The 71,614-nt window shown below is 51.4% G+C and overlaps 1 long non-coding RNA gene across 2 annotated transcripts; it reads right to left on the reverse strand.

Moving 5' to 3' along the window:
* Window positions 1–45,489: 45,489 nt before the first annotated feature.
* LOC123569549 (uncharacterized) lies at window positions 45,490–52,661 on the reverse strand. 2 transcript variants are annotated; one of them, XR_010582041.2, is made up of 5 exons: window positions 52,484–52,661; window positions 50,481–50,604; window positions 48,241–48,309; window positions 47,867–48,145; window positions 45,490–47,379 (listed from the first exon to the last, which is right to left on the reverse strand). It is a non-coding gene; the product is annotated as an uncharacterized lncRNA (long non-coding RNA). The 2 variants fall into 2 exon arrangements; XR_010582042.2 differs by lacking the exon at window positions 47,867–48,145.
* Window positions 52,662–71,614: the final 18,953 nt, after the last annotated feature.

A 71,614-nucleotide genomic window follows, 5' to 3' on the forward strand; every position in this document is an offset into this window, starting at 1 on the left:
AGACCAACGGCTCCTCCTTCCCCTCCTCCTCCTCAATATGAAGACAAGGAGGATGAAGACCTTTATGATGATCCACTTCCATTTAATGAGTAGTAAATATACTTTCTCTTCCTTATGATTTTCTTTTCTTTTTTTTTTGAGATGAAGTCTCACTCCAGTCATCCAGGCTGGAGTACAGTGGCGCTATCTCATAACCTCCACCTCCCAGTTCAAGCGATTCTCCTGCCTCAGTCTCCCAGGTAGCTGGGATTACAGGCACAAGCCACCACGCCCAGCTAATTTTTGTATTTTTAGTAGAGGTGGGCTTTTACCATGTTGGCCAGGCTGGTCTCGAACTCCTGACCTCAGGTGATCTCCCCCGCCTCGGCCTCCCAAAGTGCTGGAATTACAGGCATGAGCCACCGCGCCTGGCCTCCTTATGATTTTCTTAATACCATTTTCTTTTCTCTAGCTTATTTCATTGTAAGATTACGGCATATCATACATATAACATCCAAAATATGTGTATTAATTCTTGGTGCTATCAGTAAGGCTTCTGGTCAACAGGAGGCTCTTGGCACTTGAGTTTTGAGGAGTCAAAAGTTATACATGTAGGGTCGGCGCTCCAATCCCCACATCGTCCAAGAGTCAACTGCACAACCTCACAGAGCTGTTGTGGGACTGAACAGGACAGCATACGTCCAGGGCCTTGCACACAGTGAGTTTAATCCACTGAGGTTGGACATGATAACCCCCAGGGTGGCAGACACAGCCCCCAAAATCCCGATACACAAATCTGTGTTTGGAGCCCTGCCACCTTTCTCCCGAGACACCAGCTGTTGGGCATCCTCTGCTTCTGATGGGCCCCGTCACACTCTGGTTTGTCGAATGCCAGCTTTTGCTGACTCTCCCGCTCGGGGACGGCGGACATCACACTTGGGTAGTCGGAGCAGATAAGGGGTTTGAAAGGGCACATGGTATTTGGGCCGTGGAGGAGGAAATGGGGGCATTGGTGGGTGGGATGGCAGGGCTGCCAGCATCCGATCCAGAAGGTTGGGAGGAGGTTGCTGTGTGAATACACGCTCGGCCTCTCACACTGGCTGCCGCCGCGTTAGCCCCTTGTGCTTCAGGGAACAGCGCATCTGTGATGGATGAGACTTTAATTAAAGTAATGAGACATTTATAATAGTGGTTATCTCCAAAATTAGGCCTTTTAGCAATTATTCCTGGGGAATATTCCTCCGGTAGATAGCTTCCTTTTGAGAACAACTGTCAGGGGTGGTCTGTACCTGAGAGATTTTCCCAGCAGGCCCTGGGCTGTGACAGGTCAACGACGAGGTTTCCCTGGAAAACAGGGCATGGCTTCTGCTTCAGGTTTCTCTCCAGAGGAGCAAAGATTCGATGACCCTGGGCTGGGCACCTAGTCAGGTCATAGGACACTTCTAGTGCCCTCAGAGAGGGTTTCTTTGGGCTCAGAACCTGAAGATCTGAGTTCAAGTCCTGACTTTACAACCCCTCCTGTGTCTGAGACTATTCGCCAAGTGGGATGTGATGGTTGATATTGTCAGCGTGATTGGACCGAAGGATGCAAAGAATTAGTCCTGGGTGTGTCTGGGAGGGTGTTGCCAAAAGAGATTAACATTTGAGTCAGTGGGCTGGGAAAGGCAGACCCACCCTCAATCAGCTTTCAGCAAATATAAAGCAGCAGAAAAACGTGAGGAGGCGAGACCAGCCCAGCCTCCCAGCCTACACCTCTCTCCTGTGCTGGATGCTTCCTGTCCTTGAACATCAGACTCCAAGTTCTTCAGTTTTGAGACTCAGACTGGCTCCCCTTGCTCCTCAAACTTGCAGACAGCCCATTGTGGGACCTGTGATTGTGAATATTTAATAAACTCCCTTTTATATCTATCTATCTATCTATCCTATTAGCTCTGTCCCTCTAGAGAACCCTGACTAATACATGGGATGAAAAGCACATGGGCTGGGAGGCACCAAAGCCGTAAGGTCTGTGAAAGTACTTTATAAGGTCTCAGGCATCAGGCCCCAATATGTGACCATCATGTGTTCGTAAGAGCGGATTCCAGAATATTCGTCTTTAAAGTCCAAGACAGTCCCTTCCCTGGGGTAGGGCTTTGCCCCCAGAAGTACTGATTGTCTGGGTTTCCAAAACTGTTCATGGCCATTTATTTAAAAAAAAAAAAAAAGAATTGACAAACAAGCTCATAAGCCCAGCAGACTGTGAAGGTCCCAGGAACTCAGTGCAGAAGTTAGCAATGTGGGTTCTGCCCTCGTTGGCCAGAAAGGTGCGGTGTGGCCATTTCACTTCACTCACTGGGCCTTGGATTTCCTTACCAGAAACATCATGGTCATAGTCCCTGGCCAGTTGACTGCCCAGAGGTGGCACAAGGACGAAATGCAATTGGCCTAAGAGAACTGTGCCATGAGCCTAAACCAGCTCATCATTCAACCCCACAAATCTCAGGACAAAGTCAGGGCTCCACAGCGTCCGTCCCCGGCTCCTCCCTCCCTAACTGCAGAAACCGAAGGGACATGCGCATGCCTCAGGTTCACACAGCAACGTGGAACACCCACGCTTCTTGTATTCTGAGGCTTTTCCACCCATCCAAACCTTTGCTATAATTATCACCACTGCAACTTTTAACTAAAACTGATTAAAAGTTTACCACGTGCCAGACACTATTTTAAGCCTTTCTCTTGCATCATCACATCAAATCCTCGTAGTAACCCTGTGAGAGTTGTTACTGCTGTTGTTCCTATTTAACAGACACACAGGAGTTGAGAGATTTCCCTGAGGTCACACAGCGACGTGGACCCAGGTGTACGTCCCTTGCAAAGCTGGTGCTCTAACCATGATGCCACACTGCCTCTGGCCTTGATGACTTGCAGATACTCTGACGGTTTGGTCCCAGCTCCTGGTTGCAGGGAGATGCCTAATAAACAGGGGTCGCTGCTGATCTGGCCTTTCTGGAATTCTGCAGGGTCTGCCCTCACTTCCCTACCACTCACCCTCACCCCACCACCAGCCTCTCTGCTGTTTGCCTCTGTACTGCACAGCCAGTTCACCCTAGAATCTGCCCCTTCCTCTTCCAGGGCTTCCCAGAAGTCAGGCTTGTGCTCCTGCAGGAAGGGTGCAAACAGGCCAGTTCCTGCTGTGGGGGGAAGTGGGTGCCACAGCCCCTCAGATCACTCATCTATTAGATCCTACTGTGTGCCAGGTGCTGCTCTAGGTGCAGACGAACAAACCAGGTGGGGCCTGCCCTTGGGGAGCCTGAGGCTGATGTGCCCAAAGAGTGCCCAGTGCCCTGCAGCCCGAGACAGACGCTGGCTGCATGAGGCTGCCCAGCACTGCACCCCAGGAGACATGACAGCAGGAGAGCCAGGAGTTGGGTGCCCGCCTGCCCATCCAGCAGCAACAGGCACTGGGAAAGGGTGAGGCCCGGGGAGAGAGAAGACGAGGGAGCCGGGCAAGCAGCAGGCAGGAGAATCGCAGAGCAGCTGTGCCCAGGAGCCGTGGCGTGGGGGCCATGACCAGGCAGCTGTCACTGCTCCCCCTGTGTCTGTCCCTGTGGCACTGGCTGGAATGGCGCTGGACCCCAAGAAGCCACCTAAGCCAGTGGGCATGGCCTCCTTAGGCAGCCTGGGTGACGAAATGGACCAGCCCTGGGTGTGGGCATCACTCTTGCTCTGCCAGGAAGAGGCAGAAGGACCAATGGCAGCGGCGGGGGTGGATTCTTGCCCGGCAACAGCTGCCAAGACTCTGGGTGCCGGAAGCAGCCCCTCCCTGCCTCCTTTCAGTGCCCTGGCTTTGCAATGCAGGGATTCGCCAGCCTGAGCTCTGGCAGCCTGGGTTCAGCAAATCCCGCAAGAAGAGCCAGCTCCCCGCGGGATTGCCAGCGGACCAGTGAGATCCCTCTTTACCAGTGCCCACAGCGGGAGGGGTGTGAAATCGGGCCCGGCTCCCTGAGAGCTGTTAGGGGCTACCCTAACTGCCCGTGGGTATTCGGCTGAAATTCAGCTCCTCTGGGAGAAAAATCTGGAACAGAGAAGGAGCCTTTAATCTGTCCGCAGGCCCTTCGAGGGAGAGAGGAAGGATTCCTTTGGAAGGGGGCAGGGTTGCTGGAAAACAAGGCTGTGGTTTAAGAGGAGGGCAGTTAGGGTGGCCCCTTCCTGGGGCTCCGGGCTCGGGGTCCCGCCTGCAGACGAGGGGGATCCTCCTCAGGCAAGGTCTTGAGAGGAGCCCCGTAGATAGTCCCTGCCATGTAGAGTCAGCGGCTGTGGCTCGGGGGAAACAGGGAGGCCACCGCCTGCTTTCCCAGGCACCGTGTGGCTGACCCACCGCAGTTGGAGGTCTTGGCTCTCAGGGAGCTTGTCCCGATTTCCCACCCCTCCCCCTTAAGGGAGCCATGGGCCGCCTGGCCCTGTGCTGCCCACCTGCACTGGTGGATCTTCAGCTGATGAGAGGATGTGAGGTCTGGAGTGAGGCCCGCGTGGCTTTGCCAGGAGCCTTCCTCTGCTCGCTCCTCTCCCCCAGCCCCGGGACAGATCCCCAAGTCCCAGGCACAGTGATGCTCACTCTCCGGTGTGGAGCCAAGGCAGAACTTGCAGCAGCCTGGGAAGGTGGAGCCTGGGTCCACAGACCTGGATGAAGAACTTTCCTCCCAGAAGGCGAAGGCGGGCACCACTGCTTGCCCCGGGCGGTGGGGGTGCTGAGGCCTTGGCGCCGCGCCTCTGTGGGGTGACGGCCATCTTGATCCAGAGCCCAGCGTGTGCATTCCAGAACCTGATCTTATCACTCCACCAGGGATGCTCATACTCTGGGGAATTGATTTGCTCCAACAAGTGATGGATTTAAAACACATGAGGAAGCCAATTCATTCCTTCACCCTGGGCCTGCAGAACTGTCGGGGCTGCACTGGGGCAGTTCTGTACATCCCTAATGAAGCCAGCCCTGCACCCCTCTGTTAATGTGCTTTTCAAACCAAACAGTGGAATGCATTGGTCATCACAGGGTTTGATCTGATGTGAAAAGTGTTATAAAGCCATTCCAGTTAAACTGCCTCTGGCCGTGCATTTCCTGAAAGCTGGATTGAGAGGAATACAATTGCATGAGGACAGCATACCCTGGACTTGCTGCTTCTTGGGGACCCTAGAGGCCCCAGAGGGGATCCCACCACATGGCTTGGGTCAAACAGCACACTGGCAGGATACCCTGGGCCACAGGAGGCAGCCCCCCACCCACGCTTCTCTTCCTAATCTCCACATAGCCACTCCCCTGTGTCTGCCTTTGTCCCCAGACTGCCCAATCCCCAGTGTCCCCGTTGGTGGGTCAGCATTTACAGGGCACCATCCTTGTCCCCATGATACAACTCTCACCCCACGGGAGGAGGGTGCCGGTGGCCCGGATTTCACAGAGGGCTTGGTGGGTTTCCAATCTTCGTCCGTGAGTCTCGAGTCCCTGAGGACAAGCCCCCGAATTCTGTGTCTCTCTCTGGAGTACCCGGCAGGCCCTTGGGTGATCCACTGAAGGTGCAGTGCCCAGTAAGAGCTAGACACCTTGAAAATAGAAAAGGGTTTCACTCCACATGAATTATAATCCTGGGAGAAAGGTGCTTGGCCTGGCAGTAGCGGGGGCAAAGAAAACGCAGTGGAGGGAAAAGTAAGAGAACGGCCACTGCCGCCTCCCCAACTCCAGCAGGCCCTCCCCACTCCAGCAGCCCCACCCAACTCCAGCAGGCCCCCCCACTCCAGCAGGCCCTCCCCACTCCAGCAGGCCCCCCCCCTCCAGCAGGCCCCCCGACTCCAGCAGGCTCCCCGACTCCAGCAGGCCCTCCCCACTCCAGCAGGTCCCCCCACTCCAGCAGGCTCCCTGACTCCAGCAGGCCCCCCGACTCCAGCAGGCCCTCCCCACTCCAGCAGGCCCCCCCACTCCAGCAGGCCCTCCCCACTCCAGCAGGCCCCCCGACTCCAGCAGGCCCCCCACTCCAGCAGGCCCCCCCACTCCAGCAGGCCCTCCCCACTCCAGCAGGCCCCCCCACTCCAGCAGGCCCTCCCCACTCCAGCAGGTCTCCCCACTCCAGCAGGCCCTCCCCACTCCAGCAGGTCCCCCCGACTCCAGCAGGCCCCCCGACTCCAGCAGGCCCCCCGACTCCAGCAGGCCTTCCCCACTCTAGCAGGCCTTCCCCACTCCAGCAGGCCCTCCCCACTCCAGCAGGCCCTCCCCACTCCAGCAGGTTCCCCCGACTCCAGCTGGCCCTCCCCACTCCAGCAGGCCTTCCCCACTCCAGCAGGCCCCGCCACTCCAGCAGGTCCCCCCGACTCCAGGAGGCCCTCCCCACTCCAGCAGGTCTCCCTGACTCCAGCAGGTCCCCCTGACTTCAGTAGGTCCCCCCCACTCCAGCAGGCCCTCCCCACTCCAGCAGCACCCCCCAACTCCAGCAGGTGCCCCTCACTCCAGCAGGCCCTCCCCACTTCTTCTCTCCCTCCCTTCCTTTCCCATCCTGGGCCCTCACCTTCATTCCCCTTTTCTCTTCGCCTTTTCTTTCCCCTCGTCTCTCCTCCTCAGAGTTAGAAAGACTCTGGTGGTGGGTACCAGTAGGAGAAGAGGACCCTTGCTCCCCACTTCTTGGAGAGTGAGCCTTTGCTTGGCAGGGGTCTCAGAGAGCACCCTGAGCTTCTCACACTCCCCATTGCTCACCGCCAACCCCTTCCATGTCCAGGGTCCTGCAGAACTCTCAAATCCAGCCTGGTGGGTGTGGCTCAGGCCTCCGGCGACCTGTGCCGGGGTGGGGAACAGGGAAGGGGGCACAACCTCTCTTTCATTGTTGTTTGGTTCTGGCCCTGCCACAGAAAGCATTTTGCAACTGGACCCTCCATCCACCTCCCCCCTACCCCCTAGTGCCTGGCAGATCCTTCTGAGTGCAGGGGTAGGGAGGGAAGGAGAGGCACAGACGGCCCTCCCAGGGGTCTCACCTGTCATCAGCCTTCCAGTCTCCCTCACCCCCTCTTGCTGACCTCCCTCCTGGCCCCCAGAGGACCCACGAGGCACATCCTGCACGGACTGATGTCCCCCAAGCCCTGGCTCCTGGCCCCCAGCCGACGCTCCACAGAGCTCTCTGCCTCGCTAACTTGGAACAGTAATAGCATGAGTGGGTTTTTTTCTCTTTTAGTCAAAATCAATGACAATGACAGAGTTATAAGGTGAGCTGTGGGGAAGGAGAAGAAAGCGCCTGGTGTCAAGATTGATGCAGGAGGCAGTTAGAGGGACGTATTAGGATTTCAGTTGCCTTAGGGCGTGCTGCTCCACGGAGCGGGTGTGACGTCAGGGAACCCACTGGCAGGCGGGCAGCCTTGTCCCCGCACACCTGTCATTAATGCAGAAGGCGCAACCTCACAGCTATCAGCCGGGGTGCCGGGGCTGCGTGTGGTGGAGACATCTCAGTTATACAAGCGGGACCAAGAGTTCCACTGGGAGAGAAGAGGGAGGAACCCGAGGGGTCTGTCCCAACTCCAGGGCCCCGAGTCTGGAGAGAAGGGACCTCCGGAGGGGGCGTTCACCGCAGCGCCATGGACAGGGTCTGACCGTCACAGGTAGGGGGTGCCTGGAGCCTGCCAGCCGGAGGAGTGGGGGCCCCTTTGTTTTCCTCCCGAAGTACACTGAACCTGCTGGCTCTGGAGCAGCCCCCAGGCATTGCCACGCTCCCTCCCTGGGCCACACTGGCTCCCTCTACCTCAAAAGAGAGAAAGACCCACGGGGCTGGGGGAGACGGCAGAGCCCCCACCATCCACTCACATAGCTGGGGTCCTTGTCACTTTGCCAGGTCTCCTTCAATTTCCACTCTGAAAGAAGGGCCAGTGTTAACCTGTGGCCTCCATTCTCTGCCCCCCAGAGAATGAAACGAAGGGAGTGTGGGGATCTCCCCAGGGGTAAGGCAGGCTCAGGTCCGAGGCCCTCCTTGCCCAGCCATCTTGGGCAGCTCCCTGGCTCTGCCCCTGGGTTTCCTGTCTGTAAAACGGGGCGCTAATACCTGCTTGTTTGGGGTCACTGGAAGCTGGATGCAGGACTGGCTACCTAATCTGTGAAGCCCAGCGCACATGACAAGGGGAGGCCTTGTTAATAAAGTATTTGGAATTTCGGGTCCAGGTGCAGTGGCTCATGGCTATAATCCCAGCACTTTGGGAGACCAAGGCGGGAGGATCACCTGAGGACAGGAGTTCAAGATCAGCGTGGCCAACATGTTGAAACCCCATCTCCACAAAAATACAAAAATTAGCCAGGCATGATAACGGGCGCCTGTAATCCCAACTACTCGGGCGGCTGAGGCAGGAGAATCGCTTGAACCAGGGAGGCGGAGGTTACAGTGAGCCAAGATCGTGCCATTGCACTCCAGCCTGGGCAACGGAAGGAGATTCCGTCTCAGAAAAAAAAAAAAAAAAGAGTCCTTCCGGATAGCAGTCATTCTTGCTAAGAATTTCGAGAGTAGGAAACAGGGGTCTTGCTCCCTGCCCACAGAGCAAATGAAAGAATCAAGTACAAGGAGTTGGAAAGAGAACCTAATGCTTCCTGGACGTGGTGGCTGGGGATTGGCTGGAAGTTGGGGAGGGGACTCCCCAGCCTAGGCAGGCCCAGGTTCCTGCAGCCACAGCCTTGCTGGTGATGGTCCAGAGAGAATGGCTGAGGGTGCCCACCTGGCAGGACCACCACTGTGATGACTGAAATCAGGACGGGAAGCACCCTGGCACTCAATTTGGGGGTGGGCGGGCAGGATGAGGCAGTGACGGACACTCCCAGCCCCCACCACACCTGCCTTCATCAGGGGTCTCTGAGTGCCTGGACGGATGCTGGTGACCATGACAAGGGAGGTCTTGACGGTACTGCCACGGCGGTGGTGCCTCTCGAGAGGCAGCTGGTTAGAAGCGAGAATGCACTGTCTTCCGCCTCTCCACACCTTCTCAACGAGGTGATTTCCCAGCCACCCGCGAGGAGCCAAGCATCCTCATTCAGTTCCTCAGGTGTCAGGGCACTGCTCTTGTTTACACTGCCATCGCCCTTGCACTGAACAGCAGAGGTGTGGGATCTTTTTGGCTGCTCTTTGCTCTGAGCACCCGGCGCTATGCCAAGGACGGGGGCCCATCCAGAGCCCACGCATCCTCTCCAAGCAGACGGAGGCGCTAGGAACAGTTAGGTAGGCCTGTTACCAGAACAAACCTGGCTCCACTCGCCCAGGTTGGTAAAGCTGAATACCCACACCGAGGGTTGCCGCAGGAGAAAGGAGGGCATTTATTTGCTGGGAGCCAAGCAAGGAGAATCAGGCAGCTCACACTTCAGACCCAACATCCTCAATGGCTCATGAGCAACGGTTTTGTTTTTTCTCTTTGCTGGTTTCTTTTCTTGTTGTCGGTCTCACTCTGTCACCCAGGCTGGAGTTCAGTGGTGATATCACGGCTCACTGCAACTTCTGCCTCCTGGGTTCAAATGATTCTCCTGCCTCAGCCTCCCAAGGAGCTCAGACTACAGGCATGCATCACCATGCCCGGCTCATTTTTGTATTTTTTATAGAGCTGGGGTTTGGCCTTGTTGGCCAGGCTGATATCAAACTCCTGACCTCAGGTGATCTGCCCACCTCAGCTTCCCAGAGTGCTGGGATTACAGGCATGGGCCACCACACCTGGCCACAAGCAAGGGTTTTTAAAGGCGGGAGTGTATTTCAGGAAAGCAAAAGTTACAGGCAAAATCATTAATCAGGAGATGAGCATTATACACTGGTTTGGCCTCAAAAGGTGGGATATCTTGAAGGGCTTATCTTGAAGGGTTTATAGATCATAAGTTTGATTCAAAAATCCTTTGATTTGTGATTGGTTAAGGAAGCAAAGCTTTGTCTAAAAACTTGGGGTCAGCAGGAAGGAATGTGAAGGCGTGGCCGTGGGTGTGTCTCTCCAGGCCCCCTAGGAAGAAATTCTGATCCAGAACAGCCATCGGAGCGCAGTCCTTGGTTCCCCCATATCTGAGGTCCACTTGCCAGAAGTAGCCTTTTCTCCCTGGTGGGGTCCAGGTTTCTGAAAAGCAACTTCTTGCTTATCCCATCGCTCATTGACTCCTTAAGCCTAGTGGAGTGCCTGGAGTTTCCTGGAAAGAAATTCAAGATTTTCTTTTATTTCCATGCCTGGGGTGGCGTGGGGGTGGCACCAGGTCCTAAGGAAGTCCCTGTCCCGTCTCAGGGCAGGCTGGGGTGGGCCCCTCCTGCAGGGCACACACTCTCCATCTGAGGATGCGGAAAAGGAAGGGGAGGGTGTGACATCACCCGGAAGGCTCCCAGGAGGAGGTAAGACCAGAGCAGGCACTGGTCCTCGGAGCCAGTGGGACCAGACGGGCAGAGAAAAGTCACATCCGCCCCCCATCCTTGGAACTGGCCTGGCTTGCAAGGAGGGGGTTCTGTCTCCATTTCACACATAATAAGGAAACTGGGTGCAGAAACTTTCAAGAGCCTGCCCAGGATTCACAGAGCGAGAAGCCAGGACAAAGTCAGAATTCACACCTGGTGCTGTGTGGACTCACCCTTCCCATGGGAACATTCTGCCTCAAACCGAACACCCGCAACTCAGCGAGGCTCACCTGATCCCAGCTCAAGGGGGTGGCCCGGCCGCCCACACCACTGCCTCCCCACCCCCACGCCGTGGGTCCTGGGCCGTCTCACCCTGCCTCATCGTCTCCTGCATGCACAGAAGATCCTTTCCATGGGGGGCATGCGTCAAAAGTGGAGAAGGCTGGTCAGGGACATGGTGTGGGATCTCATGCGGCTGATATTCCTGTTAAATAAATACATTTTGCTAATTGGATTACTCAGACAGTATAATATACTACTGGATTTCCAACATGATGCTAATAAATTGTGTGAATAACTTAATCATGTTAGCGTCCTGAAAGCTTGTAAGAGATGAAATGAGAAAATCAGGCAGCGCTGACACCCAGGGCCTCCTAAGGCTCTCAGGCTCCTGGAGCTTCCGTGAGATCCCTTCGCCGGGCTCTCTGCAACAGAAGCTGCCGCTGGGCGTGTGGGGTGCAGGTGGAGGTGTCAAGGGGAGGGAGGAAGGGGGGTATTCAGCCAGAGTGAGAGTCACTGTGCCGGGGACTCGAGGACCTGTCCCTGGGCAGGGGGAGAGGAGCTGGCCGAGCAAGGCTGCCGGCAGGTGAAGCTACCCTGACCCTCACACTCCTCTCATCAGCTGAAGGCCCAGCTGGTGAAGGAGGGCAGCACAGGGCCAGGCAGCCTATGGGTGGCCTGTGGTTCTGTGAACCCAAAATATCTGAGACTGGTCTCCGTTCATTTAGGAAGTTTATTTTGCCGAGGTTGACGATGCACACCCATGACACAGCCTCAGGAGGTCCTGACGACATGTGGTCAAGATGGTCAGGGCACAGCTTGGTTTTAAACGTTTTAGGGAGACATGAGACATCAATCAATGTATGTCAGATGAACACTGCTTCTGTCCCGGAAAGGCGGGGCAACTCGAAGCAGGGAGAGGGCTTCCGGTCATAGGTAGACAGAAGACAAATGGTAGCATTCTTTTGAGTTTGTGATGAGCCTCTCCAGAGGAGGCAATCAGATACGTATGTATCTCAGAGAGCAGAGGGGGGACTTTGAACAGAATGGGAAGCAGGTTTGCCCCAAGCAGTTCCCAGCCTGACTTTCCACTTAGCTTAGTGATTTGGGGGCCCCAAGGTTTATTTTCCTTTCACAGTTCCCTCAAGGGTCTGTGCAAAAAGCACCAGGACCCTACCCACTCCCCTTGCTGTCGATGTCTTTCAAGAAGTGTTTCCACCCACATCTCCCTTCACACAGGGAACCACTGTGGGCTGAAGGTGGCCAGGAAGTTGTGGGAAGCACCTGCAGTTTTGAGGAGGGAAGGGCAGGGACTGAGTCAGGTGGCCGGAAGACTAGGCCAGGGGAGCCTCCATTAGTCCCTGAGAACTCCAGAGAGAGGCGGCTTCCTTCCTTGCCTTCCAAACTGGAAATCTGGGTGGTTGGTGTTTAATTAACATTGGTATTGACGTGAAAAGTGAAGACCAGAATTTAAAAGCTCATTACCCCTCTTGCCTTCGTATCTTAGCTCCTGGCTGCCCAGGAGGGGATGAGAGATGAATGAGGGTCTCTGCTGCAGAGGCGATGAGACCTGCCGTCTCACCAAACATGTAAGTGTCATAGCACAGGACAGGCCATTAGAACACCACACACACGCACGTATGCATGCTCACACCCAGGCACACTCACATGCATGCTCACTCACACACACACACATGCACACACCTGAACTCAGCCCCTAAACAGGAGCACTCTTCAATGACCATCATTAAAATAATAACTGGCTTCTGCGGCAGCTTCCCAGGTATTAATGCAAATGTTTTTCTAACTCTCCAGGTTCAAGAGCAACAGTTTACACAAGTCTAATTAGCATAACAAAATCCAGCCAGGAAGAGAAAAAAAAAAAACTCCTCTTATTTGATGCTTCCTGGTAATTAGCAAGAACAATTACTGCAGCATCCGGAATTTTCAACCCCCAAAGATGCCAGGGCCACACTTGAGCACATCAGGAATCAATTTAGAGAAGCCAAAATAAGGCCATTAGGAGGGATGCTCGCCCCGAGCGTGACGTGTGTGTTTGCAAGCAAGCAAGCACTCCCCTGCCTACGCCACTCCTGTGCTGACCGCAGCAGCCTGCCTCCCGCCCTTCCCTGCATACACACACACACACACACACACACACACGCCCGTTCATACACTCCTCGCCCAGGTCTTCCTGCATCCAGCGTCCATTCATTCAGCAGATGTCAGCGACTGGACCTGCTGCTTTGTTCAGAAGGTGCAAAGGTGAGAAAGGCAAGGTCTCTGCACCTGGTTGGGTTTGTTTAACGTGCATTTCATGCTGCCTTCTGTGTGCTGGGCCAGGTGGTGCAGTGCAGAGATCAGAACAAGACAGCACCCATCGCCAAGAATGTCACATCCATGAGGTATTGGATGCCTTCTAGGTGGTGAAGCCTGTGCCTGGCTCAAAGGGCACACGGAAGCGAGAGGGCCTCTCTCGTCCTGGGGTGGATGGGTCATCAGAGACTTCCTGAACCAGGTGACGCAGAGCTGGGTTTGAGGATGTAAAGAAGTTGGTCATAGCGGGTGGACGTAGGTCCGAAGAGCGCTTACATAGGCACCGTAGGACAAAGCCACGAAGGCGAGCAACAGGAGTGGCTGCTCGGGGGCCGGCAGCAGAGTGGCAGAAGAGTGCAGGAAGGAGCCACAGGAGATGGGGCTGAGGAAGCTGGTGGCTAAAGGTCGTAGCAGGTTTCAGGGGCTGGGCCATGGATCAAGCAACAGGGAATCGGGGTCCTTGTGTGATGACTCATGTCTGTAGTCCCAGCACTTTGGGAGGCTGAGGCGGATGGATCCCTTGAGGTCAGTTCAAGACAAGCCTGGCAAACATGGTGAAACCCCGTCTCTACTAAAAATACAAAAATTAGCTGGGTGCGGTGGTGCACGCCTGTAGTCCCAGCTACTCTGGAGGCTGAGGCAGGAGAATCGCTTGAACCCGGGAGGCGGAGGTTGCAGTGAGCTGAGATCGTGCCACTGCACTCCAGGCTCACAGTGAGACTACGTCTCAAAAAAAAAAAAAAAAAAGAGGGAGTTGGGAAAGGAGAGAAGACTGCTTGGAAGAGGTATGGTCGGGGTCGGCAGCTGGAGAGGATGCCACTGTCCCATCCAGGCCAGGTGGACGGTCTCCTACCCCCCAGGCCAAGAGAGTGGGCGTGGATCCAAATGGGAAATGACGGATGCTGGACTCCCTGGGAGAGAAATCCTGACTGCCTGCATGTCAGGCAGAAGACAGAGGGAGAGGGAGGAGATGTCCAGAATGACTATGTGAATGTGGGGAGGAGGCTGGGGGAGCTCTGCGTCGATGGGATGGGATGGTCGAGGCCAGCTGGGCAGAGGTCCCACTCACATGACTCATTTGTGTGGGTCACAGCCTTCTGTGCCCAACCTGTGTCCTCTGTTCAGATTTGCACCCTTGTTGATACCCAGCTATCCAGGTGGAAACAGCCCTGTCGTGACCATTCACAGATGACACAAGGCATGGGACCCCAAATAAGAGACTATGTCATGAGCTGAGCACCCATCTCTGCCTCGGAAACGGGTGCCCCAGGCTGAAAGGGAGGAACTGTTCTCTTCTCCTTTGTAAAGGCAGCCTGAGAGGTCGCGGCTTCTCTCAAGCTCCCACACTGAGGCTTTGCTACAAAACCTTCCTTCCAACCTGGGCAACATAACATGACCACATCTCTATTGAAACATTTAAAAAAAGAATAGCTGGGCACGGTGGTGCATGCACCTGTAGTCCCAAGGGGTTGAAGTGGGAGGATTGCTTGAGCCCAGGCGTTCAAGGCTGCAGTGAGCTATGATCGTGCCACTGCACTCCAGCCTGGGCAACAGAGTAAGACCCTGTCTTAAGAAAACAACAATAACCACAACAAACAAAAATCTTCCTTCCTTCCTGGTCTACTTCCCTGTGCTTCTGCTTGAGCTGATCTTACCTGGTGCCCAGTGGAAGCAAGACCATTGGGCACCTTCTTCCCTCTGCAGAGCCCGTGAACACCGCGGTGAGTCTTTCAGGAGCTCTTTCGCCTCCTTTGCTCGGGTAGCCCCTTCCCTGGACACATCCTCCTGATTCCCAGGCAGGCCTCGTCTCACCTGGGCCTTCAGGGAGGTGAGGCCACACTCAGCATTTCAATCTGGAAAATGGAGTTGACAGAGGCTAATTCACACAATTAACTTCCTTTTCTTTCTTTTTTTTTTTTTGAGAGTGCAGTGGCTCAATCTCGGCTCACTGCAACCTCCACCTGCCAGGTTCAAGCCATTCTCCTGTCTCAGCCTCCCAAGTAGCTGGGACTACAGTAGCATGCCACTGCACCTGGCTAATTTTTGTATTTTTGGTAGAGATGGGGTGACACCATATTGGTCAGGCTGGTCTCGAACTGCTGACCTCAGGTGATCCACCAGCCTCAGCTTTCCAAAGTGCTGAGGTTACAGGTGTGAGCCACCGCGCCTGGTCCACATAATTAACTTCCAAAGCAAAAGTTGGAACTGAAAATGCAGTTTTCCTGCGTCCTTCACATTCCACGCTGATTTCTCCCATCTCCCTTCCCTGGAGACGTGGGAAGAGAGGGCCGATGGTCCTTCAGGTGGGAAGCACAGCCGGTCCACACTGGTGTCCTTCTCAGTGCCCAGCAGAGGAACTCAGGGTGTGCTGAACTAATGAAGGAAGGAGGCCGTCAGTCTCCTACCTCCTTTCTCTCACCGCAGTAATGAAGTGTGCTCTGCACTTTCTCATCAGGAAGCATTTCTGTTTCCATCCCTGCATTTGCTCCTTCCAAACACTGTGATGCTTTTCCAATCTAGAAGGAGGAAGTGGAAACCCTAGTTTCCGGGGGCTTCGTCATAGTGCCTTTTTCCTAATCTGTTGGCCTCTCGGTTACTCTCCTCTAAGCCAAGTTCCTGACATGGAAAAAGCTGCAGGAGCCCCAGGGCCATTCCAATGCCATTTCTTGTCCAACCTGCTCTCCAGTCCTTGCTGTGCAGGGTGGCACCTCAGGGCAAGCCTCATGGGGCCAGAGTGGGGAGGCTCCCAGCCCACTCTGCTGATCCCTTTGTCTCCACCTGGCCAGCACCTTGCCTGCTCCATGAAGGTGGTAGCAATCAGGGGGTAAATGTAGAGAAGCACAAATACCAGGCCATGGTGCTTGCTGCAACTGGAGGCAAAACAATGTGAGTCATTTAAACTGCAGGCTCCAGGCTGGAAGGAAGCCTCCAGCAGTGAAAAGAGAAAGGAAGGGAAGGGGAGGAAAGAGGAGACAGGTGTCTGGGCAAAGGAGATGAGGGGAGGAGAGTTCCGGGCATAGGAAACAGGATGTACAAAGGCTCCAAAGGCAAGGAGAGTTCAAGGAAACTCAGGCCAGCCAGAGCAAGGAGCGGGCAGGCTCAGGCGAAGGTGTGGGTGGGCACAGGCAGCCTACAGGCGCTGAGGCCATGGTGTGCTGGAGCCAGCTCCCACCTGCCCAAGAGATCTCATTATCAATTTCCAGAAATGTGATGAACTGGCTATTAAACTGGGCCATTTAAAACATTAATTTATATCAACTTATGATCAAATAAATTTTACTTGAAACAATGGTAATAAAAACCCCAAACTCCTTTCCTCCTAATGATTTTGCTCTATTTGGTTATTAGCTGTATTCTTGAGGCGAGTGATATTTCTTGTATTCGCATGGTGGAACTATTATAAATTGTGGGCTGTATCTCTTTCCCACCATGGGTTCAGAGATGTCATGTCATTGGTTTGAAATTGGCTGCAATATGACTGGACACAGTGGCTCATGCCTGTTATCCCAGCACTTTGGGAGGCCAAAGTGAGTGGATCACAAGGTCAGGAGATCGAGACCATCCTGGCAAACATGGTGAAACCCCATCTCTACTAAAAATACAAAAAAGTAGCCAGCGTGGTGGTGAGCACCTGTAATCCCAGCTACTCGGGAGGCTGAGGCAGGAGAATCGCTTGAACCTGGGAGGCAGAGGTTGCAGTAAGCCAAGATTGTGCCACTACACTCCAGCCTGGGCAACAGAGGGAGACTCTGTCTAAGAAAGAAAGAAAGAAAGAAAGAAAGAAAGAAAGAAAGAAAGAAAGAAAGAAAGAAAGAAAGAAAGAAAGAAAGAAAGAAAGAAAGAGAGAGAGAGAGAGAGAGAGAGAGAGAGAGAGAGAGAAAGAAAGAAAGAAAGAAAGAAAGAAAGAAAGAAAGAAAGAAAGAAAGAAAGAGAGAAAGAAAGAAAGAAAAGAAAGAAAGAAAGAAAAGAAAGAGAGAGAGGGAGGGAGGGAGGGAGGGAGGGAAGGAAGGAAGGAAGGAAGGAAGGAAGGAAGGAAGGAAGGAAGGAAGGAAGGAAGGAAGGAAGGAATTGGCTGCAATAGGAGTATCTACAACACAGACATTGGTAAACTATACAAATCAGGGCTTCATTTGTATAGTTTTGTTGATTGTCTAGACTTATGAAGGTGATGGAGAAAATGTTAATAATACAGATTCAAGTAAAACAGGCTCACTGCCCTTACATGGTGAATACCACAAAAAAGATAGTCAAATTACACTTGAATTGCAGCCACAGGTTGGCTACAGCCACAAGAGTTCGGCAAAAACCAGTGAAAGCATTCTGTGTAACTGGCTATATGTAATTTACATTAAAGAATATTATATATCTTATTATTACTTGTAAATTGGTGCCACTCACCCTGTATATCAGTAAAATGCATACTCACGTGTACACATTTGTTTCTCAGGAAGCTGGCGGTCTAACACTCACCAGCATGCCATGGCCTGAAAGCTACATTCAGTGTGTGGACTTCATCCTGGGTGAAGGGGATATGGTTTTTCGCTAGGATTGAAAGCACACGCCGGGTGCAGTGGCTCACGCCTGTAATCCTAGCACTTTGGGATGCCAAGGCGGGCGGATCACCTGAGGCCAGGAGTTTGAGACCAGTCTGGCCAACATGGTAAAAACCCATCTCTACTAAAAATACAAACAATTAGCTGGGTGTGGTGGTAGGCACCTGTAATCCCAGCTACTCGGGAGGCTTAGACAGGAGAATTGCTTGAACCCAGGAGGCAGAAGTTGCAGTGAGCCGAGATCACGCCACTGCACTCCAGCCTGGGTGACAGTGCAAGACTCTGTCTCAAAAAAAAAAAAAAAAAAAAGAAAGAAAAGAAAAAGAAAGCACAGAGGGACCTGTCATTGGATTTGGGTTTCAGACACTGGTGATAAGGTGGAGAAGAGACAGGAGGCCACAAGCCAGGAGGCAGGGGACCGGTAAGGAGGCTGTGGAAGAAGTCCTGACACCACGCGTGGGCAGCCACGATGTCGGGGGGATAAGTGGCCCTGGGGTGGGGAGTGGGGAGGATGACACTGAGATCATGAACAAAGCCCCCCGCCCCATTCTCACGGCCCACGGTGCGGGGCCTGCCAGGTAGAAGCCTGGAGCTCCTTACCCAGGTCTCCGTGAGCGTGAGGTCATTCTCCCAGGTCCGTGGCCACTCATTCATGCTGTGAGTTGCCAAGACCTGGGGTGACCTTATTTTGGAGACATTTGCCCCAGCCTCCAAAGCAAGGCATTCCAAAGTACAGGCTTCCACGCGGGACAGGTAGACCAGCTGCAGTCATCTACCCTTGGTTATCCTCACATCCACGGTTTTCATTTGACCTGTCTTTATCAGGCAGGCAAAAGCTGCTTCAGAATTCCCTGGCAACCTACGTGTTTCAGAGGCCAGGCACCAGCCTGGGCCGCCGGGGCTTGAGATGAGCGCTCTTCCTCCCTCCCGACCCCAGCCTGATGGGGGAGCCCCGCCCCAAAGCCCTCCGGAGGAAATCAAAGCTGGCGAGAGCCACCGAGAGCCACGCGGATGTTCAGAAGAAGTCTCTTATCCGGGCAGCCTTTCACAGGCTGTGGGGCCTCATGCCCTCTGCCCCCCGACGCCGTGAGAGGCCGGCAGCCAATTCACAGCATTGTCTGAAACCCCTGCATGGTGCCATTGCCGCCGTCTTTCATCCCTTTTGGCAAAGAACCTGAGCCATCGGACCCTCTGAAGTGCGGAGACGGATCGCTGATCTGCCGGGGAATGTGCTCTACAAGGTTAAGCATGTTTGCCCAAGAAATACGGATAATGCTCTTAGCACGTATGACCTTTACGATATGTGGAACACTGTCCGTGACAAAAATGCCATTTTTTAAATGGTTTTCACGCTGGGGTATCCAGCCATTAATCATGCTGCATGTGAGTGACTGTAGGGGCCGCCTGGAAAATCCTAGAGCCGCACGTTAGATTTCCAGCCGGCCAAGGGTTGTGTGTGAACCTTGACTTCATTAGGATCTGCACCGCCAACGGCTTCCTGGGCTGGGTGCCCCCAGGGGACTCCTGGAAAAGAGCCTGGCTTCTCAGTACCCTCACAGGAGTGGCCACAGGCTCCTTATTTTAAGGTGTCTTTGTGTCCTTGGAGCTGATAAATAACTCATTTTTGATGCCTGTGCTGAGCCTGCATGTTTAGTGCCCACGAACTGCATCTGAGATGCTGGAGGCTATGCCGCCCCTCTCCCTCCCTCTCCTGGCCGCAGAGCTGGGTATTGCTCAGTAGGAGAATGGCTGATGCTGGGCACCAGCCTGATTGGAGGGAAGGGATAGAATTCAGGATTTTCACTTCCAAAAGGGCATTTTCCAGTTAATACCTGCACAGCCCCCGTCAGAGACGGCTGTGGATCCCAAGCACAAGACATGAGTCTGGTCTGTGTCGAGAGGCACTGGGTGTGCAAAACGCACACGGGATTTCAAAAGCTTGATATAAAAAACACAAACTACCTCATTCATAATTTTCACACTGATTAGATGTTGAAGTGATAATGTTTTGGAGATACTGGGTTAGATCATATGTACTATTAAACTCAACTTTACCTTTTCTTTTTGGCTTATTTCGTGTGGCCACTAGAAAGTTTAAAATTGCTGATGTGGCTTGCATCTTACCTCTGTCAGAAGCTCAGGCCACATACTCATGCAGAGACCCACCCTGGGAGTGGGGAAGTGGTTGGGAGGACAGAAGAGAAGGCCCTTCCATGCCCTGGGGACAGGGTGCTCCCAACCCCATTGAGGGGAGGGAGTGCTCACACAAGCACCTGTGCCACTGGCACCTTTCAGGGTCTGTTTGTGTTTTCCAGGCCTGATACTGGGGCAAGCAAAGCCAAGACATTGCACTTTATTAATCAACACTTAGTGATGCTTTTGGAGACAGGCAGAGGGAGCAAGAGGTGTCCCGAGTCCCCCTTTGGATGGGAACGGGCATAGGGAGCAGGCAGTGGTAGTAAGCACAGACAACCAGCGGTGGCCACCCAGACGGTGCGGTAATCTCCCCTCCCCCACAGTTTGATGTTTGGCTCTGTCCTGGGCGACTTCTTCAATCTGCACCCAGGGGCTGCCACTGCTGACCCCAGGGATGTCCTGATACCTTCTGGGTGGCCTCCAAGCCACATGCAAGTATAACCCAATTTCCACCACTGTCTGAGGAAGGATGTGGGAAGCGCTGGTCCCCCCTGCAGCCCTCACCAATCCCCCCAGCGACCACGGGAGCATCTCTCCGTCAGAGCCGTTCTGCACCCATCGCAGACACAGGAAGAGGAAGAGCATCGCCGCCGGGCAGTGTCAGACGGTGTGGCAGAGTCCCTGTGTGCCTGACTCACGTTAGGTGCTGAGGGTTCACAGCAAAGGTGTCACCCCTGGACCAGCAGTTGTGAAGTGACCATCCCAAACCCATCACGAGGGACCAAAGGGGGCCCTGGGATTCCCGAGGGCATTTAGCCCAACCTAAGGATTTGAAAATGTACACGGTGGACATGGAGAAACTGATGCCTTGGGTGTTTTAAAGGACAAATTGTAGGTACACAGGAGAAGAGAAGTGGGAGGGGCACAGAGGCAGGAGATGGTAGAAGTGAGAGCTGATGAATGTGGGAGGGTCAACTGCGAGCAGCCTGTAGTGCAGGTGACGGTGGACTACACAGGTTAAGGCAGGGAGTGGCAGGAGACAAGGCAGGGAGAGTCACTGGGGTCTGGGGAAGGTCAGAAGGAGCCTTGAATGGCATACTCAGGATTCCATCTCCCTCCAACAGGCAACAGGTGCCACCAAAGGGCTCTGAGCTGGGTGAGCGGCTTCGATTTAGATTTTCCAGAAATGGCTCTGGCATCAGGGCATGAAGGAGGATTAACACCAAAGGCACAAAGTTTGGAACCTGAACTAGGACGTTGGTATTAGGAAGAGAAAAGAGACAAAGATCCAAGAAATATTTAAAAGACGTAACTGGCCAGACCGGGCGTCCGAGTCAACGTGGTGGGCAAGGAAGAGCTGCCATTGTGTGTCTCCCAGATATGGACTCTGATCTCCAGGTCAGAGAACACCGAAGACTGGCCTCAGTAGATCCCAGAGGCAGAAGCCACATCCGCCAAGCCTGCCTCGCTGGGCCGGAGCAGCCTGGCATCTGCGCACTGGCCTCCTGCTGACCTCTCACTGGCTGTCAGGACAGCCCAGGGCAGAGAGGTGACATCCAGGCTGCCCGAGGCAGCAGGTCATACCCAGCTAAGTAACTAAATAAAGATATGATTGTAATGATGATTAAATTGAAGCACCTCATTAATTTCATGTGAGAGGTGGAGAAAACACAAGATAGCCCTTCCTCGAAATTCATTGTTTGCCTGGCCCTGAGACATCCCCACACGATGTCTTGTTGGGTCTAATTTAAGTACGTACATTTAATGGTTCAGTAAGTAAAATTGCCTTTATTGTTTGGAATGGTTTTTGCAATAATTTATGGGCTCGGCTGGTTCATTTGATGGGTCGCTATGATGGACTAGGTGTCGGCCCTGAAGCGGGTATTTACATAAAGAACTCAGGGAGAATTCAGCCCTGTGGCCCTGAACATCATATTCCCAGGCAGCAAGGGAGACTGGTGGAAGCCGCCCTGACCCAGGAGAGGCAGCTGCATACACCCAGGACTGCCGCAGCTCTGGACACCCTGGAGGGTCGAGGCAGCTGCATACACCCAGGACCGCTGCAGCTCTGGACACCCTGGAGGGTCGAGGGACAGGAGCCCAGTGAGCCTGAACCCTTCATTCTTTGGTTCTGAAGTGCCCTGGCAGTGCAACTTGGCACACAGAAACTGGAAAGAACCAGAAGCACTCAGGATGGGCAAAACTAGGCATTTTTCCACCCACTTGCCCTGACTGCCAAGGCCTGAGTCATCCATTGCCCGCTTTCTGACCCAGCCTGCATCTTGGTCCTCCTCCTTGGATTCTGGGAGGAGAGGAGAGGTTTCCATTGCTAGCCCCAGCCCTGGCAAACACTCCACACCCATGCTGCTGGGGGCAGCTGGGGACAGCTGGGGATGGGGAAACTCATCCACAGAGAACAAGGGGCCAGCAAGTGATGAGTGGACATGACCAGCAAATGGGCCAGGCCAAGCAATGGGTCCTGACCCAGTCTGAGCAGGGGCCAGGGCCGGGGCAGGGCCCAGCTGGAGGACCAGAGGGAGGGTCCTGATGGGACCCAGGGTGTCCGTCTCACTGGGGATGAGGCAAACGCAGCTACCATGAGAAGATGGAGGTCTGGGAGGCAGGGGGCCGAGGCTCTTCAACACATATGGATTTAGTAGGTGGGGGGACAGAGTAGGTTGTAGCAGAAACTCAATCCTCTTTCATTTTGCCCTGGGATAACTGGTGAACAGTCTTGAGCTCCTGCCAGCTGGTGCCAAAGAGGGGGAGCTCAGGGACGGCAGGTCATTTGATGCCATCGATCAATTCCTTGACCCTGCCCCTCCATTCTTTTTCCACCTCCTCCCCCTGTCCTTTTGAGCCCTCCTCACTCCTGAAAGCCAGTACTGAAAATTAAAATTGGGTAGAGAGAGAACCATTTACCGCTCTGCTTTGATTACCTAACTTCTTTCTTGAGTCAATGGTAAAGTAGCCCAAGTTTAAAATATCCCACCTTTGGGCCTGGAGCAGTGGCTCCCGCCTTGGGAGGCCGAGGCAGGCGGATCACTTGAGGTCAGGAGTTTGAGACCACGTTAACCAACATGGTGAAACCCCATCTCTACTAAAAATACAAAACTTAGCTAGGTGTAGTGGTCCACGCCTATAGTCCCAGCTACTCGGGAGGCTGAGGCAGGAGAACCACTTGAGCCCGGGAAGCAGAGCTTGCAGTGAGCCAAGATCGTGCCACAGCACCCCAGCCCAGGTGACAGAACGAGACTCCATCTCAAAAAATAAAATAAAATAAAATAAAAATATCCCACCTTTAAAGGACACAGGCATTTTAATTCTGGTCTCAAAGATGCTGCTACTGGCACACAGAAAATGGGTGGTGCCTCCAGAGGGAAGGACGGCGAGTGTGGTCCGGGAGCTGATAAGATGCCTCCCTCCCTGCACTCAGCTCCGGCCAGCAGCCTCCTTATTCTGGGAAGGGGCTTCTGTGGACTCCACTGAGCCCCCCACGCTCTGTCCAGGCTCTGGTTCACCGACAGCATCAGGTTCCATTCCTTCCCCTGCCTCGCCTTCCTCCCCTTGTGGTTGACCCTGTGGTGGGAGAGGGCGGTGACTCAACAAACACAACACCTCTGGCTATTCCACTGAGCATGCACTGTGTGAACTATCTACAGCCAATGTGTGCTTCCAGACCAGCACCATCGCACCGTGGCCCTCCCTACCCCGCCTCAACAGGGGTACTCCAAGGGGAAGCCTGCTTATCTGCGATTTGGCCTTGGAAAAGTGCACCTCAGAGAGGAAAGCAAACCACTGTCCAAGCTGCGTCCCACGCTCAACAGATAAATGCCCCAGGCTTCTATCTGATGCCGAGCTGTTGATAGAATAAGGAAACTGTCCTAAAATGAAGCTGCTTCTGCGTTTGCTTCTAGCTCACTTCTCCTTGTGGGGAGATGGGCCCCTCAGACTGATAACCGCAAACTTTGCCACAATCCACTCTGACAGTGACAAGGACCGTGGCTATCCATCAAGGGTTCACTCACTTCCCAGCCATGGAGTCCATTTGGGTGGATTTTCCCATCCGTGCAACCCATAGCTGGGCTCCCCAGAAGGCGACTTGGAGACAAGGAGTGCAAGTCATTGAATTGGGAGAGGAATCCAGGAGTGGGGACAGGCGATGAGGACAGGAAGGCAACCAATACAAATGCCTTATTCATACAATTATCACCACGATCACCAGGCACTCCATCCTGCTGGGGAGCTCTGGCAGACGGCACAAGCTGCGGTGGTGCCCCCATGACCTGCGCCCGCCTGGCTGAGAGTTGCTCCCAGATACTAACTCATCAGTACTGTCTCCTGCACCTCCACCTGCTGGGATCCTGCCTCAGGGAGTGAGTCCCAGGTATTCTAAATAACAGCGGTGAAGATCAGTGGGACGTGAGGCATGGGGGTGGGGGTACTAGAGGGTCAGCTACACCATTTCATAGAGAGGAGAGGAAAGGTCAGCGGCGACTTGGCCAAGGCCATGAAGCTCATAATGGCCAACAGGGGACTACAACGCCAAAGCCCAAACCCTTATGACTGTCAAAAGGCCTCCTGCCTGGCAACTCTCCCAGTTGAGCCAACGTCCGTGGGTTCCGCACAGGACCCCAGGTCCCAGGTTAGAGGGATTAGCAACATTCCTGCTGTGAACATGTTCTCACTTCATCACCTGACCCCGTGGAGAGCCACACAGGGGAAGGCTCCAACCAGCGCCTTGGGCAAAACAGAGGAAGGGGACGGAGGCTGACGTTGCAAATCCTGTGATCTCCCTGCAAAGATCTGAAGTGTTGACTGAGCGAAGAGCTGGCACGTGCTGGCGACGGGAGAGGTTGGATTCTTCACACGCTGCCGGTAGGAATGGGAAGTCGTGTAGCCAACCAGACTGTAAACTGGAAAATCGTTTGGTTCTTCCCCAATAAGTTAAACATAGACTTGCGATAAGACCTGGCAATTTCACTCCTAGAACTATACCCCTCAAAGGCTGGGCGCGGTGGCTCATGCCTGTAATCCCAGCACTTTGGGAGGCCGAGGCAGGTGGATCACGAGGTCAGGAGTTCAAGACCAGCCTGGGCAAGATGGTGAAACCCCCGTCTCTACTAAAAATACAAAAATTAGCCAGGTGTGGTGTCAGGTGTCTGTAATCCCAGCTACTTGGGAGGCTAAGGCAGGAAAATCGCTTGAACCTGGGGAGGCGCAGGTTGCAGTGAGCCAAGATCAAGCCACTGCACTCCAGCCTGGGGGACAGAGTGAGACTCCGTACCAAAAAAATAAATAAAATAACAAACAAGCAAAAAAGAAATATACCTTCCAAAATGAAGACAGGGGTTCAAACAAAAACTTGTCCACAGATGTGTGTAGCAGCACCAAACAACCCAAATGGCCATCAACTGATGGATGGACAAACAAAATGTGGTGTAGTCATCATACGAGCAAACGCGATTGCAGCCATAAAAAGTCATAAAGTGGCCCAGCGCAGTGGCCACGCCTGTAATCCCAGCACTTTGGGAGGCCCAGGCGGGTGGATCACTTGAGGTCAGGAGTTCGAGACCAGCCTGGCCAACATGGTGAAACCCCGTCTCTGTTAAAACTACAAAAGTTAGCTGGGCGTGGTGACGCGTACCTGTGATCCGAGCTACTCCGGAGGTTTAGACTCCAGCCTGGGCGACACAGTGAGACTCCATCTCAAAAAAAAAAAAAAAAAAAAAGGAATGAAATACTGATACATGCTGTAACATGGGAGCATGGGTAAATTCTGAAAACGTAATGCTCAGTGAAAGAAACCAGACACAAAAGGCGTCCTACTGCCGATTCCATTCATATGAAACGTCCAGCATAGGCAAATCCACAGACAGAAAGCAGATTGGTGGCTGCCTAGGGCTGCGGAGGTGGGGCAGGGTGGCAGGGGCGGTGGGAAAAAGAAATGAGGTATAATTGCTTAATGGGCACAGGTTTCCCTTTGGGGTGATGAAAATGTTTTGGAATTAGGAATGGCAGTTGCACAGCACTGTAAATGTACTAAATGCTACTGAAGTATCACTTTCAAATGGCTAAAATGATACATTTTATGTAATGCATATTTTGTAATAAAAAATAGACACCCATCGTCTACCCCAGGAGAAGGGAGGAGCAGTATTGAGATTATAAACATTTACTGCAAATAATTCAAAAGGGGCAGTTAAGAAACATGTGAGCAATCGGGACTCTTTTTCATGTCCCACATAGAGCCTGGGGAAAAACCTGAACTAATAACAATAAAATAATAAGGCCTAACAGCTGTGGGAATACGATTGTCTCTTGGGCTCACATGTGGATAATCGAGAGTTAACTCTTAATAAAATAATAAAACGCAGGAGCGGTGGGAATAAAGATTACCTCCTCAGCCAACTGCCAGAGACCATATTCAGAAAATAATGACTCCCCTTCTATTCCCCTCGCTTTATGGTATGAGATGTAATTGTAGCCGGGCTGTTCGCAAACTTCCAGGGGAAGGTAATTGTCAATCAAAATGAAAAATGTCATAATTTAAGCGTGTCCCAGCCTGACAAGAAGGTCCATATGGTCTTTCAGTGAGGCGCGTGGAGCGGTGATTTACCACTGTCACCAGCCCAGCGCTGTCTCCGAGACATTCAAGGACCGCGTGGGCTGGACACTCACCTTCGGTGGCAGGGCCACCGAGTCACACTCCCTTCTCAGCTGCACAGAGCTCCTGACCAGATGACGCCAACGACTGTGAGGTCCTTGGTGAGTCCCCAGGGCCCAGTTACAAAGATGATTTAAAGAGATGATTCCCGCCCAGAAAACACTGGGAGGAGAGAAAACGACGGAGAGAGAGGACCCGGCCTTAAAATGGGAGGCGAGGGAGGGGTTCTGACCCATGGTTTCCTGAAGCTTTAACCTTCATGGCAAACAATAAATTCTGGATGTCGGGGGGAGGTGGGGGGTCCGTGGTATCTGGTTTGCTGTTGAATTGCTGTGGTTTTTTTGTCTTCTATTTGGAGGTTTTGTTTGTTTCCCTTGGAAGGACGCTTAAGTGGGAGTGGGTATTAAGGTGGCCATATATTTTTGAGGTTGCCCTGGAAACCAAAAGATAAGAGATGCCCTCAAACCTGTACCCAGCCAGGGCCTGAGGAACCTCTACACTCCTTTTCCAGAAGGAAAATGTCATTTCAGGGACCCTCCACCCATCCCCAGCCCCACCCACGTAAACTAAGGCAGCTTTATGGGCCAGACCCCGTCCCTCGACACACACCACCCCCTAACCAGGAAACTGGAGAGTACGTTTTCAGACACCCTAAAGCCAATCATTCGACCAGTCTGGGGTTAGAAACTGAAGCAGAACCACACTCAACTGTCCCGGTACGTCTGGTGTTCAGCAGAAGGTGTCCTGCCGTGTGTCCCTCAAGGAAATCCAGCACTGTATTTGGTGATCATCCTTTACCTCCTTTGCCGCCTTCTCAAATCCCATGCTCAGGGGCTTAAACTCATGCCTCTGAGGATGAACAGAACCCAGATCTGGTTCTGGCTGCTCCTCCTCTGGAGCTTGCCATATGCAAGCTGGTGTGCACACATGAACGCATGCACACACATGCACGCACATGTACACACATGTGCAAATACACGCACACATACACACAAACATGTGCACACACACATATACACACGTGTGCACGTGCACACACACATACACACAAACGTGTGCGCACATGCACACACATATACACACGTGTGCACATGCACGCACACATACACACAAACGTGTGCACATGCACATAAATACACACACACTCGCGTTCACACATGTGTGCATACACACGCACACACTGGTGCTGTTGTTTTTTTATTTTAAGCAAACACCATCTGACACCCTGAATGCACAGCAGGGGCTCAGCTGACTGTGGACAGCAGCCTGTCTTCCCTTCACTCTCTCAGGTCCACTGCGATGGGGGACCGGAGTTTCTCCCAAAAATCAGGAGATTAGGGAAGCTCCTGGAATGTCTGAGGACAACAGCAGGAGATTGTAGAGAGCACGTGTCCAATGCTGCATGCACACACACACACACACACTCACACACACTGTCACACGCCCTCCCTACTCTCAGGAGCACCCACCCCACACCCCACACCCCATTGCATCCAGTCCCGTTAACTGATCACTTCTCCCGCAGTAATATTCGAGGCTGTTCAGCAAACCTCCTTCTTTTGTTTCCTCTTCTCCATGCTGCTCTGCCGTCCTTCTGAGGGGCCTGCTTTGATTAATATCAACCCTCCCTCCCAACCTCTTTCCCGACCATTTGAAAGGGCAATTCCTCTTTTCAGCAGGGGCATTGATCAATTGATGCCAAGCAGGGGTCGGGATCGATACGGTTCCAGGGTCTTTGGATGCTGGGGTTTGATATCTTTTTCTTCCCCAACCCTCCCCCTTCTGCTACCCAGACCCAGAGCTTTAAGTTCGACTGGAGGGGCTTCTAGAACGCATTGCTGGGGCCCCCAAGAAGCCCAATGACCTTTAAAACAATGTGATAATCAGCTGGGCGGGACGGCTGCCAAAGACCATCCCGCTAATCCTAGGTGGCAGTTCCCTCCCCTCCCCCATCTCTGAAGCTCCCTGCTCTGGCAGCAGCTCCTCTCGTTCAAGAAGCCAGCCTCCCTGATCCCCTGGCTCGCTGGGAGGAGGGCACCAGCCCAGGTGGGCAGGAGGGTGAGCCCCTGCCGGCCCTCCCACTTCCTCCCTCGCTCCATCCCACCGCGTCTTTCCTGCGCTCCCAGATCTGCTATAACTGACATTTTCCATCTGACAGGTTCTGTTTTCCCTGCCTCTGGTTGCCAGGGAAACAAGCGAAGAGGACCGCAGCCAGAGAGCTGTTAGCTGCCTTTTTAAGACGCCCTGGACATGCTGTTTGCACTTTCCATAATGGAAGCTGGGCACGGAGGCTTAAAAAACAAAACAGTACAGAAGAGGAGGCTAAAGTGGAAACAAGTTGGGGTGGGGATCCCCGCCAGGTTAATAGGAGAGTAAAAGAAGAAAGAAAAATCTTAGAAAATCTCACTCTTGGACAAAACCAGCCCCCTTCCTAAAAGGTCTGATTCTCTCCTTGATGTGCAAAAAAGGAGAAACTGGACCTCCAGACCCCTACCTCCTAACGTCTTCTATGAAGCCAAAATCTCTGCAGCCAAGCCTCAGCCTGGCTACAGGGAACCTGGGAGCTATTTGGATTGAAACACCCTCGAGGCTAAAAGATGCTCTAATGGAAGTGATGGGGTTTGCCTCCAATTTGGAGACCACACAGGCCTATCCTTCGAAAAAAGTTAGAGGGTTTTTGTTTTTTGTTTTAATCTTGAGGTACACTTGCTCCCCAGGCAACTAGGAGGCCAGATGCCGGAGTTGGAGAGAAAATGGCTGAACTGGAAGGCAGGGGAGGGGAAGGGAGGGGAGGGTGTCCTCTTCTTTCAGAAAACTTACTGGGGTTGGGTAGACAGGGATAGCTGTCACTCATCTCTGGGTCTTCTCAAAGCTGCCCTTGCTGTGCATGTGTGTGTGTACGTGTGCGTGCATGTGTGTGTGTGTACATGTCTGTGTGCGTGTGTGTGCATGTGTGTGCACATGCGTGTCTGTGTGTGCGTGTGTAAGTGTGTGTGCATGTGTGAGTGTGTGTGTGCACAAGTGCCTAAACACATGGGCGTACTTGGGTGGGCCTAAGTGAGCCCGATGGGAAGCAGGCAATGTTTACTGGGGAGCCGCCACAAGCAACGCCCTGTTTCTCTTCCGCTCCTCTTTCCTCCGCCTTTACCTCCACCCCAAGCGACCGAGTAATGGCTTCTCTTCTCCACGGCCACCTCCACCAGACTCTGCCCATCTCACCCCAAAAACCCCAGCCCAGCACCCCACACTCCTGATCTTGTAGACCTTGATCTTCAAGGCAGGCGCCACATCACCAGGAATCACGGGTCACTATTTGTACTGCGTTTATCACCACGTGTTTGCACAGCATTAAACCTTCTTTCATATGCCATTTGAATGATGTAAAGTGCCCCTGCCTCGGCCCTGAGTTTCAGGCCTGCACTTTTATCTTCCTCCGTGCCTTTCAACCTGGACATCCCAGTGAGTCCTTCAAACTCAATCAATTCAGAACAGAACACATTGCCTTCTCCTCAAACTGGCTCCTTCACCCAGAGTTCCTGAGTCAAAGCTGCAGGGCAGTCCCTCCCCCACTCCCCTGCCACCACCACCCACACATACACACCAGGTCTATCTACCCATCGTCGAACTTTGGATCCTACTTCTTGAGTATTTCCACGCTTTCCACCTGCTCCCCTCCTGACGCAGCCCAGGCTCCCACAATTTTCCCTGAGCTGTTGCAATTTTCTCCTGATCCGCCACCACCCCTCAACCACCCCCTATGCCCTCCCCTCCCCTAAGCTGCTGTCAGCAGTGATCTTTCCTGACACAGACCTGCCCTGCTGTGCAGCCCACAGTGATTCTGCTTAAGAGCAGATGCTAAACCCTGAGCCTGGCACCAAATGTCCTTCGCCACCTGACCTTAACTGAGCTTCCCAGCTCCTTCCCTCTACACCCAGCCCTCTGACCAGGCCTGCCACGCAGAGGCTGGAAGCCCTTTGACAACTCCGTGTCCTCAGCCTGGAAGTTTCTGCCTTATCCCTGCTTAGCCCAGCAAATGCTGACCCACGTCCCAGTCGAAGCCTCACCTGGCTGAACCGGGGATCCCCTCCATTCGATACTCACCTCTTCTGTCGAGCACCACACCCTGGGTTTGGTTACAGGCCTGTCGCCCCACAGGTCTGAGCACTCTTCGGGGGTTGACGCCTTGCTCTGCACCCGCAGCACCTCGTGCAGTCCATTGCATGTCACATGTCACAGGTGCTCTTAAATGTTCTCCTTTTGTCTTCGCTGTGGGCCCTGGAAGGGGGAAAGACAGATCTCCTATAGTAAAAAGGAGGACATGACCGTCGTCATCCTGAACACTTGTCCACATGCATGATGACATCCCTGCATGAAGGAGCAAACCCGCTGGCTTAGAGAAAGGACCGATTTTTTTTTTTTTTGAAACACAGTCTTGCTCTGTCGCCCAGGCTGGAGTGCAGTGGCACCATCTCGGCTCACTGCAAGCTCCCGGGTTCACTGCATTCTCCTGCCTCAGCCTCCCAAATAGCTGGGACTACAGGCGCCCGCCACCACGCCTGGCTAATTTTTTGTGTTTTTAGTAGAGACAGGGTTTCACCATGTTAGACAGGATGGTCTCCATCTCCTGGCCTTGTGATCTGCCCACCTCGGCCTCCCAAAGTGCTGGGATTACAGGTGTGAGCCACCGCACCTGGCCAAAGGACTGATTTTAAACGTATTCGTTTCATAATCTTTACAGTGATATATTACAAAAATTTAAAGGATTAAAATGGGGCCGGGCACAGTATCTCGCGCCCGTAATCCCAGCTACTCAGGAGGCTGAGAAAGGAGAATCGCTTGAACCCAGGTGGCAGAGGTTGCAGTGAGCCGAGATCATGCCACTGCACTCCAGCCAGGGCGACAGAGCAAGACCCTGTCTAAAAAAAAAAAAAAAAAAAAAAAGAGACAGTCAGGCTCCAAATTGGAGGAAATGAACTGGAATTGTTTGGGAGGTGCCACAGAGGACGTGGCAAGGGAGCAGGACAAAGCAGCCTGGATTATGGCACAGAGGGGATGCCAGATGGGGGAGGGGACGCCGGAGGGGAGAGGGGACGCCAGGGTGGGGAGGGGACGTTAGGCAGGGGAGGGGATGTCAGATGAGGGGCAGCTGCCATATTAGCCAGGGGAGGCCGGTGGCTCACACCCCGAGCATGTGTGGGGAAGAGAAGAGAATGAACCCAAGGAGGTGATACTTGAGAACACCTAATTTCACATCAGAAGAGACTGAAACAGGCAGCAGAGAGACCACGAGAGCCAGGCGTGGTGACTCACGCCTGTAATCCCAGCACTTTGAGGGGGATTTTGACAAATCCCCATCTCTACTAAAAATGCAAAAATCAGCTAGGCATGGTGGCAGGTGCCTGTATTCCCAGCTACTAGGGAGGCTGAGGCCCGAGAATCACTTGAACCCAGGAGGTGGAGGTTGCGGTGAGGCAGTATTGCACCACTACGCTCCAGCCTGAGAGACTCCTTCTCAAAAGAAAAAAAAGAGAGAGACCATGAGAATATGTGTGTGATACAGCTGAGAACACGAAGAGCAGAGGCCGAGATGGACAGTCAGGCAAAGGGGCTCACGGATTATCTTTTTTCAAACACGTATTTATAGTTGACTCTTGAATAACACGAACTTGAACCACACGGGTGCATTTATTCATGGATTTTTTTCTGCCTCTGCCACCCCTGAGACAGCAAGACCAACCTTCCCCACACACACACACACCTTCCTCTTCTTCCCCAGCCTACTCAGTGTGAAGACCCTTAGGAGGATCCACTTCTGCTTAATGAATAGTAAATATGTTTTCTGTTCCTTACAATTTTCTTTTCTTTGCTTTTTTGAGATGGAGTCTCACTCTGTCACCCAGGCTGGAGTGAAGTGACATGATCTTGTCTCACTGCATCCTCCACCTCCAGGTTCAAGCAATTCTCCTGCCTCGGCCTCCCCAGTAGCTGGGAATACAGGCACCCACCAGCACACCCGGCGAATTTTTGTATTTTTAATGCAGATGGGGTTTCACCATGTTGACCAGATTGGTCTCAAACTCCTGACCTCAAGTGATCCACCCACCTCGGCCTCCCGAACTGCTGAGATGACAGGCATGAGCCACCATGGCCAGACTGCTCCTTACAATTTTCTTAATACCATTTTCTTTTCTGTAGCTTACTTTATTGTAAGAATAGAGCATATAACACATAAGACATACAAAGTAGGTGTTCGTTGACTGCTTGTGATATTGGTAAGGCTTCTGATCAAGTAATTAAGTTGTTGAGGAACTGAAATTTATATTCAGATTCTCCACTACATCAGGGTCCCTAAGGGTCAGTGCCCCTCACCCCCACATTGTTCAAGGGTCACCCGTAAGGTCATTATGCTATTTTCACACTTACAAAAGTAAAAAAGAAAACCCAGGGCAATTCCAATGAACTGTTGTGAGATGCTGAGGGGCCTGAGAGGTTGGGGCTCTCAGGGGTGCCAACGTGGGTGTGCAGGCTGGACAGAGGCAAGGGGCTTTGCAAAGGATAGACCATCAAGATGATGCAACTGGGCGGATGCCAGGGCAGGTGGAGCTAGAACAGCCCAGGTCGCCATGCCTCCCATTCTGTCTCCCCAGTTCCTCCACTTGACTGTGATGTACACTGGGCTGGATGTGGGCTTCAGTGATCAGCCTTCACCTGCTCCTGCCTCACCTCCTCCGGGGATTCAGGTCACATGTGGCCAAGTGATGGAAACTGGCAATGGCTCCTGCAAGCCCAATACTGTTAATAACAGAAGGAATAAATTTCGTATTGCTGGTTTGGGGGTCACTGGGAGGGTCTCTAGGGCCACAGCCATCTTCTCCAGGTAGGCTGGAGCAAAGGCTTGGCTCTGAGGGTCTGTCTTGGATCTCCAGTGCCAGCCTAGTGCAGACACCATGGATGTCTGTGAGGGGATCCTCAACACAACAGTGCCATGCGGCCAGAGAGAGTGACACAGCTTGGAGCTCAGAGAAGCAGACAACTTAGGAGCTACCTCTCTTCATTATTCCAACCCTCAGAAACCTTGTTTTTCTTCCCAGAAGCAAAGGGTGCTGACTTGTTATAAATGCCAAGGTTGCTGCAGGAAGCTCAGGATCATTCCAGTATCCAGGTGGCCAAATCCCAGGAGACGAGAATGATCATGTATGCACCTCATTTGCATCACACTTAAATTCACAGAGCACTTTCCATCTTTCACGTGTTTTGTCCTCTCCATTACCCTGTCAGATAAGCAGGGAAGACATACATTTACCCTTCCTGTATGTGCGTCACACTTGGACAGCTCACTGAATGGGTTGTCAAATGATTACAGAGGGAAACTGAGGCCCTAAGACCTTAGGTCAACTGTCCAAGAGGCCAGAGTCAGAGCAGGCTCAAAAGAAGTTAGAAGACTAACTTCTAAGTCAGGACTCTACTTGGACTTTATCACCTTCTAGAAGACATCCCTAATGATGATGATGGCGATGAGGATGATGATGATGATGATGATGATGGTGGTGGTGGGAGGGGTTTGTATAAGATTCATGTTGTGCAGGTTCACAATAGATAATAAAGTTGGAGAGAGGATCAAGAACCTGACTAAAGAGGATCTTTGGTGTCAAGGTCAGAAGTTTCCACTTTTCTCAGGAGCAGTGGGACCCCATATGTCTTCAGCAGAAAGTATGTAGTGGATTGAATAGTGATCCCCAAAAAGGTGTGTTCATGTCCTAATCCTCAGAACTTGTGACTGCGCTCTTATTTGGAAAAAGGGTCTTTGCAGATGTAATTAAGTGGAAGATCTTAAGATGAGGTGACCACCCTTCTGAGTCTGCTCAAATTCGGGCCCCTTAGACAGTTGGTATAAGATTTCCGGGCCTCAGTATCCCTCTATATTCATTTGACAACCCACTAATGAATTGTCCAAGTACGATGCACATACAAGAAGGATAAACATATGTCTTCCTGCTTATCTGACGGGCTTGTGGAGAGGACAAAATAAATGAAAGATGGGAAAGCGCTCTGTGAATTAAAGTGTGATGCAAATGAGATAATTATCCTGGATTATCTGGGTGGGCCCTACGTCCTATCATAGGTGTCCTTATAAAAGAGAGGCAGAGGGAGATTATGCAGACAGAAGAGGTGGAGGCTATGTGACCACGGAGGCAGAGATTGGAGTGATACGGCCACAAGCCAAGGAACACAGCAGCCAGCAAAAACTGAAAGAAGCAAGGAAGGGTTCTCCCCTAGAGCCTCCAAGAGGGAGCGTGGCCCTGCCAGATTTCAGACTTGAGGCCTCCAGAGCTGTGAGAGAATAAACTTCCATTGTTTGAAGCCACCAAGGCTGCACAAATTTGTTACAGCGGCCACAGGACACTCATACAGGGTGAAATGTGCAATGCTGGAGGTATGGGCTTGGTTTCATTTGCTGTTCCCTCCACATTCAGGGCAGGCCCTGCTCACCTCTTTGGACTGATGGGGAGCCAGCCTCTGGGCCTGGCCCAAGGTCACAAAGTGGGTGAGTGCTAAGGTGGGACCAGGGCTTGAGTGTCCTTACCACATCCCAGGTTCTCCCTCACCAAACTCCAGAAGGCCAGGTGGGCCCCGGCTACTAAGAACTTTGTCCCTCCACACCCCACTCCATTTATTTGCTACCTAGACCCTACTCAGGATCTACAGATACTTCCATATGATTTTCACCAATGTAGTACAGATTCAAAAGAAAAAATGGGGGGGGATTGGGAAGCAGGCCCCAAGCTCTAGGAATAGTCCCCTTTCTCTGCCCATGCTATTGTGGTCATGCATAACTCAGCATAACTCTGAGGAGGCCATGATTGAGACTGGAGAATCCAGAGAACCCTTGGGAATGCCTCCCATTCTTGGGATGATCAATGTTTGAGGTCAGACCCAAATCTCTCTGATCCTCAGTTTATGCCTCTGCAAAATGGGATCATTTTCATATACTCCCCACAGCCGTTACAAAGGATAAATTCAATCAGATAATGTGTGCCACGTGTTCAGGGAGATGGACGTGTCAAACTCTCCATGGATGATAGTGATGATGATGACGATGATGATGGTAAAGATGATAGTGATGATGATGATTGTAATGGTGATGATGGTGGTGGTGATGGTGATGGTAGTTAGTGATGATGGTGATGGTGATGATGATAGTGATGATGATGGTGATGGGGATGATGATGATGGTGGTGATGAAGGTGATGGTAATGGTGATAATGGTGATGGTGATGATGGTGATGGTGATGGTGGTGATGACGGTGATGGTGATGGTGGATGATGGTGATGACCATGATGATGGTGCTGATGGTAATGGTGATGATAATGGTGGTGATGGTGATGGAGGTGATGCTGGTCATGGTGATGGTAGTGGTGGTAGTGGTGGTGATGGTGGTAGTGGTGATTATGGTGATGGTGATTATCATGGTGATGGTGATGATGGTGGTGATGGTGATGATGATGGTGATAGTGATGGTGATGATGATGGTGATAGTGATGGTGGTGATAATGGTGATGGTGATGGGGATGATGGTGATGGTGATGGTGGTGATGATGGTGGTGGTAATGGGGTGATGGTGAAGATAACAAGTGATTGAAGTGGGCAAGACTCCCAGGAGGCTGTGGGGCTCATTTAGGGGTCTGGGGAGTCCACAGGAAGAAATCCACATTCTCTAGCCTTTCTAGGTGAAGCAAACTTGCTGTGATCACACTAGAACAGCACGTACAATGCCCAGGTCTCCAGGACCATGCCAGCTGCCCACCCGGAGAAGCTATTTTCCTTTTCTACCCATAGAAAACCTTTGGGCGCCTCCACTCCTGAGGCACCAACAACCCCACTGTCAGCCCTTCGTTTCTCTTGCCTTTCCTGGATCAAGGAGCACTGCCAGGCTGCCTCTATCCCTGAGAGTTAGATCCAAATAATTGCCTTTGTTATGTTAATTTTGCAAGTGTCCCCCCCACTCCAATTCTTTGTCATGCAGCGATTCCTATGTGTTGCTAAAAATACAAACGCATGACTCACACAGCTTCTGGCATGGGTAAAGGAAAGAGAACACGAATGGCCTTTCTGCTCTTTGGAGCCCAGCCAGGACACCAATCCAGGCTGAGGGGCTGAGAATAAGCTTGTCTCCAGTTGCAGAAGGACAGAAAACAAAAGGCCCAGATGAGACAGAGGGCTCCAGGCTGGTCAGCTGCATCTCTGGGGCATGACATCACAGTTATGAAATCCTTTGCATGACTTGCTCTGTCATTTGGGGCATTGCCTTGTGAAAGGTTGGGATCTCAGTTCTCATTTAGGATCTTCTATATTCCACACCCACATGCTTATACCAGCCTCCATGTGCCCAGATGTGCCTGCTACTCATAGGCCCTCCACAACCTTGCACCAGCGAGGGGAAGGATAAATCTTCAGGGCACCAGCCTCATTCAGAAAAAGAAGACGGCCCCATTCTCACCCTTTCCCTGTGATTTCCCCCACCAGTCCACATGTCTCTACCCTGGGTATGCTTGTGCAGGTTGGACTTCATTTGCTTCAAGAACAGACCCTGAGGCCAAGAAGCAGCATCTCATGCCAGTGAAGAGATTAGACTCTAGAACCGGCAAGTCTGGCTCAGGCAACCTCTGCTTTTTTATCATCTAAATGGGAGTATTAACAGACACCCTTTGAGGGTGATGTGAGGATTAAGGAAGAGAGAACCTGCAAAGCCATCAGCCCAATGCCTGACCCAGGGAAAGGTTGAATCAGTGTCATCACTGAGGAGAACATATTGTTTTTATTGTAGTATTTGTGTTCCCAAATCCAGAGGTCATCTGGCTAGGCAGAGCCATACTTTGCTCTCCCAAATTTGGGTCCCACTTCACCCCATGCTCAACTTACACTGGGGCCTTCTGCCCCTGCTTCCTGGGCACTTTAGCCTCTGAGTCAGGAGGGTGGTTGGCTGAAAAGCAAACACTGTAAGTCCCTGCCCCTGAGAGGCAGCAGCTGAAGAAAGAAAGCTTTCAAGAGCATTTGCTTGACAGCCAAAGCCCTCTGATGAATCAGGGTCCTTTTCTGATGACTTACTTTATTCTAGGTGACCTGCTGGGCCATATCCCACTTCCCTCCACGGTACTCAGCCATCAGGAACAGGCATGTGGAGGAGGCAAAAGGGGATGGAGATAGATTTGTGCTTAGAAATAAGATGTGGAGGAGTCTGCCTCAGGTCCCCAGGAAAATCTGTCTTGCCTTGGCTGGAGCTGAGGGACTGGACATCTGGTCCCATGCATGAAGACCATCTGCCAGGGCCACCACCTCTTTCCTCCTGAGATGTTCTCCTCCCCAAATGCTCAGGCTCTCTGCAAATAGTTCTACCTCTCTGTGGTTAGTGTGCAGAGAAGGATTTGGAAATGGGTTGGGGCTGGGGTAGAGCTAGATAGAATACAGTAAGAATGATGCCCTGGGGCACTGTGGGGTCTCTGGGATGCTTTTCGTCCATTCAGCAAAATACATCAAGCATCTACTGTCTACGGTGTGGCATTCAATCGCATTGAATACAGAAAGGTGATCCTGGGGGTCAGGAAGGGAAATGAGACCACCCACAAGCAACCCCATCTCTAACCTGAGCACTGGCAGAAAGTAGCAGGCACTTCCTTCTAGGAAGGAAGTCACCATGTCCCAGGAAAGCTCAGCTGCCAATCTTGCTGGGCCCTCTGTGGGAAGATGGCAAAAGCAGAAATTGACCTCGTCATCAATGAGTATGGCACAGGGAGACAGATGGCAAGCTGAGCTCCTCACCTGGCTGGTGTCTATTTCATTAAAGTCTGAGCTAGTCCAGCAGTTGGAGTCTGTGTGTCACTAGAATACTTGTAGGTCATAGAGTACCTGTTGGACGATCAGGGCCCAGCCAGCAGCCACTGGGATATCAGCCAGAACATGGGGATAGGGTTCAGGGCCAACACCAATGGGGTTGGGCTCTGGGGTGAGAGGTGCCTATGAACTGTACCCTAGAGAGCCCAAAGACCATAGCCACTTCCCAGGCCTTCTTTACCCCAAAGGCATGTGATTTCCAAAGCTAGGTCATAAGCACATTGCAGCCTTCACTGGGTCTCTCTTGCATCCCTTCCTCTGGGGAAAGAGCCGCCATATTGTGATGACACTCAAGAGCCCTGTGGAAAATTCCAATGAAGAGGAACTGAGGCCTCCAACCAACAGCCAGCAACGACTTGCTTACCACATGACTAAGCCATCTTGGAGGCAGACTCTCCCGCCCCAGTGAAGCCTTCAGATGACTCTAGCCCTGACAACATCTTGACAAAAGGTTCAGGAGAGACGACAACCTAGAACCACCCAGCTAAGCTGCTCCTGAATTTCCTGAATCACAGAAACTACGGGCAATAACAAATAGTTATTATTATTTGAATCCCTTAAGTTTTGAGGAAATTTGTGATGCAGCCACAGATAATGAATACAAGGACGTTCCATTCAGCTAGACATTCCTTGAGCTTTGATCTTTACTTGACTCTAGGAAGCAGGTGTTTCACCGAGCCTCCCACCTTATAGTCCTTTTCCCTGTACCTGCCTTGTCTTTTCCATCTAGTTCTTCGTGTCTATGCCACTTTATTTGTGATTTTCTCTATTTGGGGCCATCTAGGGGTGTTTTTTAGAGAAAGATTGTCACTTTTAATTTTTTAAGCCCAAAACAGCTGTAATCACCTTTTAATTATACATACAAGATAGAGACTGTGATACAGTTTGGCTGTGTCCCCACCCAAATCTCATCTTGAATTGTTATAATCGCCATGTGTCAAGGCAGGTCCAGGTGAAGATAATTGAATCATGGGGGCAGTTTCCCCCATACTGTTCTCATGATAGTGAATACATCTCATGAGATCTGAGTAGTTTATAAAGGGGAGTTTCCCTGCACATGCTCTCTTGCCTGCTGCCATGTAAGATGTGACTTTGCTCCTCATTCACCTTCTGCCATGATTGCAAGGCCTCCTTAACCATGTGGAACTGTGAGTCAATTAAATCTGTTTCCTTTATAAATTGGTCTCGGGTATGTCTTTATTAGCAGTGTGAGAACAGACTAATACAGGCTGGAAGGGGCAAGGCCAGAGAAAAGCTCGTAATTAAACCTCTGAGTCAGAGAGGGGTACATCCTGGCAGAAAGCCAATTCCTAAACTGGCCACTCCTCATCTAACTTGGGAGTTAAGTAGGACTTATTGTTATTAAGATGTTGAACTTTTAGAGTGTTATTTTTATCATTTGCCTGCCAAAATAGATTCTATCTTCTTGCCCCGCTGGGATACATCATTGGAATAATGGCCTCCAATTAATTCATGCCTGCCTGTACCCGTGCCCTGAGTAGCCTCCTCCTTGACTGATTCTGGGCTTGGCCATGTGTTTGGCTTTAGCCAATGAAAGAATGGCAGGTGTGACACCATCAGAGGCTTCGAAAGTGCTTGTGTACCAGGAGCCCTGAAACTACCTTGAGAAGAGGCCCAGTTCGCCTTCTGGAGAATGAGAGGCCACATGGAGCAGAGATGGGCCATCTCGGCTGCGACTCTAGACCAACAAGCCTGCTGCCACCTGCCAGGAGGCAAGCAAAGCCACCTCAGACCCCCAGCACCAGCCGAGCCAACAGCTTGCCATACGAATCAGCCAAATGGCCTGGAAAAGAACTACCCAGCCGATCTACAGAAAACAAATAATCAATGTTATTTCAAGCCATTAAATGTTGAGGTGGCTTGTTACCGGTACACTCTCCAACCTCTATCCCACCATGTGTTGCTGGAGGACAAAGACTCTATTTTATTTACATTTGCATTTCCATTCCATGTCTTTCCATGGGTATTTCCATTGCATGCCCTGTACACATGTATGGGCGTCCACATGCACATGTATGTGTGCATGGCACACATAGAAACATGCACACATGTACATGCAACATGTATGCACACACACTTCTCTCACATGCTTAACTCCAAATTAATTGTAGACACGAATTTCTTTCTTTTTAATTTTTTTTTTTTTTTGAAATGGAGTTTTGCTGTTGTTACCCAGATGGAGCACAATGGTATGATCTCTGCTCACAGGCACCTGCCACCACGCCCAGCTGATGTTTGCATTTTTAGCAGAGACAGGGTTTCGCCATGTTGGCCAAGCTGGTCTTGAATTCCTGACCACAGGTGATCCGCCCGCCTCGGCCTCCCAAAGTGCTGGGATTACAGGAGTGAGCCACTACACCCGGCCTCTTTTTAATTTTTGTTTTAGATTCAGCGAGTTCGTGTGCAGGTTTGTTATGTGGATATTTTTCATGACGCTGGAGTTTGAGCTTCTGCTGACTCCATCACCCAAATAGTGAATATAGCACCCAATAGGAAGTTTCTCAAGCCCTGGCCCCCTCCCTCCCTCTCCACTTCTGGAGTCCCCCGTGTCTATTGTTCTGTCTTTATGAGCATGTGAACCCAGTGTTTGGCTCTCACTTATAAGTAATAACATAGCTGTATGAATCTCAAGCGTCCCTTCTGCAACCTCCTCTTGGGATTTTCATTGCACCGTCGGTGCCTGGCAGCCCCGGACAGCAGGTGTAGACACCCTGCATTCTCAGGCTTTAGAGAAGGTCACTCTAAATGCTGACCGGGACACAGCCCTTCCCCTTCCGGTGCTTCGACACCATAGACAGGTGGCGGAGGGGAAGAGCTGTCAGCGTGTTCTCGGCTAGCTGGGCAATAAGACCTGCAAGAGGTGGTGATGGAGGCCTCACAGGGCAACAGGGACCACTCCTTTAATCCCTTTTCCAGGGGTAGAACGTATGGGGTCCCAGGCCATCTGCTGGAACTACCTCTGTCTGCACAGTTGAGACTTCCCGCTGGCTGGGGCCTGAGTGAATTGAGCTATGACCAAAGTTTCTCATGGCAGCCTGAGGGACCTTTTACCATCCGTGCTGTGATCTGAGCCTGAGAAATAGCAGCCTGCCTCCCCCGGCCCCGTAACAACAGGGCGCTTAACTCACCATCCCCTACACTGGCCACTTGGGAGAGCTTCTCAGAGCTTATGGGGTCCAGGGTCAGGCTTTCATTCCGAAGCAGCCCCACATTCAGAGCTACTTGCCAGAGACAGGCAGGTTAGACGTAGGCCACGCCTGGGATCCAGGTCTGCACCAGGCTTGGTGCTCTGGCCCTGCAGTCTCCAGCCTGGTGGCTGGTCCCAGGGAAGCCTTCCTCCTGCCCCTGTGAATGCCTGGGACCTGGAATTACTCCCCTGCTCTCAGTCCCAAAGGCCCAAGCCAATTCTATGAGAAATGCTCAGGAACGACTGCTTTTAACAAAATGTTGCCCCCAGATACAGTCAAACACTGTTTCGGGAGTGTAAGTTGCTGTAAGCTTTATGAGGGTAATTTGACAATATATATAACGTTTTAAAGTGGTCATTCCATTGACATAGCACTTTTACGAATTTACCTTCAAGGACACAAAGTTTAAGGATATTGAATTCAGTGTTGCTCATAACAGCAAAAGAAACTGGGAGCAACGGATCATCTGTGCCCCCAGGACAAGGCAGACCCAAAGAGCAAGTGAACAAAACGAAAAGGCATCAAAGAGAGGAAGTTTGTTTGTTTGGGGTTATTTTTTGGCCAGTTAGAATACACACATTTTAGGGTCAGAACAGAATACTCAAATATTAACTAAGAATACTTATTTTTTATTTAGTTATGTATTTTAACACATGTTATATAGAATTATAATTTAGAAATATTGCTTTTTTCAACCCCTATATTTTGTGAAATAACCTCTTTCTGTTCATTTTTGACTGAGTGTCCTGGGCGCCACCAAATACCCTTTTGGGTCACTGAGTAATTTTCAGAAGGTGCCATCTCACTGGAAATTTTATTCTGGGCCATGGGGGAACATTTACTTCATATGAGGACAGGCTTTCATTTGGTTTTGTTTCATCCATTCATCTTGCAGGGGAATATTCATGCTTTCCACAAGAGAGGTAGCTATTTACTTACTGTATTGCTTTTTTTTTTTTTTTTTTTTTTTTTTTTTTTGAGGCAAGTTCTCGCTCTGTTGCCCGGGCTGGAGTGCAGTGGCACGATCACAGCTCACTGCAGCTTCAACCTCCCACCCCAGCCTCCTGAGTAGCTGGAATTACAGGTAAGCACCACTAGGCCAGCTAATTTTTAGTATGTTTTTTGGTAGAGATCAGGTTTCTCCATGTTGCCCAGGCTCGTCTTGAACTCCTGGGCTCAAGAGGCCTCCCAAAGTGCTGGGATTATGTATTGCACTTTAAAACAATATTTAAAGGTCTGTTTACAATACCATTGATTAAAGCCTAATAGAGGAAATGTAAGATAATCTTTATTTTTGAGGGAATTAGTTTTAAATCTTGCTTTATATTAACTTATGCACAATAAATGTCTATCAATATGGGTTTCCCTTAATCAGTTATGACACAGCCATAGAGTCGAGTACTATATAACCTTTAAAATGATCAAGAGATCTTGAGCACAGAAAGATATCTGCAGTGTATTTCTAAATGAAAACAGCAAACTGCAGAACAATATATACAGTATAATTCTATTTTTCAATACATACATACATATATGTATATATATATACATATATACATATATGTGTTAATATTCACAGAAAATGATATAGATTAAAATATATCATATTACTAATAGTTACTGAGACTGATAGGATTGAGAAAGCTTTCACTTTTTCTTTCTATATATCTGTTGTCCTAAAATTTTCTTATAAATGAGTATAGATTCCTTTTACAATTATAAAAAAGGTTAAAATTAAATATAAATGTATTGTGCCAATCCTAAAATTACCAACCATAAGTTGCTCATCAGATTTATATGATAGACTTCATGACGCTTAATATTTGTGGATAAATTATCATTTCTGCTGTATAGATAATGCCACTTCATAAATAAACAGGAAATCAAGTGGATTTCCAAAATCCGAAGTAGACCCTCTCTATAAATTAAAGGAGCCTGAAGACCCTGGCATGATTCTCAGAGAACAAATGTTTCCATTGTAACCCCCTGAACTGATCCATGAGGACATGCCAACCTCAGGGCTTAGAAGCTCTTGCAGGGGCCTCCTGGGATTGTAACTAAAACCACAGTTACATTCTCTTTTAATGAGCCCACAGGCACACCAGAGATCCCTGCTGCATTCATCAGGAGGTACTAGGGGACAGGCTCGCTATGGACAACCAGTCCCCCACTGAGAGCTAGAAAGCTGGGTATGTGAGACACCCAGGAGCTCTCAAGGCAGGGGGACTTGAACAGGCGGGCCAGGACCCCAGAGTGAAGGGAGACCCCATGGGCTAATCATGACATTCTACACTTCTCTCCTTCCTGGGGTGTCTGTTGATCCATTAATGATTTGGACAGAGGGCCAGGAAGCTCACCAGACAACAGCCCCTAAGAGACAGAGAAACTGAGCCATTTCAGCCATCCCATGGGGCTGGATGCCAAGCATTGGAATTCAGATCTATTTAGGAAGCCAGGATTTATAGGGATCAGGAGACAACGGGATCCCAGAAAGAAAAGAAGATGCCCAGAGAAGTCAATTCGACACACTGGGCCGCTGTTGTTTGCAAGGTTTTCAGTGGTTTCGAAGTGGCACAGGCCACGAGGAGGGAGGTGGGGAGGCAGAGGCAATATCTGAAGAGATACCGGCTGGGAATTTTCTAACTTGACAAAAGACATCAAGACACATATTCAAGAAGCACTTAGAACCCCAAGCAGAAGCATTATAAACACACACACACACACACACACACACACACACACACAGTCTCCCTGGTACATCATAATAAACCTGCTGAAAAGCAAAGACAAAAAGAAAATATCAGAAGCAACAACAACAACAAAAACACATTAGCTTCACAGGATCAAGAATTCAAATGACAGCTGATTCTCAACACAAACGTGGAATGAATGACATCTTTAAAATTCCAAAAGAAACTAAAAATTGACTAGAAAACTAAAATATCCTTCAAAAGCAAGGTGAATAGACCCAACAGAAAAGCAAACATTTGTTCACCAAGAGATATGCACAAGAGTGTTCATGGCAATGTTAAATACTGTTATACTAATGTCAGACACCGGAAACAGACCGGGCGCTGTGGCTCACGCCTGGAATCCCAGCACTATGGGAGGCGAAGGCAGGTGGATCACTTGAGGCCAGGAGTTCGAGACCAGCCTGGCCAACATGGTGAAACCCTGTCTCTACAAAAAATACGAAAATTAGCCAGGCAGGGTGGCATGTGCCTATAGTCCCAGCTACTCGGGAGGCTGGGGCAGGAGAATTGTTTGAACCCAAGAGGCGGAGGTTGTGGTGAGCTGAGATCGCACCGTTGCACTCCAGCAGCCTGGGCAACAGAGTGAGACTCTGTCAAAAAACTAAAAAGATAAATAAATAAACAAAAACACCAACGAAACAAACAAACCAACCTGGAAACAGCTCAACACCCATCAGCATTAGAAGACATAAACTGTGGTAAGATTTGTAACGCTGAATGTCACGCAGCCATGAGAATGAATGAACTAGGACTATACCTAACAGCCTGGAAGAATCTTTCAGACGCTGAATGAAGGCGGCAGAGACAAAAACAACAAGCTAACTTTTGGTGTCAGAAACCAGGGCAGTGTTTACCTTAGGAGCAGTAGTGATGAGAAGGGGCTTGGGAGGCAGCAGGGCGGGAGGGGGAAGGGGGAGGTTCTGGGGAACTGGTAACGTTCTGTTTCTTGATGTGGGATCTGGTTGCACGGCTATGCTCACTTAGTGAAAATGTATCAAGCTGTGCATTTCTAATGTATGTGATTTTCTGAATGTATGCTCGATTTTAATAAATAATTTATATATAACATGGAAGCTAAACTCTAATTTTTACAAGACAAATTCTAGAGAAAGAGCTAATATTTAGTGCCAAATGCACAGTAGGTGGTGAATAATTTTTTTAAAGCACAGAGAACCCTCAGATGTAAGATTATAGATTCCCGGCTTTCCCGGCGTGCCCGGGTTTCTCTAAGCATTGACTCACATCTTTACTTAGTATACCTGAAGTTTTTTCTAATTACAAGAGGGAATACGTAATTATTATAAGAAATTTAGAAAAATATAGAAAAAGTAAGGAAGAAAAATATAAAATACCCCCGACCCCACGACTTCGAGTTTATGTAAAGTGTTTTTATTTCTCATCTTTTTGCACACTTTTACACTAATGTTTTGTAAGTGTGCGTTTTTACCTTATTCATTTAGCAGCATGCAATGGACACTTTTCTTTCTTATAATAAAGAAATAAAAGCGAGGGTAAGATAAAGACATTTCCAGACTTCCCCTCCAAAAAGAAAAGAAAGAATTCATTGCCAACAACTCACATGAAAAGATAGGTAAAGAGGAGATTTTTAAGCGAAGGAGTATAATCCCAGCTGGAAACCAAAAAAATGAGGCAACAAAGAAAATCCCTGGGAAAGGTAAACATTTGGGCAAATGTAAATGAATTTTGACTACGTAAAACAAAATGAATAGAAAATAAAAATTCAGGTTAAAACATATAAAGGCTTAAATGACAAGGAAACAATAGCGTTGAAAGGCAGGAGGGGTAAATAGTGTAAAAGCTTTCCAAAGTTCCAGCCTTGTCTGGGAAGTGGTAAAAGTTTTGCTCTATATTAATCTTCAGTAAATCAAGGATGCATGCTATAACCTCAAGTAGAATCAGCACTGCAAGAATAGTAAAAGACAGTTTCACTAACAAGCTAACGATGGAGGAAATGAAATAATAGGATTTACTCGTTTCATCCAAAAAAAAAAAAAGGCAAGAAAGGAAAGAAAAAAATGAACGTAGAATAGATGGGATAAATATAAAACCCACAGTAAGATGGTAGGTTTAAACCCAAACAAATCAGTTATTGGATTAAATGTTCAACTAACATGCCAACGTTTATTAAACAATATATAACAAGTGTTCAAGGTTGGACTAATATGGTGAAAATTGGACTGAATACTCCAATTCAAAGACGAAGATTTTCAGACTTGATATTTTAAAATCAAACTATATGCTCCTGATGATATCACAGAAATGCTGAAAGTCGAAGGATGAAAAACAGCATGGGTTTATTCCTGGCTCCTGGAAGGGGCACCAGGTGCTGGGTGACCTCTGGGGCATGACTGGGCCTCCACGGCCTTGGTGAGTCTCATGCAAGCATTCAATGCTCCCTGGAGGACGTGGCCAGCATTGCTCTACTCACATTTCATCGCCAAAGCACACCACACGGCTGCCACCCCCTCCAGGGACTGAGGCACACAGCACCCCATGCACAAAGTGAGCCCAATGCCACACAGTCCCTGCAGGTGGCCAGCCCAGCGGGAGAGGCCAGGTGTGGGCTGTGGCTTTCACTTTTGGCCATGGTCAAAGACTTCACCTCAGCTGGTCTCCAGCAGATGTCCCCTCCCGGTCATAACACTAAGGGCAGCTGGGCACGGTGGCTCACGCCTGTAATCCCAGCACTTTGGGAGGCCGAGGCAAGAGGATCACTTGAGATCAGTAGTTTGAGACAAGCCTGGGCAACATAGCAAAGCTCAGTCTCTACAAAAAATACAAAAATTAGCCAGACGTGGTGGCACACGCCTGTAGTCCCAGCTACTCGGGAGGCTGAGGCAGGAGGATCATTTGAGCCCAGGAGGTGGAGGTTGAAGTGAGCTGAGATTGCTCCACTGCATTCCAGCCTGGGCGATAGAGCCAGACCCTGTCTCAAAAAACAAACAAAAAAAAAAAAACAAAACAACAACAACAAAATGGGTCAAGCACATACATGGACAGCTGGAACCCATCTCGCCCGCACGTGCCCTCCTGCCAGGTGGTCATAGGCCTCACTGGGTCCAATTTTGTCCAGGTCACCAGTGGTTTCAGATTTGGACGAGAAGATAATGGCTTCACCTTGGACGCTCTGGGCTGATGCACTTGGGGAAGATTCTGTGAGCTTTAGGACTTTGGGAAGAGTCGGCATCCAGTAGGCAGTAAGGTGCACATGCCAGGAGCTCAGGGGGAGCCTTGCCCTAGAGATACAGGTGCAGACGGGCCCCAGTTATGTTTTGCTGCACAAATAACAGCCCCTAACTTAGTGGTGTCAAATGACCATTTTATGATGCACATCTGTGGGTCAGGAATTTGGAAGAAACCATCCACAGCGTGGGTGGTGTGTGTCTGTGCTGTGGCATCTGGGACCGCAGTAGGGAAGAGGTCTCGGGCTGGGAGTGTGTGAGTGTGGGACCCAATCCCCATCCTGACCTGAGAAATGGTGTGACCTCAATACTGATGAGCTGTCAGAGGGAAATGAAGAGCCCAGCCACTTCCCTGGAGGCCCACACCTCCCCTAAGCTCTCTCCACACCAAATGTGGGCCTCAAGAGGGGGTTCCCAGAGCCCCCAAGGCCCATGCTCTGTCGCCCTCTGGAGACACCCCAGCCCCCGCTGCTCCTCCACTCACACGCACACTCACACACCCTCACACACATATTCACACACCTTGCACACACACACTCACACAGACTCTTCCGAACAGGCGAGACGGTGCCTCTTGCTCAGACACGAGACCCCTTTCCGGACCAAAGGACAAACAGTGAAGCAAGGGCTAGAGGCCTCCTCATCCTGTTGTCGTTTTGATTGGCGGCCCTGGATTCTTCAGGCAGTGGAGAGGGAGGAGGTGCTGATGAAATCTCACAGGGAAGCTGATGAGAAGCAGCAGCCAAGAACTGCCCACTCGTGGGAGCAGCCTGCCTCTTCCCACCTCTGCCAGGAGGGTGTGGTCACTGGAATTCCCCAGCTGGAGAAAGGAGGCCGCGGGAAGGTCACCCCTCCCAGCGGAGGGAGGAGAGTGCCCTGTGCCCTGTGCTCAGGAGAGGTTGGGGCCGCACCCACCTGGCGTTGCCACACCTCTGGCCTCGGTGCTCCCAGTCCCTTCATCAGTGCAAGCCTCGGCTCCTGCCTCTGTCAAATGGGCATTTTATTATCATAAAGCTTCCCAGGTCATTTTTGGAGAATCCCATGGCGGCCCTCATGAAAGCACCCCGTACACTGTTAATGCAGGCACTGTAAAATACTATCATTAAAAATCGTATTTTCTGGCCAGGTACAGTGGCTCAAACCTGTAATCCCAGCACTTTGGGAGGCCAAGGCAGGCGAATCACCTGAGGTCAGGAGTTCAAGACCAGCCTGGACAACATGGTGAAATGCTGTCTCTACTAGAATTACAAGAATTAGCCAGGCAAGGTGGTGGGCGCCTGTAATCCCAGCTACTCAGGATGTTGAGGCACAAGAATTGCTTGACTTAGGGAGGCAGAGGTCGCAGTGAGTCGAGATGACACCACTGCACTCCAGCCTGGACAACAGAGGGAGACTCTGTCTCAAAAAAATAAATAAATAAAAATCCTATTTTCTGTTAGTGGAGGGGGCAGAGGACAGATTCTGGGAACTATATGTGCACTCAGGACCTCTTCCAGCATTGCATGGAAATGATCTCTGGGGCCTAAGGAAGCAAGGGGAGGGCCATAAAGGGTGCCCTGGAGCCAGGAAAGGGCATGGAGGCAGTGTGGCCTGTTAGGCAAGTGGCATCACGATTTCTGCCAGGCCCTGCCCCAGTACCCTGCAGAGCCAGGGTTCTTCCTCTCCTGCCTTGCCCCAAATGGTTTCCAGAAAAGACACTGTTGCCATGGGAACACTTGTCCAATTATTCTACTTTGCAGAAAATCACTTTTCAGCCAACTTGGCTAGAACACATGCCTTCTACCAAGCAAAAGTGGCGTCTTGGTGTTTGGCCTCACCCACGACCAAATATTTGAGCGGAAAAGTGGCCAGGGGACTCAGGCCCCAAGAGAGACGGTCATCCAGCTGGAGATGGCAGGAGAGCCCCAAGCCCTGTAATAAACCGCAGGTGGACTCCCAATGTCTGCAAGTTGACAGACGAGTAGGAGCCTCCTTGAGGGACGAAGGGACAGCAGGAGTGGAGAAGGATTGAGGTTATTCGATTCCACTCAACCAGTAGCCCTGAAGACCAAGCTCTGCTAGACGATAGGAAAGCAGGATGCTGCCAGCACCGCTGTCTGCCTCCATGGGGGGCTCAGAGTCCAAAGGGAAGTGGATGCTGGTGAGCAGATTAACAATAAGTGACAAGGACAATGATAGAATATGTTCTAGGCAGTAAGAAGTAGCTCAACCGAGGAGAGAGAATGGAGGAGGGTAACTTGGAGGCTGGGTTTTGACGTATGAATAGGAGTTTGCCAAGCAGACAAAGGGTGAGGGAGGGTGCTCCGGGCAGAGGAAACACGAGTAAGGAAAGGAGTCATGGAACAACAAAGTACATTATGAGAACAACAGGTTGTTGAGTCGTGTCCCGGTATAAAACACCAAGGCGGAGAGGCAGGATCATCAGATTGGAAGCTGAGTGTGCCCCGCAGAGTCCAGTGTTTGGCCTGTGTGCAGCGGGAAGAACCCCCATCAGACTGGCATTTGACAAAGGCAGGCAGGACAGAGAGCAGGAAGGAAGGGCAGAAGACCAGCCAGGAGGCAAGAGGCAAAGAAGCCTGAACCGGTGCCAGTGTCAGGCAAAAGGAGCAGGGAGAGAGGATCAGCAGGCCTGGGTCTTGGGGGATGCAGAGCCAGGGCCAGGAATGAGGAGAAGGCCCTGCCAGTTCTCAGCCTCAGGAGACAAAGTTTAGAGATGGCTTAAACCAAATGCGGGACAGAGGAAGGCTTGGTCTGGAGGGTGGAAATGGGGCAGATTGAGTCACTCTGAGGAGGAGGGGCCCAGGAAGCATCGAGGAGGTCGACAGTGTCAAGTATTATTGAGCCAGATTGCCTGAGTTCCAACCCCAGCACTGCAGAATACTAGCTGTGTGGCCTTAGGCAAATGACTGAACCTCTCTGAGGCTGTTTCGTCTTCTGTAAAATAGCCCCCACCTCACTGGGCCCTTATGAGGATTCACTGAGGTTCATGTGAAAGGCATGTAGCCCAGGATGGGTGTTGATATGGGCTCTTAAGGCCCAGACTCCCTGGCTCCCTGGCCAGGGTCCTCCTGCAGCCTCCACGGCATAGGGTCCCTGTGAGGCTCAGCAAAATGTGTTGCATGCAGGGCCGCCCCTTGCCAGGCCCATTAGCCTACCTGGTGCCCTGCAGGGTGAAGACCACCTTGTCCGGCTGCTTCTCCTCCCCATAACTCACCCGGCCATGCGAGGCTCAGCAAAGCGAAGATACATTTTCACAAGCAAGGAAGACCCAAGTTGCACCTAGAAATGTATGGCATGCTGTATCACATGGAAAATGGCAACATCTGAAATTCCAGGCTCCCTCCAGCTCCCCACTGAACGCACATCCTCCAGGGACATCCCAGAGGCAGAAGAGGTGGGAAGAAGGGGCCGGGTTCCCCCATGCCTGAGTCCCTGCTGTGGATTAGGGATGCCCCTCTAAGTTCAGATTGGCAGCTGTCTATTCAACCATGTCTACCCTGCTTCCCTGGGGGTGGGAAGGACTCGTTCTCTTACACAACTTGTTCCACCTTTAGGAATCAGCGGACAGTGGGTCACAGCAAGAAAATCCTCCCACCACTCAGATTAGAACAAAAGGTGCCTTCAACGGCCCCGCAGTGGTCTCCTCCTTCCTAGCGGCTTCTGGTGTGTGCAGAACCAACAGCATGATGAGGTCAAGGACCAAGCCAGGACCCGCTCAGCCCAGGAGGAGGGAAAGGCTTTCAAAAACCATGATTTGAACTCACTTAGTTGCTCTTCAGTGAAGTGCAAAGCCCTTGGTTCCCTGCACGCACACCAGCACACCCAGCCTGCGCACTCCTCTCTGCTCCTCCTGAGACACTGTAGGCTGTATATACACGAGCACCCGGTCCTCCCTCACTCATGTCATCTCGGGTGCTCCTGCGAGAGGCCCTCCCTGCCTGTGAGTTCCTAGTCTCCGGGGCCTGCCTTAATCACTTGGCATGTGTTGGGTGGACATTAATCCCGGGCTCGGTATTTGACCGACCTGGGTGACATTAGTTTTTGGGGAACAGAGGCGTTCTTCCAGCTTGTCTGCTCTGCGGACTTTGTGTGCATGTGGGTGGCTGTGCTCAACGGATGACCTGGCACTTGGGATGGGACAGTCCAGTCTTCCACCTCCTGGCCGTGTCTTAGAGAAGTCTGAGGAGATGACTTCCCTGGACGATACGCACCTGTCCGCCAGATGTGCCGCCGGCCCTTCACCAGCAAAGCCACCCGGAGGGTAGCTCTGGCATGGAGAGCTTTTCAGCAGCCCTGCGTTCCGCAAAGATGCTCACCTGGCTCAAGCCACTTCCACCTTCCTCCTCCTGGGCCTAGCGCAGTGCCAGGCGTGTAGGAGATATGGGCAAATGTGTGTGAATTCATTCATTCATTCATCTCTAAGACGGTCTCAATTCTCCCTAGTGGCCAGCGTTCCTCTGCAAGAGACTGGGAACCTGGCATGCATCTGTGTAAGAAAACCCTCCGCAGAGAGCTGGTAGGGCCATATGGCCCCCGAAGAACAAAACAGAATAAGCCGGTATGGGGGACTAGGCAGGGTCATGTCCAGGTGCCAGGGAGCATAAGTACCGGTAGGCAGCTCCACCAAGGCTGGCTGCTGACAGCAGAGAGCAGACTGGGGGAGTCCAGATGTAAAGGCCAAGGTGTGACCTTGACCCCCAAAGGAGTGGAGGAGAGACGGAGGCAGCAGGACTCTCCTACAGAGCAGTGGTCAGTGCCCGAGGAGCATGTGAATGGCACTCCCTCAGGATAGCTCCGCCCACCCGGCCACCCCTCCCCATCACTGCCCCCCCCCCGCCCCCTGCTCAGGAAGCAGAGGCTGGCATCCACAAGCCAGGAATTCCTAGACCCCCGGGGCGTCTGGGAACATCTCTATCTGCTAAGCCCCCCCCACCCCCCACCGCTTCCCAGGACAAGGACCTCACTGCTAACTCTGGGGAACCTTCATTGTTGGCATCTGCTGGAGATGGCCCCTGGGACCTTCAGGGCCTCAGACAGCCACCCACACACCCACCCCAATTTCCCAGACCATGCAACGTTGTGCTTGAGGGGCATCTCAGAGCAGGGCATGATCGTGAGCTTGCGGCTCCACAGACCTGGATTGGAAAATAGCACTTACTGTTGCGTGTCCTTGAACAAGCCGCCCTCCCAGGCCTGAGGTTTGCTCATCTATTCTGTGGAGGGGATGACGCTGCCCCCGCCCCCAGAACTGCTGGGAAGGGGAGCCACAGGGTGACATGCAGACAGCACCTGAGACAGAGCTCTCCCCTCCTCTCCGCCGCCTCCCGCCCCATCCTGCTCCGTGAGTGGCGTGATCACATCTTCCGCACCCAAAACTGAAACACGTGGTTTGACAAAGGATTTCTGGGCTCTTCTTAGATACACAAGAGGGGTTGAAGGATTCCATCTGAATGTCAAAATGGCAGGAAATCCACATCCTGCAGGTGGAGCTGACTTTGAAAACGGGACAGCTCTGGGACTCCAGACTGAGTCTCCTACATAGACACAAGGGTTGGTCCTGCCTGACCCCAGATGTCCAACCTTCCCCCTCACCTGCTACCTCACCCATTACCCAGAGGCCTGGGCTGCAGGGTGCCCGCCCCTGTCCTTGATGCAGCAACAAGGACTCGACGTCCCTGGCTTAGCATGGAGCTGGTGCCAAGAGCAGCCCACCAGGCAGAGGAAGAGAACTGAGTCCACCACTATCAGGGAGGGAAATGATGCCAATCGTAAAAGCATCAGACCCTCCCTGGCTCCGGCATCCCTGCAGGTGGAGACAGACCCCAAACAGGTGCCTGGGCTTCCACTACAAATCACCCTATTGGAAAAAAGGGGGAAAAGATATCCATAATGGAAAACCATGACTCAGTTTGGTGGGTTTGTTTGTTGTTTGAGGCAAAGCTCTCAGCTCTGTGGAACAATCCCAGGTTCCTCATAATTTAATCAAAAGGTGGGGCATTTGGTCCACCCTGAAGGGCCAGGCATCAATTTCTGGATGTCTGTTCAGTTGGAAGAAGAATGAATCTCTTCTTTTCTAAAACAATAAAAAGGTGGATAATTAGCGTGTAATGGTTAATGGGTAATTTTACAGGGGTGAGCTGAGTTCATAACATCATTCTGAATATATTTGCATTTAACTGAACTCCTTTTTTCTCTCTCTCTTCTGTGATTTTTTTTGTTGTCACTGTAATTATTTTAATTGAGTTCTTCCTCTAATGAAAACAAAGAACAATGTCTGTGGGAGGCTTCTGAGGTGGCTGTGAGCTCCGCGGTGCCTCCTCTCCCAAGTCAGCTCAGAGTCCCCAAGCCCCTCAGCCTCTGGAGGCTTCTGCCCTCTCCACCTGCTCTCTCACTCGGCTCCACTGATGACAGGAATAGGCAGGGAGGCTTTGCGTATGCATGTGTGCCTGTGTGTGTGAGGGCATGTGTGTGCATGTGTGTCCGTGTGTGCATGTATATGCATGTGGGGGCGTGCATTCGTTCATGTGTGTGCATGTGTGTGAGCATGTTGTCTGTGCATGTATATGCATGTGGGGTATGCATGCGCTCATGCATGTGCATGCATGTGTGTGCATGTATGGCATGCACATGTGTGTGCATGTGTGTGAGCGTGCATCCGTGTGTGCATGTGTGTGTATATGCATGTGGGGTGTGCATGCATCCATGCGTGTACATGTATATGCATGTGGGGTGTGCATGTGTTCATGTGTGCATGCATGCATGTGTGTATGTGTGTGTATGTGTGCGTGCATGTGTATGCTTTTGTGTATTTGCCTTCCTTCATTGACGCCCACCTGTTCTGGGACAGAGTCTTGCTATGTTGTCCAGGCTGGACAGTACAGTGGCTATTCACAGGCGTGATCACAGCTCACTGCAGCTTCGATCTCCTAGCCTCAAGTGATCATCCCGCCTCAGCCTCTGAGTAGCTGGGAGCGCAGGTGCCCGCTACCACGCCAGCTTCAGTGCAGATGTGCAAAGGCACAAAGTGGACACTCAGGAAGCTCAGAGAGAGCCTGTGGTCCCCAGGAAAGGCAGCTCAAAGCCAGCTCCTAGGGACAAGGTCAGCAAAGAGCGAGCTTCATGCATCACATGTCGACCACCTTGGCTTTGGGGTCCTAAATGTACCAAACACAGGGAGGACAGGAAGACGTGCCTGCTGGCAGAAGCCTCTGTCCCAGCACAGAGGGACAGCCCTCATTTCTTCAGCCCCCTGTCTCTCCACATGGTCACCAGGAGCATTGCTCAAGAAGGCCAGTCCCTGGGAAGGAACAGTAACCTTCCCAGAATGAAAGCCGAAGTCTAGGCCACAATGGGGCCATCTGTGAGGCCGACAGGGCCTCAGCACAGCCGGGGACACAAGCGGGCAGCAGACCCTGGAAGACTCCCTCACTGGAAGTCCTGGGCAGGAGGGGCCCCTGCCCACCCACTCGGCCCAGCCCAGCGGCGCACCTCTCCCAGAGCCAGTCCCTTCTCCCTCTGCCCCAGTAACAAACGTTTCCTCCCGGGAGAGCTGAGTGGCTGGGGGGCGGGGCAGAGGAAACGCCACCCTGATTTTTCATTGTTTTTACAGAAAAGTTAGTTTCTGCCAAAAGGAAAAAATTAAAATGGGAACAGCCTCCCCCACCCCTGGGGAATTGTTATTCTCTTGATTAAACCCTCGCCTGGCCTGGCCACCGATGCTGTGCCTGGCAAATCCTCTCCTCCTTGGCTAAAGAAGGCCTTCCCGCTTCCTGCTCAGAAGGCCCAGGCCTTGTTGGAGTTTGAATCCAAAGCAAAAAAGAGGCAGGACCAGTCAGCCTGGGCCTGAGTAGGAGGGGTCCAGAGAGAGGGCTCCATTGCAGAGCCATGGCCCAGGACCAGCTCCGGACCCCACCCACCCCTCTGGACACACAAGTTAGGGTTCTGATTCTGAAAAGCTGTCACTGAGTCTCTGCAGCCCCCAAGTGTCCGTCAGTCCTGAAGTTTATCCTCCCTCCCTCTCCTTGGAGAACCAGCCCACTCGGGCTCACCGTGAAAGCCGCTGAGCTGTGGGCGTTCTATTTTCCCCTTCCGGCCTCCTCTGAGTCGCAGAGCTGGGAGGAGGGGAAAGCCACTCTTGGAGATGGGCCCTCTTCTCCCCTCCTTGGAAGGCCCTGGAGGTAACTGGCTTTTGATCCCCTGCCCCAGCCTGTGGGTGGATGGCTGCACCCTGCTGTGCCCAGGCCAGTGTCCCCTCCCAGCCTCGCCCATCTCGGCACATCTGGCTCCCCGCCTGCCTGTCCCAGGCAGGTGATGTCCTCCAGCTTCTGTCTCTGCTATTTGGGGAGGTCAGGTAGGAGTGGGTAGCGTTGACGCCTGGGCCAATAATAAGTTGAAATGCTGGGAGGAGAGGACAGGAGACGTTCACCCCTCCCACCACCTCCAGAGAAATCCAAGGCAGAAGTGAGGCAAAGGCCGACAGGGCTGGATACAGGGCCAAAGGGGAGGGTGCAGGTGTGAGCACTGCCTGCAGCCCATTCCATTTCTGGGCTTGCTGACTGAGCTCCCCACCGCCAGCACCTGCATCTCTTTCCCTGGCCATGAGCGCAGCAGACTGGAAGCGCCAGGGAAGCAACACCTGCCTCCAGCCAAAGCAGCCTCAGTCAAAGCCCAGCAAGGCTTGGTGAATGAATGCCCCAGGTCCCTGGGTCCTGAGGGATGAGCCTCCACCTGCCTTCCACAGGTCCCGGCAGGACTGTGCTCCAGCCGCCTGCCGTGGTAACCCGCTTCACAGCCCACTTTCTGCGTGCAAAGGTCCTTCCCTTCCCCAGCTCATTTCTCACGCCCCTGCCTGTGCCCCTGGGATCACCTCCCAAATAAACTACTGGGACTCAAGTATTTGAGTCAGCGTCTGCTTCGGAGGGAATCCAAAATAAGATGGGAGGGGCGGCGATGCTCCAGCCACCCGCTCCTCTATCCTCTTTCACACAAATGTATCCTGCTTCTTTCCTGATGTCCTGCTTAGCGGGGCTGGATTTATCTTCAAAAGTCCTGATTTGCCTCTGATTGAAAACCAACGTGCTCCCTGTGGTTACGGACAGCTGTGTGGGTTTTCGTTTTGTTGAAGGGAATTGGCTCACTCTGAGTCAGCCGTGCACAGGGGCTGCTGATGCAGTCTCGGTGTGATGGTTAAACTTTAAGTGTCAATTTGACTGGGCTAAGGGATGCCAGACATTATTTCTGGGACAGTGTGTGAGGGTGTTTCCAGGAGATTCGCATTTGAATCAGTAAAGATCTGCCCTCACTGAGGTAGATGGACATCAGCCAATCCATTGAGAGCCAACAGAACACAAAGGCATAGGAAGAGCACATTTTTCTCTGCTGGAGCGGGGACAGCCATCTTCTCCCACCCTCAGACATTGGACATTGGAGCTTCTCCTGGGCTGATGCCAGCATCCACCTCCTGCCCTGCCTTGTTCTCAGGTCTTCGGACCCAGGCTGAGTCATAGCATAGGCTTTTCTGGTCCTCCAGCTTACAGGCAGTATTTCCTGGGACTTCTTGGCCTCCATAGTCCTGTGAGCCAATTCCCATAAGTCGTCTTCTCTTACATATCTCCATATATCCTACTGGTTCTGTTTCTCTGGAAAACCCTGACTAATACACCTGGGCTCCATTGCTAAAAGTATTGTCTCCTTAAGAAGGGAGATGAGAATAACTCACTCTCCTCTACTCTGGCCTGACACCCTCTAGCCCAGGGGTCCCCAGCCCTGGGGGACCACTGGACACTGGAGCTTCAGCAGGAGGTGAGCTATGGGTGAGCGAGTGAAACTTCATCTGTATTTACAGCCGCTGCTGATCCTTCGCATTGTCCCCTGAGCTCTGCCTCCTGTCAGATCAGCAGCGGCATTTGATTCTCACAGGAGCACAATCCCTACTGTAAGCTGCATATGTGAGGGATCTGGGTTGCACACTCCTTGTGAAAATCTAATGCCTGATGATCTGTCACTGTGAAAATCTAATGCCTGATGATCTGTCACCATCTCCCATCACCCCCAGATGGGACCATCTAGTTGCAGGAAAACAAGCTCAGGGCTCCCACTGATTCTACATTATGGTGAGTTGTATAGTTATTTCATTACATTACAATGTAATACTAATAGAAATAAAATGGACAATCAATGTAATGCGCTTGAATCATCCTGAAACCATCCCCTGCCCCTGGTCCATGGAAAAACTGTCTTCCACAAAACTGATCCCTGGTGCCAAAAAGGTTGAGGATCACTGCTCTGTCCTATTATTTAGTTTTGGTAAAAGGAGGAACAGGGGAGCAGAGAGTAAATCATATTACAGGGAACTAACCAGGAAGGTAAAGGTTGAAATCAGGCTCCTTGAAAAATGATTAGGACTGGAGAAGACAAACTCAGGAGGGACAAAAGCCTCTCTTCAAGAATGCTAGGGGTTACACCACTACAAAGAAAACATATGCACTCGAGGCCTGGCATGGTGGCTCACGCCTGTAATCCCAGCACTTTGGGAGGCTGAGGCAGGCAGATCACGAGGTTAGGAGTTTCAGACCAGCTTGACCAACATGGTGAAACCCCATCTGTACTAAAAATACAAAAATCAGCCAAGTGTGGTGGCACGCACCTGTAATCCCAGCTACTCAGGAGGCTGAGGCAGAAGAATCTCTTGAACCTGGAAGGTGGAGTTTGCAGTGAGCTGAGATGGCACCATTGCACTCCAGCCTGGGCAATGAGAGTGACTCTATCTCAAAAAAAAAGGGGGGGAAAAAGGAAATAGATGCACTCTGTGGGCCTTGTCTTAGCCCATTTATGCTTCTATAACAAAACACCCTAGACTATTCTTACAATTCTGGAGGCTGGGAAGTCCAAGGTTGAGGCACCACATTTGGTGTCTCGTGAGGGCTGCTCTCTCTCCAAGGTGGCATCTTGGTGCTGCATCCTCACATGGCAGAAAGTGGAAGGGCAAGTGAGCACTCCCTTCAATCTCAGGACCTTTTATAACAGTGCCGATACCATTCATGAAGGTGGGGCCCTCATGATTCAATCACCTCCCAAAGGACATGCCTCTTAATACTCTTGCACTAGAATTAAGTTTCAATGGAAATCTGGAGGAGACGCCATCATTCAAACCATAGCAGGCACAATGGATAAAATTAAGATGAGTGAGTGAAAGCTCTAGCAATATGGATTTTCAGTCTCATAGCTGACTCAAGATGCCATAAGCTGCTGTTGGAAGGTTACTGAGGTCCTCATCACAGGAGGCATTCAAATACTGGAAAACCAGTTGTGGAGAATAGCACAAGAGGACTCAGTTCAAGATCAAGACTTTGGGGTTTTCCCTGGCAGGTTTTAATTTGGCCCCATGGGTAAACTGATGGATTACTGTCTCTTTGACCTGACGTATGATAATACTCATTGGACATTGATTCGGATGGAGGCTGAGCCCTGCATGGGAGAAAGAGCGGAAAGCTGTGTGGGAAGGAGTGTGGTGGGAATGGTAGCAGCCTCAGCCTCTCCGTGCTCAGCAGGTAATCAGACCCCGCCCCTCCACAGAAGGCAGCTCACCCGTGAGGTTGTTCCCCTACCTCACTCTCTGGGGAATCCCAGCCCTGCACTCCCCCTGCCCCCACCACCCCAGCAGCTGACTGAAAAAATCTTCCCACTACAAACAATGCTGTCCCCAGAGAGTCTGGGATCTAGCATGTTCTGCTTTTGTTGCACTTTGGGGATCAGTCTAATGCCCCAGGGATGCAATAGTGCTCCTGACTCTGAAGTCAAAGGACCTTTTGCTGCCTGTCACTCAACCATAACCGGAGCTGAGTGGGCTGATCTGTCCAGGGAGCGTTCCAGACCTCCCACCCTGGGTGACCTCCAAAGCGGCACCCTGTTCTCAAGAGGCATCTTCCCAGGCCAGAATCTCCATGCAAACCCCAAGGTTCTTTTGGAGGATACTGCAGGGTGGTCACGCTTCTGAGATGATTCTGCAGCCCCTCCCAGCCCTGATATCCCACGAGGCTTTCCTACCTAGGCCTCTGGAATGCCAGGAAAGGAAAGCCGAATGCTCAGAGCTCCTTACACTCGCCCCAGTCCCTGGCAGAAGGGAAGCTGCCCTGAGTCCGGCTGGCTGTGGCAGTCCTCCTGGCTGCTGAGTGACTCATCAGTCTCAGCGGAGCCTACTGTGGCTGGCTTAGCTCCTCCCACGCATGCCCTGACCACCCCACTGGGAGAGGGCTTCTCAGAACAGATAAGAAGTAAGTAGCAGTTGCTCTTGGCCTCTCTAAGGCAGGGGGACAAAAGGGACCAGGCTGACCAGAGGCAAAACCATGGAGCAGGCAAAGGGTGGTCCCGGACCCCTCTCTTCTGCCAGCTCCTCCCACCCTCTTGCTGTCCAAAGCAACCACATTCCCAAACGCCTCTTTGAGCTCCTTACCCCAATCAGCCCTTCCTCCCACAGGGGCTGCATGCCCCCAATAACCCCCTCTGTCCTTGCCTCCCCTTGCCCCATTTCTTCACTGACCGCCTTAACTGGAGGCCTGGAGGAAGGCAAGTGTGTTAGGGAAAATAGTGCAAGCCCTTGGAATAGGCAAAAAAGATGAATGGGTACCTATCTAGCACACCTTTTGAGGTTATCTTCATTTTTCATTGTCTTTGAGCTATTTTGCCACTCTGCAAGTTGTAGAAAACTCATAATCATGCACATGACCCTTGTCCATAGAAACGCAAATGAATTGCGTCCAGTGGAATGCGGGTGAATACAGCAGAGTGCCCTGCAGAATGCAATTGACTGTTGCCCTGTTGCGTGCTTGTGAATACACTTCAGCATTCCTTACTGCCTATGGGTGTGAAGTTCTTTGAACCCGTTGTAACAATGCACCGGTATCTTCCCTAATTAACAAGTTAAATGAAATCACTGGCACATATTCATTTTATATTTGTATGAGACTCAAGAGCTTACCTTTTATCAAAATTATCAACTGGGTGTGGTGGCTCACACCTGTAATTCCAGCACTTTGAGAGGCTGAAGTAAGAGGATCTCTTCAGCCCAGAAGTTAGGGGCCAGCCTGGGCAACATAGCAAGACCCCACCTCTACAAAAATTAAAAAGTTAGCCAGACATGGTGGTACACACCTATAGTCTTAGCTACTTGGGAGACTGAGGTGGGAGGATTGCTTGAGCCCTGGAGTTTGAGGCTGCAGTGAGCTATGACTCCAACACTGCACTCCAGCCTGGGCCACAGAGTGAGACCCTATCTCAAAAAAAAATTTTTTTTTGTTTTGAGACAGAGTCTTTCATTGTCCCCCGGGCTGGAGTGCAATGACATTATCTCAGCTCCACCTGAGTGGAGCAACCTCCACCTCCCGGGTTCAAGCGATTCTCCTGCCTCAGTCTCCTGAGTAGCTGGGATTACAGGTGCCTGCCACCACATCCAGCTAATTTTTTGTATTTTTAGTAGAGACAAGGTTTCACTATGTTGACCAGGCTGGTCTTGAACTCTTGATCTCATGATCTGCCCACCTCAGCCTCCCAAAGTTTTGGGATTACAGGCGTGAGCCACCACACCCAGCAAAAAAAAAAAAAAAAAAAAAAAACTTTTTAAATAAAATTTAAAAATTACCCTTTAGCAAGGGTGGACCACTAATTGGTGGTCTTTCAAGCTCTGTGGGTAAGAGCTGGAGGATGGAGCATTTAAGCGTTTCTGTATTTGGAATGTCCAGCAGGAGACGGGAGGGGGGGCCAGCTGTCCCTGTCTACCCTCGACCCTACATTCTCCTCCAAGCCAACTCTGGCCTTGCCCATTTTCCTTTGAGACTGACTCAGGAGTTCCCAGGACTCCAAGGCATGGTGACTCACGCCTGTAATCTCAGTACTTTGGGAGGCCAAGGCAGGCAGATTACTTGAGGTCAGGAGTTCGAGACCAGCCTGGCCAACATGGTGAAACCGTCTTCACAAAAATACAAAAAAAAAAAAGTTCCCAGGACTCTGCTTTTAGAAACTGTCCCAGAACCGCCACCCCTGCCACCCCGCCTGCCCATCTCTGCAGTTGCTGAGTAACATTAAGGTCTTGCTGCTGCTGCTGTCACTTTTCCCTTGAAATGACTCACAGCACTTACTTAAAACAAGCATTAGGGGATTACGTGTCCAACACATGCCTTCGGGGTCACATTCAAACCGTAGCTGAGATGATAGCTAAAGGGCACAAGGGCTTGAGTTTTTTCCAAGGTGATGAAATGCTCCAAAGTTGACTTAAGTGATGATTGCAGATATCTGTGAATATGCCAAAAACCACCTGCCAAAAACACAATGGGTGAGTCACATGGTGGATTCATTTGCCAGGGCTACTATAACAGAATACAACAGGCAGGGTGCCTTCAACAACAGAAATGTATTTCCTCACAGTTCCGGAGGCTGGAAGTCTAAGAGAAGGTGTCAGCAGGGTTGGTTTCTTCTTTTGTTTTTTTGAGACGGGGTCTCACTCTGTCTCACTGGCAGTGGTGCAATCATGGCTCACTGCAGCCTCTTCCTCCCAGGCTCAAGCGATTCTCCCACCTCAGCCCCCGAGTAGCTGGGACTACAGGTGTGTGCCACCACAGCTGGCTAATTTTTGTACTTTCTGTAGAGATGGGGTTTTGCCATATTGCCCAGGCTGGTCTTGAACTCCTGGGCTCAAGCTATCCTCCCGCCTCAGCCTCCCAAATTACTGGGATTATGGGCATGAGCCACTGTGCCCAGACCACAGGGTCGATTTCTTCTGAGGCCTCTGGCCTTGAGTTGCAGACGGCCACCTTCTCCTGGTGCCTGGTGCCACATGGTCCTTCCTCTGCCTGTGGGCATCTCTGCGGTTTCTCTGTGAGTCCAAATCTCCTTCTCTCAGGAGAACATCAATCTTACTAGATTGGAGGCCGGGCGCGGTGGCTCACGCCTGTAATCCCAGCACTTTGGAAGGCCGAGGCGGGTGGATCACGAGGTCAGGAGTTCAAGACCATCCTGGCCACGATGGTGAAACCCCGTCTCTACTAAAAATACAAAAAGTTAGCCGGGCGTGGTGGCGGGTGCCTGTAATCCCAGCTACTTGGGAGGCTGAGGCAGAGAATTGCTTGAACCCAGGAGGCGGAGGTTGCAGTGAGCCAAGACGGGGCCCCTGCACTCCAGCCTGGGCGACAGAGTGAGACTGTCTCAAAAAAAAAAAAAAAAAAAAACCACAAACAAATCTTACTAGATTGGAGCCCACCCTCATGGCCACATTTTAACTTAATCACCTCTCTAAAGTCCTATTTCCAAATACAGTCACGTCCTGAGGGACTGGGGATGAGGGCCTCAACATGAGTTTTGGAAGGACACAGTTTAGGCCATATGAATCAAATCTCAATAAAACTGTGTTTTAGAAAATGAGCGAAAGATCCCCACAGCTTTTGCCAAAGAGGGGGCTCTTATTCCTCTCCAAGGGAGGTCACCGTTTAACTTCCTCCCATATTTCTCCGGAATCAAAGGTGACTGTCCCAGCTTCCACTAACCTCAAATGGGCAGGCCAGGCCACAGGCAGGGGGTGATGGTTTGGAGTCTAGCAGACCTGGCTCACACCTGATGGGACAGGTGGACTCTTTGGGCTTGAAGCGTCTCTAGGAGCCTCAGCCCCTGCAAGGAGCCAGGCGTCCCTCCAAACATCCACGAGGAAATCTAAGCTGACTCGCCAACATGTACCAGGCTGTGCCAGGGCAGGGACAAAGAGAGGAAATTGGAGGCGAGTCCCCACAAGGTAACAGGTGCCCTGCCTTCAGGGGTATCACCAGGGTGGGCGTTGGTCCCCACCTCAGGTAGCTCATAGCCTGGCCAGGACCACCCCACTCAAACCTGAACCCAGGCCTGAGGGTGGGTGGGAAAGCTGGGGGGACTGGAGACTGAGCTCCCTCATCCACTCTCTTTCCCCAGCACCCCAAGGGCTCCACAGAGATGACCTGAACACAGAACATACAGGGCTTCCCATGGCAGCCGCCAGCAGTGGGTGTCTGAAGCAGGCCCTGGAGGGCTGGCTCCCTCTCCCAAGGCACACCGCCCACCAGGCTGCCTGTTGGAGCCTGCAGCCCCTGCTGATGCACCAGAAGGGCGATGCCTCCAAGATGCGAGCCGTCTCTCCTTCTGTTGTGAGTTGCTCTCCTGTGCGCTCCTGGCGGGCCTGGCACCTTCAAAGCATTCTGTGGATATTAACTAATTAGTGTAAACACAACCATGCAGAGATGACCTGTTAGGAGGCTGTTGTTGGTGTCAGATGATTAAAGGTGGTGAAAGCCTCCCCGACAGTTCTTCTGGGACTCAGCTCCAACTTTTCTCCCTGCAAGCCTGGTCTCATGGCCTGGAGAAGCATAATGAGGTCAGAGTCTGGTGAATTCAGAGTGGGTAAGAAAATGCAGTGCCTGTTGCCTCCACCAGTTAACCCAAAGAATCTGTGGCAACGGCTGCTCAGGATGAAATCATGACCAGGACTACAGGAGACAAGAAGTTCGGACTTGTGTATAACCAAGGGATCTGGGACTCCCAGTGTCTATAGGTCAGCGCTCAACTAGTGCCAAGGAGGACCCTAACAGGAGACAGCCATGCAGCGGGGAGGGTCACAGGAGCCAGGCGGCTGGCTGCTGGGCCCTGCTGGGACACTGACTTTCTTACCTCCGTGGGCTTCCTAACAGGCAGTCATACTGGCTCATTTGACTTGCACATACCTGTGAGTTGGTAGGTTCTATATTTTACCAGTGAGGTACACAAAGCCCAGATAGCTTTGCCCAAGGTCACACCAGGAGGAAGCAGCTGGAGCCAGCCCAGAATCCCTGATCTCTGGAAAGTCACCTCATTCATTCATTCAACAAACTCTCCAAAGCATTAAAAACAGATACCTGCATTCTTGGCTCATCAGCAAATCACGGCACTCTTGCCTTCTGAATTTATCCAGAATCAGCCACTTCTTACCTTCCCCAAATATCATGCGACGACTGCAGTAGCCTCCCAACAGCTCCCCATGCTTCCCCTAACCCCCTGTCCCCCGCAGTGTCTGAACACATCGAGTGTCAACACAGCAGCCTCTTTGGCTCAGAAAACCCCAGAGGCCTTCATCCCAATCAGAGGAAGCACACAACCCTCACAACTCCCTTCTCTCACTCCCAACCGGCCTCCTTGCCTTCCTCCACAGCGCCCAGCACATTCCACATTACGGCCGTGACACTTGCAGTTCCCTGTGCCTTGAGCCCTCTTCCGCCGGAAACCGCTTGGCTTGCTTCTTCACCTTCCCCAAGAGGTCTTCCCCGTCCACACCGTCTAAACAGCCATCAGCAAACTTTTTCTGGAAAGGGCCAGATTGTAAACATTTTCAGCTTTGCAAGCCGGACAGTCTCTGCAGCAACTCTTCAGCTCAAAAGCAGTCCTAGGCCACACATGCGTGGAGGAACAGCGCTGTATTCCAATAAAACTTTATTTAAAAACACTGGCTACCGTGGACTGATTTGACCCAGGGACCGCTGTTTGCCAACCGCTGATCTAAAAAATCAACTGACCATTCCCTCCTCTCTCCTCAGCTTCATTGTTCTTGGCGGCACGCATTGCCATGTGATATGCAGATAATTGTCTACCTCTTTGTCACCTGCCTCTGCCACTGGGACCTCAGCTTCACAAGAACAAGGACTCTGTCTATTTTGCTTATCGCTGTATCTCTAAATCCTCAGACAGTGTCTGGCATACAATCAGCACTCATATTAAAAATAAATACAAGCCACACGTTATGCATCGGGGAGGAGGACACCCACTGGCTTCAACAAAGAGCTGGGTTCTGTAATTATATCTTTTCAGCATGGGTTTCTCTAAGGAGCAAGCAGGAAGAACAGGTATGAGTAGCAAGACCTTCAGACCAGCCCAGTGCCTGGAGACTCTGGACTCAAATGCAAAGCACTGTCTGAGCCTTGTTTGGAAAGGAAACTCTCCAAGTGTCTGAGCCTCATAATCAACCAGCAGGAATGCTTGTGACATTTCATAACAAATAATAACCATTTCTTACCTCCGTGGGCTTCCTAAGAGGCAGTCATACTGGCTCATTTGACTTGCACATACCTGTGAGTTGGTAGGTTCTATATTTTACCGATGAGGTACACAAAGCCCAGAGAGCTTTGCCCAAGGTCACACTGGGAGGAAGCAGCTGGACCCAGCCCAGAATCCAGGCTTCCAGCTTCCACCACAGCCCTGCTCTGACACATCCTCCTTAAAGGGCAGCCTCCTGTTTCCCCGATGCATAAACCAGTGCTAACGCAACATATCACTTAACAGATATTCACCGAGTCCCTATCTGATGCAAGAAACTGAACTAAGTGCAATGCAGGAGATAAAGATATTCGAGTAAGTTCTGGTTGTAAAGAGACTCCACAGGAGAGCCAGTCTGACCTTCCAATGCAGGAATCTCCTTTACGGCATTGCATGCTGGTTATTGCTGTAAACCAAAATCACCACAAACTTGGCAGTTTAAAACAACAGTTTCTGTGGGTCAGGAGTCTGAGTGTGGCTTAGCTGGGCCCTCCGCTTCAGGGTCTCATCTAAAAGCTGTAGCCGAGATCAGAGCTACAGGCTTATCTGAGGCTCAGCCCAGGAAGGTCTGCTTCCCAGCTCTCATGGATGGTGGCAGCGTTCAGTTGCTTGTGGCCTGTTAAATGGAAAGCCCCACTTTCTTGCTGGCTATTGGCCGGAGGTCACCATCGCGTCATGCTGTTGGACAGAGGCTGCTGTCAGCTCCTTGCTTTGTGGGCCTCCCCAGTGTGGCCACTTACTCCATCAAAACCAGCAAGAGAGTCTCTCAGCAAGACAGATGTCACAATCTTATGGAATCACAAGAGTGACATCCCATCGCTTTGCTGTATTCTATTGCAATGTAAAGGCAAGTCACAGGTGCTGCTTGCACTGAAGGCAAGAGGACTGCATAAAGCCATGAACGCCGGCAGGTAGGACCATGGAGCCAGCATACACCCTGTCCACCTCATCTGCTAGGTCTTCCAACTCTCCCTGAACATCTTCAGAGACACACTGACCACTCCCTCACAAGGCAGCTCATTCCATTCTGATGTCACTTGAATGGTTAGGAAGTTCTTCCTAGCATCAAGCCCAAATCCATCTCCCTATGGCTTTTAATCATTGATCCAAGCCCTGCCGTCTGGAATGACATAGAAAAATTCTAATCTGGGCCAGGCACGGTGGCTTATTCCTCTAATCCCAACACTTTGGGAGGCCAAGGTGGGCAGATCACTCGAGTTCAGGAGTTCAAGACCAGCCTGGCCAACATGGTGAAACCCCATCTCTGCTAAAAACACAAAAAATTAGCTGAGCATGGTGGTACATGCCTATAGTCCCAGTTGCTCGAGAGGCTGAGGTGGGAAAATCACTTAAACCCAGGAGGCAGAGGTTGCAGTGAGCTGGGATCACACCACTGTACTCCAGCCTGGGCGATACAGCAAGACTCCATCTCAAGAAAAAAAAAAAGGAAAAATTCTAATCTGGCAGAAGTTGGACTCCAGGAGGGCAGGGATTTGCTGTATCCTCGGAGAAGAGGGTTGCTGGAAAGTTCCAGGCACATCAAAGGTATTCCATAACTACGTGTTGAGAATAGAGAACAGAGTGGTTCAAGAGGTTGTGTCAGCAGCTTATTGGCCGCTTTCAAATGCAGAGGTAGCCTTGTATAGGAACTTGCTTATCCTGTGTCTTGAGGGACAGACCTTCACACCCTTCCTCGGGAGATTGGCACTTTAAGAGGCTCTATTCCAACCCTGACACATGACTTGCTCAAGGTCACATAACTGGTAAATGGCAGGTGTTGGACGCCAGGCCTCTTGACTCCTAGCATTTCTCTGCCTCCCTATCTTTGTGTGTGACTGAATGTGAGACAGGGACACCAGACAGGCCTGGATCCTGCCTCCTGGGAGTGTGCAACTCAAAGCTATTTCCTCTACCTTCTGTGAACTGCCTCGATCCCTGGCCAGCAAACTAGACGTGGTATCCTCAAAGCCAGACACAGGTGAGCAGCGGGCCTCTGCGGGCTGCAGCAGGGATCCAGGCAGTCACTGCCTGCCGCTTTCACTTAGGACTGCTGTGCACCTGCTCTCCTTCTCCCACCAGGAATGACCACACCCAGTATACCTCCTAGGGTGTTGGTGGCCTCCCCAACACTGAGCGCCCAGCCTACTTCAGCCTCCAGGCTTCCAGTTTCCTGGCAGTCAGGTCCGTTTGCTCTGGAGCTTCTCAAGGGGCCCCCAGGTCCTTCATCACTGCACCTGCAGCTGCAGTACAGGCCTTGACCCATGGTGAATTTAGCAAGTGTTGAATGGATGATTTGAGTCCACAGGATCTGAAGACCTTGGCTGGGAATCTCAGAGGTGAGGCACAGCCTGCCTGAGCCAGTGAGAGGAGAGGTGGAGCATCTACAGGGCTCCAGGAAGCCCCTGCTGCAACCCTGCCTGCAAGTCGAGGAGTCGGAGGGAGCTGAGACTGAATTTCCAGTTCTGGGGAAATGGAAAGGCCACGAGGAGAAGCAGGACCTGAAAGCCACTGTCCCTTCTCGGCAATGTCCATGTCACCATTATCCCCAACACCTTCCTTTCTACTTCCCTGCCTCTAAGCAACCCTCCCACCATCAGCTTCCTTCTCTTTATCCTGTGCCTCCAACTTCCCCCTTCCATGGCTGCTATATAATAAGCATTCAATAAATATGAGTCATTAAATAGTCACTCCTGTTCCTGCCTCTTCTCCCTCTCTATATTAACACATTCAAGGTTCTATCACCTAAGAAAATTAAAACCTTCCAAAATGTTTCCCACATGTGGTTGGCTATCGATGATTTTTATTTCTGCCTTTGCATTTTCACATGTCAGAGTTCTCTACCACGCACATATCTCTAAGCGGATTACGATGAATAAGAGCTGATGTTGGCTGAGCAGGAACTCTGGGCCGTCCCTCGTGCTAGAAGTTTCCTATGCATTCTATCGGTTCAGCCCCTTGACAAACCCATGTAGGGTTATCAACTGTCCCAGATGGCCCAGGCCTGAGGGGCTTCCTGGGACAAGAGACTTTTATTGCAAAAACTGGGATAATCTCAGGCAAACCAGGAGGGTTGGCCACCCTTCCATCAAGGAGGCACTATCATGTTCCCCATTTTGTAGATGAGAAAACTGAGGCTCAAAGAGGCTTAAAACTCTGCCTCGGGGCCAGGCACAGTGGCTCATGCTTGTAATCCCAGCACTTTGGGAGGCCAAGGTGGGGAGATCAGTTGAGGTCAGGAGTTCGAGACTAGCCTTGCCAACATGGTGAAACCCCATCTCTACCAAAATATACAAAAATTCGCCAGCTACGGTGGCACATGCCTGTAGTCCTGGCTACTCGGGGGGCTGAGGCATGAGACTTGCTTGAACCCAGGAGGCGGAGGTTGCAATGAGCCGAGATCACACCACTGCACTCCAGCCTGGGTGACAAAGTGAGACTGTCTCAGAAAACAAAAACAAAAACAAAAAACCTGCCTCGGAATCTGATCAAAAAAGGGGCAAGCAAAGGACGTAAGTAGACGTTTCTCCAGAGAAGACATACGAATGGCCAAGAAGCCCACGAAAAGATGCTCAACAGCATTAGTCATCAGGGAAATGCAAATCAAAACCACAATGAGGTTGAGGTGCCATTCACACGCTCAACAACAGCCCTAATTTTGTTTTAAAACTGAAAATAAGTGTTGGTGAGGTTATAGAGAAATTAGAACATTTGCACATTGCTGGTGGAAATGTAATATGTTTCAGCCACTGTGGAAAACAATTTGGTGATTCCTCAAAAAGTTAATCATAAAATTACTACATAATCCATGATTCCACTCCTACAACTATACCCAGAAAAACCTGAAAATAGATACTCAAACAAATACATGCGCACACACGTTCATAGCAGCATTATTCACGCCATCCAAAAACTGGAAACAACCCAGATGTCCATCCAACAGTGAATGGACAAATGAATTGTGGTCCATCCACACGCCGGAATATGATTCCTTAAAGAGGAATGAAGCTCTTACACAGATGAAGCCTGAGAACGTAAAACTCAGTGAGAGAGGCCACAGGCCACATGCAAAGCTCCCATTTAACCCGATCACTTTTTTTTTTTTTTTTTTTTTTTTTTGAGATGGAGTCTCATTCTGTCACTCAGGCTGGAGTGCAGTGGCGTGATCTCGGCTCACTGCAACCTCTGCCTCCCAGGTTCAAGCCATTCTTCTGTGTAAGCCTCCCAAGTAGCTGGGATTACAGGCGTTCGCCACCACCTCCAGCTAATTTTTGTATGTTTTAGTATAGAGGGGTTTCGCCATGTTGGCCAGGCTGGTCTTGAACTCCTGATCTCAGGTGATAAGCCCTCCTCAGCCTCCCAAAGTACTGATTGCATTTTTATGAATTATTCAGAGGCGGCAATACATGGAGACAACACAGATTGGTGGCTGCCAGGGGCTGCGGGAAGAGGAAGGAGGACTGACTACCAGTGGGCACGGGGTTTCCTCTTGGGTGATGCCAAGGTTTGGGAACTTGTAGAGGTAGTGGTTGCACAACACTGAATATACTAAATGCCAGTGAATTGTACACTTAAAAATGGCTCATTTTGAGATGTGAGTTTCACCTTGATTTACCAAAAATGACAAAAACAAAACCTGTACTTCAGGTCACACAGCTGATGAACACAGAGCCGGCCCCAGAGCATATCACACCCACCAGCCCGCCTTCCCTGACCACTGGAGCCCCGGGTGGCTGCTAGTCCCCCAACCCCCACCAGCCTCCCACGCTTCTCCAAAGCCTCTCTCTACTTGTCCACTCACCATTTGCTGGTCACCAGGGTCAGGATTCCCCGCCCACCACCCTGTGCTGGTCACCCACCCTCTTCGGCTGGGCAAGTCCAGTGAACAGCACTGGGGGGTATTTGCCATTTTCCCCTGCAGACTGTTGCAAACTGCCTACATAAAATTACTCAGAAAAACCCAGGGAGGCCAAGCATGGTGGCTCACACCTGTAATCCCAGCACTTTGGGAGGCCAAGATGGGCAGATCACTTGAGATCAGCAGTTCGAGACCAGCCTGGCCAACATGGCAAAACCCCGTCTCTACTAAAAACACAAAAATTAGCCGGGTGTGGTGACGGACCCCTATAATCCCAGCTACTCGGGAGGCTGAGGTGGGAGAATCACTTGAACCCGGGAGGCAGAGCTTGCAGTGAGCCAAGATTGTGCCACTATACTCTAGCCTGGGTGACAGAGTGAGACCCCATCTCACAAAAAAAAAAAAAAAAAAGGAAAGGAAAGGAAAGAAAAGAAAAGAGAGAGAGAAGGGAAAGGAAAGAAAAGAAAAGAGAGAGAGAAGGGAAAGGAAGAAAAGAAAAGAAAAGAAAAACCCAGGGAGGACAGGACCCAAGCAGGTCACCTCCTGAGGCTGCTGCTTTGCCCCTCTAAGGACATCTCAGGGCTATGTCTTCCGATGCCCTCCTTCTCCTCTCAGTCAGCCCCCACCTCACGGGCCTGCCCTGCAGGTTGTCGCGGGGGGCTCTTCCTCCTTTGTTTTTCTAGCCTTCGCTCAGCTCAGTCAGTCGGAGCCTGACCGTGGGGGTTGCTGCTCTCTGGGGCAAGAGAATCATTCCTGTCTCCTGTCGAGGTGACCCTCGGTAGGAAGGTAAGGTCACTGTCCCCAGAAGGCCTGCGGGAAGAGGCGCTGCATTTTACTCAGAGCCTCTGGCAGCCGGGGAGCTGAGGAGGGGCCATTTGTCTCCCGTGTCTGTCAAGACACACCCGAGAAGCAGGTGGGGAGAGAATCCGCAGAGCTGCCTGCAGGTGGCCCTCGGGGTGGGACGGGGCCTCTCTGCTTCCTGGGGCCGCAGGGAAGGTGTCACAGGCTATGGGTGGACCCTGGACACAGCTGCAGTTCTCACCATTCAGTTGTGGGGTCTCTCTTTGCACCTCCGTCCCAAGTGTCAGGGAAGGACTGGGCGGAAAGGAGCCAAGAAGCGGGTCTCGTCCACAGACACGCGGGGCTTCAAGGTGGAGGAGCCCCAGCCCAGTGGGGTGGACAAGGTGCCGGCGACCGCGTAGTGACCGTCAGGGCAGCCATCAGTTCCTCATATGAAACCCCACAGGGGCGGCTGGGACTTGTCACCCTGAAGAGGCTGCAGTCCCCTCGCACAGGTCATCTTGGAGCAGGCAAATTCATTAAAGGTCCCTGGGGCCAGGAGGGGGCTCAGTACAGTCC

The sequence above is a fragment of the Macaca fascicularis genome, chromosome 16 (assembly GCF_037993035.2).
Source record: "Macaca fascicularis isolate 582-1 chromosome 16, T2T-MFA8v1.1".
Lineage (NCBI taxonomy): Eukaryota > Metazoa > Chordata > Mammalia > Primates > Cercopithecidae > Macaca > Macaca fascicularis.